This window comes from Pan paniscus, chromosome 9 (genome assembly GCF_029289425.2).
Source record: "Pan paniscus chromosome 9, NHGRI_mPanPan1-v2.0_pri, whole genome shotgun sequence".
Lineage (NCBI taxonomy): Eukaryota > Metazoa > Chordata > Mammalia > Primates > Hominidae > Pan > Pan paniscus.
This window is the reverse complement of record NC_073258.2, coordinates 56,857,727-56,929,815: the sequence shown is the minus strand read 5'-3', so window position 1 is coordinate 56,929,815 and position 72,089 is coordinate 56,857,727. Positions and strand designations below refer to the sequence as shown.

General features: G+C 35.3%; 3 protein-coding genes across 3 annotated transcripts; all 3 read right to left on the bottom strand.

Annotated features, from left to right (window-relative positions):
- Positions 1 to 16,304: 16,304 nt before the first annotated feature.
- LOC100984403 (olfactory receptor 1165-like) lies at positions 16,305 to 17,423 on the bottom strand. The gene has a single exon (XM_003811923.2). It carries the CDS (start codon positions 17,253 to 17,255, stop codon positions 16,305 to 16,307), a length of 951 nt encoding a protein of 316 aa, XP_003811971.2. The 5' UTR covers positions 17,256 to 17,423.
- A 25,213-nt stretch (positions 17,424 to 42,636) lies between these two features.
- On the bottom strand, positions 42,637 to 48,488 carry LOC100995600 (olfactory receptor 5D13-like). Its single transcript, XM_055093847.3, has 2 exons — positions 48,210 to 48,488; positions 42,637 to 46,048 (listed from the first exon to the last, which is right to left on the bottom strand). The coding sequence occupies exons 1-2, from the start codon at positions 48,236 to 48,238 to the stop codon at positions 45,106 to 45,108; spliced, it is 972 nt and encodes a 323-aa protein (XP_054949822.1). The 5' UTR covers positions 48,239 to 48,488; the 3' UTR covers positions 42,637 to 45,105.
- Positions 48,489 to 56,204: 7,716 nt separating this feature from the next.
- LOC100995252 (olfactory receptor 5D13-like) lies at positions 56,205 to 68,542 on the bottom strand. Its single transcript, XM_055095146.1, has 3 exons — positions 68,332 to 68,542; positions 59,121 to 59,190; positions 56,205 to 57,147 (listed from the first exon to the last, which is right to left on the bottom strand). Exons 1-3 carry the CDS (start codon positions 68,540 to 68,542, stop codon positions 56,205 to 56,207), a joined length of 1,224 nt encoding a protein of 407 aa, XP_054951121.1.
- Positions 68,543 to 72,089: the final 3,547 nt, after the last annotated feature.

Below are 72,089 nucleotides of genomic sequence, written 5' to 3'. Positions count from 1 at the left end.
GATCACTGCTCACTGCAGCCTCGAACTCCCAGGCTCAAGTGATCCTCCTCAGTAGATGGGACTACAGGCATGCACCACCACACTAGGATAATTTCTTATTTTTCTCTAGAGACAGGGTCTCACTATGTTGCCCAGGGTGTTCTCAAACTTCTGAGCTCAAGCGGTTATCTCTCTTTCATGGTAAGACAAACTTTAAGAAGACAGGGGAGTGAAAATAATAATAAAACCTAAAGTAAATGGACTTGCTATGAGTGAAAAAGCATGAATAAAAATAGGACGATGCAGCAGAAATCCATGTATATTTCTTTTTTCATCTTCTCAACTTTCCCTGGAATGAGTGCCAAGCTCCAGTCCTATGCATTTCCTTACATGCACTACAAGCAACCCTCAACACAGAGCATTCATCATGAGCATATTCTTTCCAGTACCAAGTGGGCCTGGGTGATTTCACTTTAAGCATTCATTATCATTTACACAATGCTAATGAATGGTTTGCCCTTCAACGTTTGACCAGAGTAGTGAAGGCTGCTACCACTGCTTGGGATACTTGGCACAGTTAATAGGTCAATAACAAAAAAGATTCTCAGAAAGAGACCTGATATTTAAGGCTTAGCTATTTCAAAAGCGTTTCATAAACATCAATGGGTTGTCATTAGGCTTGTACTCAAGACAAACCAGGCACAGGGAAGTTCAAAATCAACAAATATCTCATAAGTTTTTGTAGACTTTTCTCCATTGTTCCCTAGTGCCACCACTAGCGGTGTCTGTATTACAAAATGTAATTCTAATGAATACTTCATGCTTTGTTAGTGAAAATTAAAATGTCTCTAGCCATAAAAAGAGGCCAATTTAACTTTTAGGGTAATCTATATGCACTGGACTCCCATGTTTTCCACCTGAATTGAAAGATAGCAAAAGATAAATGAACTAACCTGAAGCCAGAAGCTCTTGATTAATTTTCCGAGAATCTATTTTTCTGATTAATGAACAACAGGTATTTTTCTTCTCAATAGTCAAACATTCTTTAAGACAGCAGCAGGATTTAAAAGCGGTAGTGCATTTCAATGAGTGTGCCAGCAAAATAGCATTTTATTTCTAGGATATAAGAAATATCAATACAAGGAAAAAACAAAAAGCCAAATCTATAATATAATGTCTACTAAACTCTGGGTTTTATCTGTCTCCATGACTACAGAGTATAATTAGAGTTTTCTTGGTTGGCCTCCAAACACAATTAATTGGCTGTCTCTTGTGTCATTATGATAGATACATTTTCTTCTAAATTATTAGGGATAATTACATCACCACAATTATTCCATTAACTGCCTTTAACTCTTGAATTATTGAAATTGTACATGTTCACCAAATAAAACATCAACAGCATAGTTTGAGAATAGGAAAAAAATAAGGAACAATTCAGAAATAGCTAGTATGAATACAACTACATTTCAAATTCCACATTCAAATTCATAGTGAAGAAATCGGGCATGTAAAACTACTTTAAGCACAGGATGAAAGTTACCATGACCAGTGGTATCATGATGTGAGTATCATGTACCCTTGACATTATGTTATAAGAGAGACACTTTGCTTTTGTCATTTACTTATGCTGAAAACCGTAAACCCAGCTTAATATGAGAACATTATCAGGAAAACCCAGACGTGGGAGTACTCTACAGGATATGTAGAGAGTACTCCTTAAGACTCTCAAAGTCAATGTGCAGTGTTATTTCTGAGGCCTCTGTTCTGTTCCATTGGTCTATATATCTGTTTTGGTACCAATACCATGCTGTTTTGGTTACTGTAGCCTTGAAGTATATTTTGAAGTTGGGTAGCGTGATCCCTCCAGCTTTGTTCTTTTGCTTAGGCTCATCTTGGCTATGCGGGCTCTTTTTTGGTTCCATATAAAATTTAGAGTAGTTTTCTTCCAATTATGTGAAGAAAGCCAATGGTAGCTTGATGGGGATAGCACTGAATATATAAGTTATTTTGGGCAGTATGGCCATTTTCACAATATCAATTCTTCCTATCCATGAGCATGGAATGTTTTTCCATTTGTTTGTGTCCTCTCTTATTTTGTTGAGCAGTGGTTTGTAGTTCTCCTTGAAGAGGTCCTTCACATACCTTGTAAGTTGGATTCCTAGGTGTTATATTCTCTTTGAATACCATCTGATATCTGATAGAAACCTGACAAAAAAAAGCAATGGGGAAAGGATTCCCTATTTTATAAATGGTGTTGGGAAAACTGGCTAGTCATATGCAGAAAGCTGAAACTGGATCCATTCCTTACACCTTACACAAAAATTAACTCAAGATGGATTAAAGACTTAAACGTTAGGTCTAAAACCTTAAAAAACTTAGAAGAAAACGTAGGCAATACCATTCAGAACATAGGCATGGGCAAAGACTTCATAACTAAAACACTAAAAGCAATGGCAACAAAGCCAAAACTGACAAATTCAATCTAATTAAACTAAAGAGCTTCTGCACAGCAAAAGTAACTATCATCACAGTGAACAGGCAACCTACAGAATGGGAGAAAATTTTTGCAATCTCTCCATCTGACAAAGAGCTAATATCCAGAATCTACAAATAACTTAAACAAATTTACAAGAAAAAAACAAACAACTCCATCAAAAAGTGGGTGAAGGATATGAACAGACACTTCTCAAAAGAAGACATTTATGCAGCTGACAAACGTGAAAAAAAGCTCATCCTCACTGGTCATTAGAGAAATGCAAATCAAAACCACATTGAGATTCCATCTCATGCCAGTTAGAATAGTGATCATTAAAAAGTCAGGAAACAACAGATGCTGGAGAGGTTGTGGAGAAATAGAAATGCTTTCACACCATTGGCGGGAGTGTAAATTAGTTCAACCATTATAGAAGACAACGTGGCACTTCCTCAAGGATCTAGAACTAGAAATACCATTTGACCCAGCAATCACATTACTGGGTATATACCCAAAGGATTATAAATCATTCTACTATAAAGACTCATGCACACGTATGTTTATTGCAGCACTGTTCACAATAGCAAAGACTAGAAACCAACCAAATGCCCATCAATGATAGACTGGATAAAGAAAATGTGACACATATACACCATGGTATACTATGCAGCCATAAAAAAGAATGAGTTCATGTCCTTTGCCAGGACATGAATGAAGCTGGAGACCATCATTCTCAGCAAACTAACACAAGAACAGAAAACCGAACACTGCACATCTTCACTCATAACTGGGAGTTGAACAATGAGAACACATGGACACAGAAAGAGGGACATAATACATCAGGGACTGTTGCAGGGTGGGGTCTAGGGGAGGGATAGCATTAGGAGAAATATCTAATGTAGACGATGGGTTGATGGGTGCAGCAAACCACCATGGCATGTGTATACCTATATAACAAACCTGCACGTTCTGCACATGTACCCCAGAACAAAAAAAAAAGATGAAATTCAAATAAAGACTGGAGTTTAGTTGTAGTAATGTACCAATGTTTTTTGTGTGTATATTTTAATGAGAACACTTAACATGAGATGTACCTACCTAACAGATTTTTAAGTGCACAATACAGTATTGTTAACTATGAATACAATGTTTTAAAATAGATCTATGGAATTTATTAACTTTATGCCCACTGATTAGTGACTTCTTAATTCCCACTTTGCCCAGCCCCTAGCAACCACCATTCCACTATTTCAAACTATAAATTTGGCTATTACAGACACTTCACGTATGTGAACCATGCAGCATTTGCCCTTCTGCAACTGGCTTATTTTACTTAAAATCATGTCTTCAAGCTTCATCCATGTTGTCGTATGTTACAGAATTTCCTTATTTTATATGGCAATATAGTATTCTATTGTATGTATATAAAACAATTTATTTATTCATCTGTTGATGAATATTTAGGTTGTAATACATCTTGCCTATTGTGAATCGTGTTGCAATAAACATGGAATACGAATATACCCTTGGGATCCTGATTTCAATTATTTTGGATATAATACTGAGAAGCGGTATTGCTGGATCATACAGTAATATTATTTTTAATTTTTTGATGACCCAACATATTGTTTTCCATATCACTTGCACCATTTTGCATTCCTATGAACAGTATATAAAAATTCCCTTTTCTCCACATCCTTGCTAATTCTTGTCATACGTGTGTGTGTGTGTTTATACATGTAATAGCCATAAAACATACATATATATAATAGCCATATATCAGCTATCTTAGCACGTTAGGTGACATAATCCCTTTTTGGTTTTGATTTACATTCCTCTAATGATTAGTGATATTGATTTCTAATGTAACTATTGGCCATTTGTTTGTCTTTTTTGGAGAAATATCTATTGAAGCACTTAGGCCATTTTCTTCAACTGTGTTATTAGATTATTTTTTGCTATTGAGTTATTTGAGCTTGTTATATATTTTGGATATTAACCTGCTATCAGATATATGGGTTGCAAGTACGTTTTCCTTTTCTGTAGGTTAATTTTTTACTCAATTGATTATTTTGTGACCTAGAAGCTCTTTTTGACAAAATTGTAATGATAATTGTGTAAGATGTCAAGTGTGGATTACTGAGTGAGGAGTGTATAGGAATTCTCTGAACAAGTTTTCCACTTGTTTTGTAAATCTGAAAATATTTAAAGGTTTTTTTTTCATGTCAACATTCACAGAAAAAGGCCCATTTCATTTAATCTTTACCACTACAATCACTGCTGCTTACTGCTAAGACCTCATCACCTCTGACACTGAGATAATGAAATGTACAACAAGCAGCCTCTTAACGTCCACACTTGCTCCTTTCGAATCAATTTGCTACACCAATTTCCAGAATTTTTTTTTTTTTTAGTGTACATGACTGTGTGTGTGTATGTGGGTGGTGGGAGTTGGACTGGGAGTGATTAACATGTTTGAGCTCCTAATTACTACATAAATAGAAATTTATTTAGTGTATGCAAACCCACATGATATTTCCTAACAATACATGTATTTGACAAAGAAACAAACAATACATGGTCTAGTTTTCTAGGCCACAATAGTGCTATGTGGAATAACCAGGACTCAAATAATATCCTTCCATATAGAGAGATGCTACAAAATCACAGCAATCTGAAGACATACATCAGTCATATCAATTACCTTAGGTTTCTAGTTTGATTGATTTGACTGCTTTCCTTGTGCTCTTCCCCACCACACTCTTAAATCTACACTGCATTTTACTGCACTAGTGTCTAATTCAGTGCCAGGCTACATATTTAAAAGGTATTTGTGAAACTAATCGATAAAAATCAATCTTACAGAAGCCATTTATATTTTTAATAATTGCAGTTTACAAAGCAACTCTATTATCTCACTTGTTGGATGAAATGAAAGTGGCATTAGCGTGAGATTCTAATGCTTAAATTGATATAGAATGTGATTTTCATAAAGAAAACTCCATTCTTGATTTTTTACACTCTGGGAATTGAATTAAGCATTCTAACCGTGCATCATTAGAGGCAGAAATTAGACCATTCCCTAGATCATTAATTCTCCATAGTGTTTGTACTTCTGTAACACTACATGCAATATAGCATAATGAAAACTTTCAGAAGTCTAAGATAATTGTAAATGAGAAAGACATCCATAATTGAAAACTGAAAATACATTGAAAGTGTATCATTTCATGAAACAAAGAGCGTAAAATATTAAGATTGCCAGAAATGTTTAAAATAATTATTGAAGAAAAAGTATACACCAAAACGCATACTTGACAATGATAATTCTTCTAAAAATATGCCATAAAACAATGAGGATGAATCTCAATAATACATTTCAGTTCATTTTTAGGTCCAATATAATCTATCTCTTGAAGTAATATAGAGATATTTGTAAGGGGAAATAATATATAAGTAATCCACGGTATGTGCATTAAAGATTTACATATATAAATACACAAAACACAAATATATTTACCTATGATATTTACATATTATCTGTATATATGGGTAACTATATCTTGTAAATATATGTATCTATTAATCTACCTACAAAGAGAGAAAGGCAGAGACAAAAACAGATACTTGATGATTATAAAATTTTAGATACTTTGTTGATCACAAAATAGAAATCATGCCAACATATTTTAGCCATCCATTTCTATATTAAAACATGTTGTGATTAATTAAATATAATGGTATTTGATTTTATAATATGTTTACCTAAGGTGATTTAAAAGATACTTAAAAAATTCTCCACATGCCACTCTCTGTTTTCCCACCTAAAGTAACCACTGCCAAGTCTTCATTTGTTTGAATCCTTAAGAAATAGTAATGTACTTGCATGTTCATATGTAATAGAGACACACACATGTACTTCTTATATATATGATTTCAAATTATGACTACTGTGTAGTCCTTGTTCAATTTTCCTGAAAGATTCTATTTTAGAGATGGAAGTATTTGTAAAATATAAGTATATACTAAAATGACTTAGTATTTTTAATGGTTGCATGGTGTGATTTTTAAAATATGTTATAATTAATTACCAAATAGTTATTAATGGACATTTAAGAGTCTCCAGTCTTTTGTTGTTATAATTAATACTTCAAATATATCCAAATTTATATGTTTATGATCTTTTTAAATATAAATTTTTAGAAACAATATTGCTGTGTCATAAGTTATATTTTCTTAGGGTAGCTATTCCCAAATTACTCTCTAAAGTAATTCTACCAATTTGCACTCTTACCAGTAATTATATGTATAAAAGTCCTTGAAGATGTATATGCTACCAATCCCCCTTCAAGGAGTATCTTATTCTCCAGGTTGTCAACTTCTTCCGCATTGGCTTCAGCTACATGGAATCAGGGTGCTCATCTAACTAATTGGGCATGGATACAAAGATCTGGCCCAAGGGGATCAATTCAGAGACTGTATGTCACATGTGTGCGAAAGCTCCCACAGGATAAGGCAAGGCTTTGTTGGGTTCATCACACCTGATGAACATCTGTGTGATGTTGTTCATCACACCTGATGAACATCTGTGAGATGTTGTTCATCACACCGGATGAACATCTGTGAGATGTTCATCACACCGGATGAACATCTGTGAGATGTTCATCACACCGGATGAACATCTGTGTGATGTTCATCACACCGGATGAACATCTGTGTGATGTTCATCAACATCATATCCACATATAGACAGTTTGTACCTTCCATTCTCTTTCCTTTACTCCCACACCTAGCTGTTCATCCACAAAAAATACTCTACGTGCCAAACGCTGTCCCAAGAACTGTGTGCATGGAATCTAACTGCAATGCTTTCTTAAAAATGTGGATTTTTCTAAGTGCTGCCAAGGAATCCACATTTCTTTCATTCTTTTAGATTATTTTAATTGAAATATAACTTAAATGCTACGAAGTGCACAATTAAGAGTTCAACTCAATAAAGTGAACAAACTTGTACATAAACCAACAAGTTTAACATACTAGTTATTATCAAATATTACCCAGCAGCACATACTATGCCTCCTCCCAGTCAGTAAACTTCAAGGGTGACAACTATTCTGACATATTGATATAGATTAATTTTGTGTGTTTATGAATTTATATTAATAAAATAATATTATTTATACACATCAATATTTGCTTTTTCTTTTTTAACAGTATGACAATAAAATTCCATGATATTATTCAGAGTATGGGTTATTACATCACCATTCACTAAAAGACAAAGCATAACAAAAACAAATGAAAATAAACAAAGTGAAGCAAACCATGTTGCTAATCTAGAAAATAAAAAGGAATCTACAAAAAGAAAACCTACAGAAAACATTCTAAATATGAAATAAAAATTATTTCCTTGTGAAGTTAAGACCTCAAGGATTCCCAAATTTACTCTTTAGTCAACATAATACGGAGATGCCTAGCAAGTTAACCAAGACAAGACAAACCAGTAAAAGGTATATCATTTAGAACAACACAAAAAGTTTACATTTAATCGAAGAGAATATGATGCATATGTTGAAAACTCAAAATAATCGACAAATAAGTTATAACATTAATACGATATTCTAATAGAATTATCAGAAGCAAAATCAATATAAAAATAAATTGTATTAAAATCTAAAAATAACATATATCACAACTGACATGAAAATGGCATGAAAAACTTCAAGCACTCAGTGATTTATTTAACAAAATATGTGCAAGAACTTTACAGAAAAAAAGAGATGCAACAATTTTTATAAAAATTGGAGTAAATCTAAATAAAAAGAAAGATATAGAAAGTTCATGGTTTGGAAAACCCAGTGATGCAAACTTGCTATTTTTTTCCCAAGTAAATCTATCCGGTTATAATTCAACCCTAAGTCCACAAAGACTATGCTAAATTTTTTTTAGAAAAGTGAAAGCCCATCACTGATACCCTTTCTTCCAGTTGATCACATTGGCTACTGAGGTTTGTGCATTCATCACATAGTTCTTGTGCCATGGCTTTCAGCTCCATCAGGTCCTCTAAGGATCTTTCTGCATGAAATGAAGTGAGAAGAGCAGTTTAGAGATAAAAGAATAAAAAGAAACGAACAAAGCCTCCAAGAAATATGGGACTATGTGAAAAGACCAAATCTACGTCTGATTGGTGTACCTGAAAGCGATGGGGAGAATGGAACCAAGTTGGAAAACATTCTGCAGGATGTTATCCAGGAGAACTTCCCCAATCTAGCAAGGCAGGCCAACATTCAAATTCAGGAAATACAGAGAACGCCACAAAGATATCCTCAAAAAGAGCAACTCCAAGACACATAATTGTCAGATTCAGCAAAGTTGAAATGAAGGAAAAAATGTTAAGGGCAGCCAGAGAGAAAGGTCAGGTTACCCACAAAGGGAAGCCCATCAGACTAACAAGATGATCACTGGGCAGAAACTCTACAAGCCAGAAGAGAGTAGGGGCCAATATTCAACATTCTTAAAGGAAAGAATTTTCAACCCAGAATTTCATATCCAGTCAAACTAAGCTTCATAAGTGAAAGAGAAATAAAATCTTTTACAGACAAGCAAATGCTGAGAGATTTTGTCACCACCAGGCCTGCCCTAAAAGAGCTCCTGAAGGAAGCACTAAACATGGAAAGGAACAACCAGTACCAACCACTTTAAAAACAAGCCAAATTGTAAAGACCATCAAGGCTAGGAAGAAACTGCATCAACTAACAAGCAAAATAATCAGGTAACATCATAATGACAGGATCAAATTCAAACATAACAATATTAATCTTAAATGTAAATGGGCTAAATGCTCCAATTAAAAGGCACAGACTGGCAAATTGGATAAAGAGTCAAGACCGATCAGTGTGCTGTATTCGGAAAACCCATCTCACGTGCAGAGACACACATAGGCTCAAAATAAGGGGATGGAGGAAGATCTACCAAGCAAATGGAAAACAAAAAAAGGCAGGGGTTGCAATCCTAGTCTCTGATAAAACAGACTTTAAACCAACAAAGATCACAAGAGACAAAGAAGGCCATTACATAATGGTAAAGGGATCAATTCAACAAGAAGAGCTAACTTTCCTAAATATATAGGCACCCAATACAGGAGCACCCAGATTCATAAAGCAAGTCCTTAGTGACCTACAAAGAGACTCAGACTCCCACACAATAATAATGGGAGACTTTAACACCACACTGTCAACATTAGACAGATCAACGAGACAGAAAGTTAACAAGGATATCCAGGAATTGAACTCATCTCTGCACCAAGCAGACCTAATAGACATCTACAGAACACTCCACCCCAAATCAACAGAATATACATTCTTTTCAGCACCACACCACACCTACTCCAAAATTGACCACATACTTGGAAGTAAAGCACTCCTCAGCAAATGTAAAACAACAGAAATGATAACAAACTATCTCTCAGACCACAGTGCAATCAAACTAGAACTCAGGATTAAGAAACTCACTCAAAACTGCTCAACTACATGGAAACTGAACATCTGCTCCTGAATGACTACTGGGTACAAAACGAAATGAAGGCAGAAATAAAGATGTTCTTTGAAACCAATGAGAACAAAGACAAAACATACCAGAATCTCTGGGACACATTCAAAGCAGTGTGTAGAGGGAAATTTATAGCACTAAATGCCCACAAGAGAAAGCAGGAAAGATCTAAAATTGACACCCTCACATCACAATTAAAAGAACTAGAAAAGCAAGAGCAAACACATTCAAAAGCTATCAGAAGGCAAGAAGTAATTAAGATCAGAGCAGAATCAAAGGAAATAGAGACACAAAAATCCCTTCAAAAAATCAATGAATCCAGGAGCTTATTTTTTGAAAAGACCAACAAAATCGATAGACCACTAGCAAGACTAATAAAGAAGAAAAGAGAGGAATCAAATAGACACAATAAAAAATGACAAAGGGGATATCACCACTGGTCCAACAGAAATATAAACTACCATCAGAGAATACTATCAACACCTCTATGCAAATAAACTAGAAAATCTAGAAGAAATGGATAAATTCCTCGACACATACACCCTCCTAAGACTAAACCAGGAAGAAGTTGAATATCTGAATAGAACAATAACAGGCTCTGAAATTGAGGCAATAATTAATAGCTTACCAACCAAAAACAGTCCAGGACCAGATGGATTCACAGCCGAATTCTACCAGAGGTACAAGGAGGAGCTGGTACCATTCCTTCTGAAACTATACCAATCAATAAAAAAAGAGGGAATCCTCCCTAACTCATTTTATGAGGCCAGCATCATCCTGATACCAAACCCTGGCAGAGACACAACAAAAAAAGAGAATTTTAGACCAATATCCTTGATGAACATTGATGCAAAAATCCTCAATAAGATACAGGCAAACTGAATCCAGCAGCACATCAAAAAGCTTATCCACCATGTTCAAGTGGGCTTCATCCCTGGGATGCAAGGCTGGTTCAACATATGAAAATCAGTAAACGTAATCCAGCATATAAACAGAACCAATGACAAAAACCACATGATTATCTCAATAGATGCAGAAAAGGCCTTTGACAAAATTGAACAGCCCTTCATGCTAAAAACTCTCAATAAATTAGGTATTGATGGGACGTATCTCAAAATAATAAGAGCTATCTATGACAAACCCACAGCCAATATCATACTGAATGGACAAAAACTGGAAGCATTCCCTTTGAAAACTGGGCACAAGACAGGGATGCCCTCTCTCACCACTGCTATTCAACATAGTGTTTAAAGTTCTGTCCAGGGCAATCAGGCAGGAGAAGGAAATAAAGGGCATTCAATCAGGAAAGGAGGAAGTCAAATTGTCTCTTTTTGCAGATGACATGATTGTATATTTAGAAAACCCTATTGTCTCAGCCCAAAATCTCCTTAAGCTGAAAAGCAACTTCAGCAAATTCTCAGGATACAAAATCAATGTGCAAAAATCACAAGCATTCTTATACAACAATAACAGACAAACAGAGAGCCAAATCATGAGTGACCTCCCATTCACAATTGCTTCAAAGAGAATAAAATACCTAGGAATCCAACTTACAAGGGAATTGAAGGGCCTCTTCAAGGAGAACTACAAACCACTGCTCAAGGAAATAAAAAAGGATACAAACAAATGGAAGAACATTCTGTGCTCATGGATAGGAAGAATCAATATCGTAAAAATGGCCATACTGCCCAAGGTAATTTATAGATTCAATGCCATCCCCATCAAGCTACCAATGATTTTCTTCACAGAATTGGAAAAAACTACTTGAAAATTCATATGGAACTAAAAAAGAGCCCGCATTGCCAAGTCAATCCTAAGCCAAAAGAACAAAGCTGGAGGCATCACACTAGCTGACTTCAAACTATACTACAAGGCTACAGTAACCAAAACAGCATGACACTGGTAACAAAACAGAGATATAGACCAATGGAACAAAAGACAGCCCTCAGAAACAATGCCACATGTCTACAACTATATGATCTTTGACAAAGCTGACAAAAACAAGAAATGGAGAAAGGATTCCCTATTTGATAAATGATGCTGGGAAAACTGGCTAGCCATATATAGAAAGCTGAAACTGGATCCCTTCCTTACACCTTATACAGAAATTAATTCAAGATGAATTAAAGACTTACATGTTAGACCTAAAACCATAAAAACCCTAGAAGAAAACCTAGGCAATACCATTCAGGACATAGGCATGGGCAAAGACTTCATGTCTAAAACACCAAAAGCAATGGCAACAAAAGCCAAAATTGACAAATGGGATCTAATTAAACTAAAGAGCTTCTGCACAGCAAAAGAAACTACTATCAGAGTGAACAGGCAACCTAGAGAATGGGAAAAAATTTTTGCAATCTACTCATCTGACAAAGGGCTAATATCCAGAATCTACAATGAACACCAACAAATTTACAAGAAAAAAACAAACAACCCCATCAAAAAGTGGGCGAAGGATATGAACAGACACTTCTCAAAAGAAGACATTTATGCAGCCAAAAAACACATGAAAAAATGCTCATCATCACTGGCCATCAGAGAAACGCAAATCAAAACCACAACGAGATACCATCTCACACCAGTTAGAATGGCAATCATTAAAAAGTCAGGAAACAACAAGTGCTCAAGAGGATGTGGAGAAATAGGAATACTTTTGCACTGTTGGTGGGAATGTAAACTACTTCAACCATTGTGGAAGTTGGTGTGGCGATTCCTCAGGGATCTAGAACTAGAAATACCATTTGACCCAGCTATCCCATTACTGGGTATATATCCAAAGGTTTACAAATCATGCTGCTGTAAAGACACATGCACACGTATATTTATTGTGGCACTATTCACAATAGCAAAGAGTTGGAACCAACCCAAATGTCCAACAATGATAGACTGGATTGAGAAAATGTGCCACATATACACCATGGAATACTATGCAGCCATAAAAAATGATGAGTTCATGTCCTTTGTAGGGACATAGATGAAGCTGGAAGCCATCATTCTCAGCAAACTATCACAAGGACAGAAAAGCAAACACGCATGTTCTCACTCATAGGTGGGAACTGAACAATGAGAACACATGGACACAGGAAGGGGAACATCACACACCGGGGACTGTTGTGGGGTGGGAGGAGGGGGGAGGGTTAGCATTAGGAGATATACCTAACGCTAAATGACGAGTTAATGGGTGCAGCACACCAACAGGGCACACGTATACATAAGTAACAAACCTGCACGTAGTGCACATGTACCCTAAAACTTAAAGTATATAAGAAAAAAAAAAACCTGGTGGTGGGATGTAACAGGACAAACATTAAAAAAAAAAAAAAAAGAAACGTGAAAGCCGAAAGTATCTCAATTACACTATAAGAAAAAATAATTAGTTTTCACCCTGATGAAAGAAATTGTAGATGCCACAAACAAATGAAAAAAAAAATCCCATATGCTCACAGATTGGAAGAATCAATATTGTGGAAACAGCCATACTGCCTAAAACAATATACAGATTCAATGCAATTCCTATCAAAATACAATGTCATTTTTCACAGAATTAGAAAAAACAATCCTAAAATTCATATGGAACTAAAAAAACAGCCTGAATAGCCAAAGCAATCCTAAACAAAAAGAAAAAATCTGGAAGCATCACATTATCCAACTTCAAATTATTCTACAAGGCTATAGTAACAAAAACAGCATGGTGCTAATATAAAAGTAGACACAGACTGATGGAATAGAATAGGAACTCTGAAATAAGAGCAAATCCCCACAACGAACAGATCTTCAACAAAACAGACAAAATCATACACTGGGGAAAGTACTTCCTAGTCAATAAATGATAATGGAAAAATTGGTTAACAAAAGGCAGAAGAATGAAACTGGATTCCTAGTTCTCGCTACATAAAAAATGACCTCAAGAGGGATTAAAGACTTAAATCTAAATTCTGAAGCCATAAAAATTCTAGAAGTTAACATAAGAGAAACTCTTCTGGACATTGGCCTAGGCAAAAAATTTATGACTATGACCCCCAAAGCAAATGCAACTAAAACAAAAATAAATAAATGAGACTTAATTAAACTAAAATGCTTTGACACAGCAAGAGAAATAATCAACGGAATAAATAGACAACCTACAGAATGGGAGAAAATACTTGTAAATTTTACATCTGACAAAGGACTAATACCAGCATCTACAAAGAATTCAAACAAATCAGCAAGAAAAAAAATAATCCCAGTAAACCTGGGCAAATGATGTGAATAGCCATTTCTCAAAAGAAGATATGCAAACAGCCAACTAGCATATTAAAAAATTTCAACACTGCTAATCATCAAAGCAAAGCAAGTTAAAACCACAATGTGATATCACCTTACCCCAGCCAGAATGGTCATTATGAAAAAGTCAAAAACAATAGGTGTTGGTGCAGATGAGGTGAAAATGGAACATACACACTGTTGGTGGGAATGTAAATTGGTACAACCTTTATGAAAAACAGTATGGAGATTTTGCAAAGAACTAAAAGTAGATGTACCATTTGATCCAGCAGTCCCACTACTGAGTATCTACCCAAAACGAATAAGTCATTATACAAAAAAGACACTTGCATTGTGTATGTTTATCACAGTACAATTCACAATTGCAAAGATATGGAATCAACCTAAATGCCCATCAACCGATGAATGGGTAAAGAAAATGTGGTATATGTATGTATGAGTAGGTTTGTGTGTGAGTGTGTATGTGTATGTATATATATACACACACATATAGGTGTGTATATATATACATACACATACACCACATGTATATCATATATTTCATATATGTATACCATATATATACCATGTGTATTGCACGTATGTGTGTGTGTATATATATGTATGAGTAGGGGTGTGTGATGTGTGTGTGTGTTTGTGTATATATATTATATGTATATGTATAAAAGTCCTTGAAGATCCATGTTACCAATCCCCCTTCAAGGAAGATCTTACTCTCCAGGTTGTCAACTTGTGTATAAATATATACTATACACACATACACCATACCACATTTGTATATATACCACATTTGTGTGTGTGTATATAAATTTTATATATATACACATACATTTTATATATATACATATATATTTTATATATATACATATATTTTATATATATACCTACATATTATATATATAATGTTTTTTTTTCTGGGACGGCCCTCAGGTTATAGGTGAGGAAACTGAGATCTAGGACCAGAAGGGCCATGTCTGGGGTCACTCATGATAGTGGGTTTACGTGTGCTCTTCAAAAAGATATGTTCAAGTCCTAGCCCTGGCACCTGGAATGTGACCTTGTTCAGAAAAAAGAGTTTGCAGATGTTATCAAATTAAGACATGGCCGTAATGGATTTGGGCAGGCCCTATAAATCCAGTGATGGGTGCCCATTTAGAAAGGAGAGTGGGATTTGGAGAGTGACACAAACACAGGGAAGAAGACCCTGTGGAGATAGAGGTAGGTGGAGATAGGGTGCTGCTACCCCCAGCCGAGGTAAGCCTCTGGTCACCAGGGGTGGAAGAGGTAGGAAAAGGAGCTTCCCTGGAGTCTCTGCAGGGAGTGTGGCCCTGCCCACACCTTGAATATGACCTTCCAGCCTCCAGAACTGTAAAGGAGTCAATTTCAGTAATGAATATAAGTATTGTTAGAAATAAATTGAACTTTTTGTTGATATTCAGCATTATTTCAACTTTTATTGGATTATGATATATTACATTGTTACTCAAAAATGAGTGATGACTATAAATATAGTAGCTAGTATCTCCTAGCTTAAAATAAGGTAATATCTTTCATAATGTAAACCCCAAGGTCCCATCTGGCCTAGAATAAAATGTTAAGGTGAAGCAAAAACTTGTACTTTACAAAACTTGCTAAGTCAAAATAGTTGGTTATGAGGCCTTTAATATTGATCTAGTAACTCCCTAAAGGCAGTTATTACTTCTAGTTGCTGCACTTTTTTAAAGCATAGCTTAAAATAAACCAGAAAATTTGTAGTGAGTCCTTTGAAATAGATTTCTTCCTCTTAATCCTCACATCCAGTGTCTGGTGGGAAGACTGAAATAAATTTCTTTCTGAAATCTCCTGAAAAGGGGTAAAACAGAATGCATTACATTGTTATAAACTAGAGATAATGGTAAGGCATCTTGAACATTGAAAAATGTGACGTATCCAATATGTAATGGACTTCAAACACAGTCATATATTTAAATATAAACTCTCATCAATCATGTATATGAAAAAAATGGACATAGGACACATAAACAAACATTTATTTGAATTATTTTGAGTGAGAAGGTGATTGGGAGTTTATCAACTTCCTGACAGTCTCTTTTACATCTTTGTTCCTAAGGCTGTAGATCAGGGGATTCAGCATAGGGATTATGACTGTAAAAAGTACAGTAGCCACTTTGACCAGGAGCCATGAGCTTTTGGAGTTGGGCACACAGTAAAGGAGCAGGATGACCCCATGGAAAATGGAGATGGTGGTCAGGTGGGAGGCACAGGTGGAGATGGCCTTTTGGGGTCCACCCGTAGAAGGCATCTTGATGACAGTGGCAACTATGAAGACATAGGAGGCAAGGATGGCCAGGAGGCTACAAGCTTCACTGAATATAGAAATGACTAAACACGCCATCTGGCTGAAGTAGGGATCAGAGCAGGATAGAGAAAGAATGGCAGAGTACTCACAGCCAAAGTGATTTATGATGTTAGATCCACAGTAGGATAACACCAAAAGAGAATATGTGAGTGTCAGGGAACAGAGTCCACCCCATGTGTAAGTTCCAGCTACCAGGAGAGCACAGAGCTTAGGAGACATAGCCACTGTGTAGAGCAGGGGGTTACAAACAGCCATAAACAAGTCATAAGCCATCACCGCTAACATGAACATTTCTGTGATTACAAATGCACAACCAAAGAAAAATTGTACCATGCATCCTTTGAAGGAGATAGTTCTGTCTTCCACAACCAAAGTCTCTAACAGTTTGGGTGTAAATACATTGGAATAACAAGTATCCAAAAAGGATAGATGACTGAGGAAAAAGTACATGGGGGTATGGAGCTTAGGATTGATTCTTACAACCACAATTATGCCCAGGTTTCCCACCAGAGCGACAGTGTAGGTGGTCAAGAACACCAGGAAGAGGGGCGCCTGGAGGTGTGGATATTCTGAGAAACCCAACAGAATGAATGTGGTCACAGAGCTCTGGTTTCCCTCTTCTGGTAACATGGCCCTTCACTAAAAGAGAGAGAGACAGAAAAAGGTGATGGAGACAGAAAGAGAGAAAAATAAAGAAAAATTAAATTAGTTGTAACAACAGAAGTTGAGAAGGTAGGGTAGGAGGAACCCAGAAGAGGCTTGATGTAAAGGAGTGAAGACAAATGTGGTTAGTGTGTATTCAAGGCCTTCGACTTCACTAAGAGTCTTACTTGATAATTTATAGTCTTTTTGATTAGGGAAAAATAGTTTTGTCTTTCAGCACTTTTGTTCCCTCATCTGGAAAACAAGAAAAAATAGTAATTATCAATATTATTGTACACAAGCTGTATGTAAATTTATATGATACAGCAATGAATTCTCATGGTAAAACATAATTATATGACAACAAAGGAAACATATCAGCAAAATCAAAAAAGTGTTGAGCAGATTATAGTAGTCATATGATCGTGGCAAAAGAGTCCTTTGAAAGAATAAACATACATAAAAACATAATAGTAAAATTTGGCTGGGGGGCGTATTGTGTCTTGTCAGATGGTCACAGTTCTGTATTGATACATTACATTTTTACCTGTTCCAAGTTTATCTCATTATGATGGATATATAGAACATCTACTTAAGAGAATCTTTAAGTGGTCTGATTAAAAATTCCACTAATAATATGTTCCCTCAATTATATAGCCATCATATAGTTATTTATCACCATTACTTTCAGTGACAAAAACTACAATTACTTTTGCACCAATCTAATATAAGGCTCAAAACACTCAATGTTATAAAACCGCTTCCTGAGAATGTGCTTTGTAGATATTCTTAAAAGTTTCAATAGATTATCTTCTGTTAGTTATGCAGCCTGTTTGCAGCACATATTGTAGGACACAAAAATTTCTCTATTTTTTAGCAATTATAAACCACAAAATTTATACTACAGTCATACATTGCTCAACAATGAGTGTATATTCTAGGAAATGTGCCATTGGGTGATTTCATCTTTGTGTGAACATCATGGAGTATACTTACACAAACCTAGATGGTATAGCCTATTGTAGAGACCTGACAACTTTTACACAATAGTATTTGCATATCTAAACATAGAAAAGGTACAGTAAAATATATGGAATAAAAGATAAAAAATGGTACTTCTGTATAAGGCACTTAATATGAATGAAGCTTGCAGGAGCTACTCTGTAGGAGTCAGGAAGCAGACAGTGGGTGAATATGAAGGCCTAGAATGTTATGTACACTACTGTAGAATTTATCAACACTGTACACTTTGGCTATCCAAAATTTATTTTTAAAAATTTCTTTCTCCAATAATAAAATAACCTTTGCCTACTATACCATTTTTACTTTATAAATTCTTTAATTTGACCTTTCGGTAATAATTCTTACCTTAAAAAATAACACATTGTATAGCTGCACAAACATATTTTTCTTTATATCCTTGTTTCATTTATTTTATTTTTTTATTTTTAATATTATACTTTAAGTTTTAGGGTACATGTGCACAACGTGCAGGTTTGTAACATATGTATACATGTGCCATGTTGGTGTGCTGCACCCATTAACTCGTCATTTAGCATTAGGTATATCTCCTAATGCTATCCCTCCCTCTTCCCCCTACCCCCCAACAGTCCCAACAGTCCCTGGTGTGTGATGTTCCCCTTCCTGTGTCCATGTGTTCTCATTGTTCAATTCCCACCTATGAGCGAGAACATGCAGTGTTTGTTTTATTGTCCTTGCGATAGTTTGCTGAGAAGGATGGTTTCCAGCTTCATCCCTGTCCCTACAAAGGACATGAACTCATCATTTTTTATGGCTGCATAGTATTCCATGGTGTATGTGTGCCACATTTTCTTAATCCAGTCTATCATTGTTGGACATTTGGATTGGTTCCAAATCTATGCTATTGTGAATAGTGCCACAATAAACATACGTGTGCACGTGTCTTTATAGCAGCATGTTTTATAATCCTTTGGGTATATACCCAGTAATGGGATGGCTGGGTCAAATGGTATTTCTAGTTCTAGATCCCTGAGGAATCGCCACACAAACTTCCACAATGGTTGAACTAGTTTACATTCCCACCAACAATGTAAAAGTGTTCCTATTTCTCCACATCCTCTCCAGCACCTGTTGCTTCCTGACTTTTTAATGATCACCATTCTAACTGGTGTGAGATGGTACATCATTGTGGTTTTGATTTGCATTTCTCTGATGGTCAGTGATGATGAGCATTTTTTCATGTGTTTTTGGGCTGCATAAATGTCTTCTTTTGAGAAGTGTCTGTTCATATCCTTCGCCAACTTTTTGATGGGGTTGTTTGTTTTTTTCTTGTACATTTGTTTGAGTTCATTGTAGATTCTGGATATTAGCCTTTTGTCAGATGAGTAGACTGCAAAAATTTTCTCCCATTCTGTAGGTTGCCTGTTCACTCTGATGGTGGTTTCTTTTGCTCTGCGGGAACTCTTTACTTTAATTAGATCCCATTTGTCAATTTTGGCTTTTGTTGCCATTGCTTTTGGTGTTTTAGACATGAAGTCCTTGCTTATGCCTATGTCCTGAATGGTATTGCCTAGGTTTTCTTCTAGGGTTTTTATGGTTTTAGGTCTAATATGTAAGTCTTTAATCCATCTTGAATTAATTTTTGTATAAGGTGTAAGGAAGGGATCTAGTTTCAGCTTTCTACATATGGCTAGCCAGTTTTCCCAGCACCATTTATTAAATAGGGAGTCCTTTCCCCATTGCTTGTTTTTGTCAGGTTTGTCAAAGATCAGATAGTTGTAGATATGCAGCATTATTTCTGAGGGCTCTGTTCTGTTCCATTGGTCAATATCTCTGTTGTGGTATCAGTACCATGCTGTTTTGGTTACTGTAGTCTTGTAGCATAGTTTGAAGTCAGATAGTGTGATGCCTCCAGCTTTGTTCTTTTAGCTTAGGATTGACTTGGTGATGCGGGCTCGTTTTTGGTTCCATATGAACTTTAAAGTAGTTTTTTCCAGTTTTGTGAAGAAAGTCATTGGTAGCTTGATGGGGATGGTGTTGAATCTATAAATTACCTTGGGCAGTATGGCCATTTTCACGATATTGATTCTTCCTACCCACGAACATGAAATGTTCTTCCATTTGTTTGTATCCTCTTTTATTTCGTTGAGCAGTGCTTTCTAGTTCTCCTTGAAGAGTTCCTTCACATCCCTTGTAAGTTGGATTCCTAGGTATTTTATTCTCTTTGAAGCCATTGTGAATGGGAGTTCACTCATGATTTGGCTCTCTGTTTGTCTGTTGTTGGTGTATAAGAATGCTTGTGATTTTTGCACACTGATTTTGTATCCTGAGACTTTGCTGAAGTTGCTTATCAGCTTAAGGAGATTTTGGGCTGAGACGATGGGGTTTTCTAGATATAAAATCATGTCATCTGCAAACAATTTGACTTCCTCTTTTCCTAATTGAATGCCCTTTATTTCCTTCTCCTGCCTGATTGCCCTGGCCAGAACTTCCAATGCTATGTTGAATAGGAGTGTTGAGAGAGGGCATTCCTGTCTTGTGCCAGTTTTCAAAAGGAATGCTTCCAGTTTTTGTCCATTCCCGTATGATATTGGCTGTGGGTTTGTCATAGATAGCTCTTATTATTTTGAGATACGTCCCATCAATACCTAATTCATTGGCAGATTTTAGCATGAAGGGCTGTTCAATTTTGTCAAAGGCCTTTTCTTCATCTACTGCATCATGTGGTTTTTGTTTTTGGTTCTGTTTATATGCTGGATTACGTTTACTGACTTTAGTATGTTGAACCAGCCTTGCATCCCAGGGATGAAGCCCACTTGATCATGGTGGATAAGATTTTGATGTGTTGCTGGATTCGGTTTGCCAGTATTTTACTGAGGATTTTTGCATTAATGTTCACCAAGGTCTAAAATTCTCTTTTTTTGTTGTGTCTCTGCCAGGCTTTGGTATCAGGATGATGCTGGCCTCATAAAATGAGTTAGGGAGGATTCACTCTTTTTCTGTTGATTGGAATACTTTCAGAAGGAATGGCACCAGCTCCTCCTTGTACCTCTGGTAAATTCGGCTGTGAATCCATCTGGTCCTGGACTGTTTTTGGTTGGTAAGCTATTAATTATTGCCTCAATTTCAGAGCCTGTATTGGTCTATTCAGAGATTCAACTTCTTCCTGGTTTAGTCTTAGGAGGGTGTATGCGTCGAGGAATTTATCCATTTCTTCTAGATTTTCTAGTTTATTTGCTTAGAGGTGTTTATAGTATTCTCTGATGGTAGTTTGTATTTCTGTGGGATCAGTGGTGATATCCCCTTTGTCATTTTTTATTGCGTCTATTTGATTCTTCTCTCTTTTCTTCTTTATTAGTCTTGTTAGCGGTCTATTAATTTTGTTGGTCTTTTCAAAAAACCAGCTCCTGGATTCATTGATTTTTTGAAGGGTTTTTTGTATCTCTATTTCCTTCAGTTCTGCTCTGATCTTAGTTTTTTCTTGCCTTCTGCTATCTTTTGAATGTGTTTGCTCTTGCTTCTCTAGTTGTTTTAATTGTGATGTTAGGGTGTCAATTTTAGATCTTTCCTGCTTTCTCTTGTGGGCATTTAGTGCTATAAATTTCCCTCTACACACTGCTTTGAATGTGTCCCAGAGATACTGGTATATTGTGCCTTTTTTCTCGTTGGTTTCAAAGAACATCTTTATTTCTGCCTGCATTTCGTTTTGTACCCAGTAGTCATTCCGGAGCAGGTTGTTCAGTTTCCATGTATTTGAGCGGTTTTGAGTGAGTTTCTTAATCCTGAGTTCTAGTTTGATTGCAATGTGGTCTGAGAAATAGTTTGTTATAATTTCTGTTATTTTACATTCGCTGAGGAGAGCTTTACTTCCAAGTATGTGGTCAATTTTGGAGTAGGTGTGGTGTGGTGCTGAAAAGAATGTATATTCTGTTGATTTGGGGTGGAGAGTTCCGTAGATGTCTATTAGGTCCACTTGATGCAGAGTTGAGTTCAATTCCTGGATATCCTTGTTAACTTTCTGTCTCGTTGATCTGTCTAATGTTGACAGTGTGGTGTTAAAGTCTCCCATTATTATTGTGTGGGAGTCTGAGTCTCTTTGTAGGTCACTAAGGACTTGCTTTATGAATCTGGGTGCTCCTTTATTGGGTGCATATATATTTAGGGTAGTTAGTTCTTCTTGTTGAATTGATCCCTTTACCATTATGTAATGGCCTTCTTTGTCTCTTTTGATCTTTGTTGTTTTGAAGTCTGTTTTGTCCGAGACTAGGATTGCAACCCCTGCCTTTTTTTGTTTTCCATTTGCTTGGTAGATCTTCCTCCATCCTTTTATTTTGAGCCTATGTGTGTCTCTGCATGTGAGATGGGTTTCCTGAATACAGCACACTGATGGGTCTTGACTCTTTATCCAATGTGCCAGTCTGTGCCTTTTAATTGGAGCATTTAGTCCATTTACATTTAAGGTTAATATTGCTATGTGTGAATTTGATCCTGTCATTATGATGTTACCTGATTATTTTGCTCATTAGTTGATGCAGTTCCTTCTTAGTCTTGATGGTCTTTACAATTTGGCATGTTTTTAAAGTGGCTGTTACAGGTTGTTCCTTTCCATGTTTAGTGCTTCCTTCAGGAGATCTTCTAGGGCAGGCCTGGTGGTGACAAAATCTCTCAGCATTTGCTTGTCTGTAAAAGATTTTATTTCTCCTTCACTTGTGAAGCTTAGGTTGGCTGGATATGAAATTCTGGGTTGAAAATTCTTTTCTTTAAGAATGTTGAATATTGGTCCTCACTCTCTTCTGGCTTGTAGAGTTTATGCCAAGAGATCAGCTGTTAGTGTGATGGGCTTCTCTTTGTGGGTAACCTGACCTTTCTCTTTGGCTGCTGTTAACATTTTTTCCTTCATTTCAACTTTGGTGAATCTGACAATTATGTGTCTTGGAGTTGCTCTTCTTGAGGAGTATCTTTGTTGCGTTCTCTGTATTTTCTGAATGTGAATGTTGGCCTGCCTTGCTAGATTGGGGAACTTCTCCTGGATAACACCCTGCAGAGTGTTTTCCAACTTGGTTCCATTCTCCCCATCACTTTCAGCTACACCAATCAGACGTAGATTTGGTCTTTTCACATAGTCCCATATTTCTTGGAGGCTTTGCTCATTTCTTTTTATTCTTTTTTCTCTAAACTTCTCTTCATGCTTCATTTCATTCATTTCGTCTTACATTGCTGGTACCCTTTCTTCCAGTTGATCACATCGGTTACTGAGGCTTGTGCATTCATCACGTAGTTCTCGTGCCATGGTTTTCAGCTCCATCAGATCCTTTAAGGACTTCTCTGCATTGGTTATTCTAGTTATCCATTCATCTAATTTTTTTTCCAAGTTTTAAACTTCTTTGCCGTTGGTTCAAACTTCCTCCTTTAGCTCGGAGTCATTTGATCTCTGAAGCCTTCCTCTCTCAACTTGTCAAAGTCATTCTCCATCCAGCTTTGTTCCATTGCTGGTGAGCACCTGCATTCCTTTGGAGGAGGAGAGGCACTCTGATTTTTAGAGCTTCCAGTTTTTCTGCTCTGTTTTTTCCCCATTTTGTGATTTTATCTACCTTTGGTCTTTGATGATGGTGACATACAGATGGGTTTTTGGTGTGCATGTCCTTTCTGTTTGTTAGTTTTCCTTCTAACAGTCAGGACCCTCAGCTGCAGGTCTGTTGCAGTTTACTGGAAGTCCACTCCAGACCCTTTTTGCCTGGGTATCAGCAGCAGTGGCTGCAGAACAGCGGATATTGGTGAACCACAAATGCTGCTGCCTGATTGTTCTTCTGGAAGTTTTATCTCAGAGGAGTACCCGGCCGTGTGAGGTGTCTGTCCGCCCCTTCTTGGGGGGTGCCTCCCAGTTAGGCTACTCGGGGGTCAGGGACCCACTTGAGGAGGCAGTCTGCCCGTTCTCAGATCTCAAGCTGTGTGCTGGGAGAACCACTACTCTCTTCAAAGCTGTCAGACAGGGACATTTAAGTCTGCAGAGGTTATTGCTGTCTTTTATTTGTCTGTGCCCTGCCCCCAGAGGTGGAGGCTACAGAGGCAGGCAGGCCTCCTTGAGCTGTGGTGGGCTCCACTCAGTTCAAGCTTCCCGGCCACTTTGTTTACCTACTCAAGCCTGAGCAATGGTGGGCGCCCCTCCCCCAGCCTCGCTGCCACCTTGCAGTTTGATCTCAGACTGCTGTGCTAGGAATGAGCGAGGCTCCGTGAGCGTAGGACCTTCCAAGCCACGTGCGGGATATAATCTCCTGGTGTGCCATTTTTTAAGCCCATTGGAAAAGCGCATTATTGGGGTGGGAGTGACCCAATTTTCCAGGTGCCGTCTGTCACCCTTTTCTTTGACTAGGAAAGGGAATTCCCTGACCTCTTGCACTTCCCAGGTGAGGCAATGTGTCAGCCTGCTTCACCTCATGCACTGCACCCACTGTCCTGCACCCACTGTCCGGCACTCCCCAGTGAGATGAACCCGGTACCTCAGTTGGAAATGCAGAAATCACCTGTCTTCTGCGTCACTCATGCTGGGAGCTGTGGACTGGAGCTGTTCCTATTCATCCATCTTGAGATCTCTGTATCCTTGTTTTATAAGACACTTTCTGCTTTTGTTTTTTTTTTCTACTTTTGAGCTGTTTTGTTAAAAACTAATATATAAGTGCATACTTTAGCCTAGGCCTACATAGAGTCAGGTTCATCAATATCGCTGTCTTCCACCTCCACATCATGTCCCACTAGAAGGCCTTCTGGGGTAGAAACATATATGGATATGTCATCTCCTAAGATAACAATGTCTCCTTCTAGAATACCTCTTGAAGGATGTGTCTGTTTTACAGTTAACATTTTTTAATACATGGAAGGAGTACACTCCAAAATGATGATAAAAGTATATATTATTAAATTCATAAACCAGTTCATGATCCTTTAGTGTCAGTATCAAGTATTTGATACTGAATATAACTGTATATGCTGAGGTTTTATATGACTGGCAGCACGGTAAGTTTGTTTACACCAGCATCACCAAAAACATTTGAGTAATGCATTACACTACCACTTTATGATGCTAGGATGTCACTAGGTGATAGGAATTTTTTGGCACTATTATAATATTGTGGGCTCACCATCATATAAGCAGTCCATCTTTGCCTGAAACATCATTATCTAGCTTATGGCTGTACTAAAAAAAAGTAAATATACCTTACAACATCCAAACATTTTTTATTGATGTGGTGACAAACTTAGATGTGGTAGTCAATGAGGAATGACAGAATATGTGTGATTGAAAAATATAAACATTTTGTTTATGTAAACCAATAGTCATCCTCACATTATAAATTTCACATGGTTAACCCTAAAAAACAAACAATAAAAACCACAAACTCATTCTGTAAATGTATTTGGAGACCCAATAGATAAGATGTTGCCTTCTTGGACACATCTGTGAACTGCCACAACTTCTGGTCTTGTTTGTAACAAATGACAACTTACCATCAAATCTATCATAACTAATCCCAGGCACAGAGAATCTGTTATAGGATCACTTTCTGCTACATAGGAGATTGGGTGGACCTTCTGTGAATTTCATGCATTTAGTCACAGGCTTTGATTAAAAAGGCTTGTTTTTACATTCAGGATCTTGGATTACTTTAGTTACGTCACAACTACACAAGTTAAGAATTTTGAGATACAATATTTTATTACTACAAGACAGCTAGATTAAGCCATTTTATCACTAAAGGTTCTAGAACTTGCATTGAAGAAATAATCCTTGGAATGTTTAGATCATACTCTGTCTAGTGGAAACTAAGTGTCCTTTCTGAAAGATTCTAAACCAAGAGAAGACAAAGCTTGGCAAGCAGAAAAAAAGAGCATTTCTGAATATTTTCCCATGCCTTCTCTTCAGTCTTCATTAGTAATATTTTTAGTGCTTCTTTCTTGCATTAAAGTACATTCCCTCACATTTTCTCATCTGTTTGAATTTTATTTAATAAACATATAGTATTTGTTTATGCAAGGAACTGTTATGAGCTTTGAACATATTAACACACTTAATCCTTATGTCAATGTTATCAATTTGACATTATTATAATTCCAATATGTACAGATGAGAAAACTGAGATGTAGAAAGGTTAATTCTTGCAACTGTTTTTATCAGAACCTAGTTATATCTTGCTTGTATTAATATTACAATTGTCAACTGATTTTCTAACCCCCATTTTTTCTCCCTGTACTCCCTATTCTTAACTGATTCCAGAATCATTTTTCTGTACATATTTACTTATTAATTTCTCTTCTTAAAAAACTACAATGGCTCCAGATTTCTTGCCTTGTTATTATGATTAAAAATAAGCAATAGTATTTTAGCAACAATAGCTATTTTTTTCTTTTGTCTGTGTATAAAGCCATACATCAAGTACTATATATGTATTATCTTTTATTCATTTTTCCTCATGTATACTGATCTCTCTTCAAACCCTGTCAGTGAAACTTATTATGAAAGTAAACATCTTAGTAGTTCTATGTTTGAAAATTCACTTTACTGATATTTTTCTATTGCATTTTTGGGTACTTTTCTAATGCAAATGGATCAAACCTTATGTCTGGAATTCACAGAAATTAAGACTCAACCCTTTCACATTATAGTCCTTTAAATATTTAAGGACATTTTACGTGGCTCTCTTTTCCTCTCTAGTTAAACAATTTTAGTGTTTTTTGTTTGTTTGTTTGTTTGTTTGTTTTGTGGGGCTCAGGGGTGAGGGCATTTGTGGTTTTTCATTTTCCTCCTCACCCTGGTTACTAAATATGCCAGAAAACCTACTCAATATTCTAAGTATACCATTGATTATCTGAGCTGATATTGACACTGAGAAGTAAACCTCATTTTCCCAAGAGTATGCTGCCATGCCAAGAGGCAATGAACTCAGCAATCTTCTTTTATTTGCCATGTATCTAATAACGGTGCCTAACTGAGAAGTTGTTAAATAGTTGAACTGCCTTAGGTCACTTTATTGCCATGCCAATCTTTGTCCTCAGTTATTACTGGTAAGCTGCACCTCCATGCTTGTGCACTTAAAATTTTCTGACAGATTTTAGGACTGTGCATTTATTATTATATTTCATGCACTGTTTAACTCTTTTCTTGCTTCCCCTCACTGTTTGTTCAATCCTTTGTTGTAATTGCATCAGTACTTAACCACAGATACTTGCCTTAATTAGGCCACTTTCTCTATCTGGAATTCCTTCACTGTTTCTTCAGGTTCAATTAATATTACTATTCTTCAGTCTGTTCCATTTTTATAGGCCCTATTGCAATTTGGGCAATTCATTAAATCTCTATCAAACATTCTTTCATCTCAACTCCTGGAGAATATATATGTTGTGCTCAACAGGAACTTATGTTAAATAATTATAGGAAGCTTTAAAACCTAGAAGAGTTCACAATCACCTAAAATAAATGCAACACTTCCTCGCCCATCTCACAATTATCTTGAAAGCCAGGTCCATATTGTATATTTATTAGTTCACAGACAAAACAGACACTGAAAAGTGCATAATAAAGACTATAATTGTTAAGATAATATTATAGCCATAATGTTATCAAAGTAGTAATGGTATTGCTTTGAACTAATTACACTTGATACATGGGAGGATTCCCAGGATTGAATGAATAAATTATATCCCTGTTCTTAGCAAAGCAAACAATAAAATTCCCACTGTACTGTCTAATCAGAAACTCTAATCTCAACGGTTATTTTCTTTATTGAGGGAAGCTGATCTAAATTTATGGAGAAAATGGTAGCATCACATCATGCTATCTTGTAGAGAATATGGACTTAGGAAAGAGAACCCGCTACTTCAGATTCAGCCTTCTACTTATGACATATGTAACTTTAGCAAAATGTTTAATAATATGAGCCTTAACTTCATCATGTATGAAATGTCGATACCAATATGGTAGGTCCTTTAATCTTTAGCACGGAACTCTCTAATAGGGTATGATTTTAAAATATCTGGCTACAAATCTATACTTTGGTAAAGCTTGACAGATAACAGCTCATTTACACTTTAATTTTTGAGTGTGTAAACCTCCCAGAAAAATTGCATCAGTTTGAAGTTTTGAAAATGTCTTTGCAGTGCAAATTTAAAAAGATATTTTTCAAAGAGTGTTATATCCTGGAGTCCTTTAATTTAAGAGTTTTCACTCAATCTTGGATTCAAAATTATATCTGTTTCTCAATCCGCAAACGTAGCATTTTCATTTTACCATTGCATTCCTGTGTGGTTCCTGATGATTCTTTTTTTGCCTACTCAGGTTTGTGGCTTTGGGACAGACAATTAGGGAAATGTTAAAATAAAGAGAGAGAGAGAAAAAAATCTTCAAAATGTCCGTCTTGCTGAATTTCCACTGTCATCAACTACTCATCTAGAGACAAGATTTCCAATTATCCTATCAAACTGTAGTCAAATCTGTAAGATTAACATTTTTCAACTCCCTGTTTGCCTGGAATACAATAATGTAAGTGTTTTTTAATATAGTTTATACAAATGTATCAAATTGAACTTTTTTGGCCTAGTTTCTATAATATCCCCAAGAACTATATAACCAAATCATCTAGTCACCATAATATTGTTTATTTATAGCACTATTTTAAATCTTTATTTTAGAAAACAAGTCATTTATAACTTCTAGTCTACTGTCTATCCTTCTGAAATGCCACCTTTCTCCTTCATGTTTTACATTGTGTCATTATTTCAGAAATCATTTGCATAATTCTTCCAAGAAAGCCTTGAAGTTAATCAAAATGTCTTTTTCCTTGAAGTTAATCAAAATGTCTTTTTCTCTTCTTTTATTTTCTCTCCATCCATACCATAACAATATTTATACTGCGGATGGAATATTTTTCTAATAAGTGTGTGTGTGGCCCTTTCAGCTTTCTCTCTGAAGACTATCTCTTCTTTAGGACAAGACTTACATTCAACCTCTCTTATATAACTTCTGAAGTACCTACCATACAGGTAGAGATTTTATATTTTCAAATTCAGGGCAATGGTCCTAGAAGTAATAAAAATAAAATTTAGTCTGTTGAATATAAACCATGAACTAAGTAGATGTTGCTGTTATTCAACTCACATGGATTTTCTCCCCTGCCACAAATGTGCCAGATTCCAGTATTCCTCATGTGAAAGTGAAGAAATGACTACAGTGAGCCAACTCACCAGAAGCCGGATTTTCCTGATACACCTTTTGTTGAAGGTGTTCTTCCTAGTATTAAGGAGCTTCACACACTTTCTCTCTCAAAAAGGAAATTTTGTTTAAAGTTTTCTAGTCCTTCAATCAGTCAGTTGGTAATTCTTACAAAATATGATTCAATGAAGTACTGAAATGGCATTTTTCCAACTGTCAAGAAGTTGAAAGGAGCAGAGAGATGCTTCTGAGGAAGGGACAGACCTTGAGACCACATTCTGTGATCGTTTTGTTTGTTTTACATCTAACTGCTTGACTTCAGGGACACAGACCCTGGAGAATCCTGACAGTTCATTGTCATGAGATATAAACAAAATAATTAGAGAAAACTTTCTCTTCTGTAACTTAGAATATAATTTCTTCTGAGTTGCTAAGTGTTGGTCATGTCTTAAAAAATAATATACGTCTATACAGAGGCTGTACTGAAAAACTTGAAAAAATAAAAATAAAACAAAAAACACAACCATGACTATTCTAATAACCCCTATGTAATTAGAGCTGATATGCTTTTAAAATATTTTTCTGTTGCTTTATGTGTATGCATTTATTTATACACAAACATTTTTAACATTACATTGTACATATTTTTACATTCAATTATGTTGGCTTATTGTTATAGTCTAAACATGCCTTGAGCTAGTGTTTCAAAGAATAGGGATATGTTAGGTATCAGAATTGCACTGTATATCCAGCTATAGTTTTCAGCATAACCATATAAGTCATAGTACTGATATTTTAAATCCATGTAATGGAATTTCTGAATCTATTCCTGTAGGGCACAAATCAGAGAAGAAAAAAAAATGGTGTCAAATATTGACCCAATAATATACCACCTCATTGGTTACTGACCATGAAGTCTTGAGACATGCACACGTGTAGTGGCATTTGGAAACAGAAATTACAACTATTCAAAAGGTTTGGAAATTCTGATGCAGCTAGTATTGAAAAATTTAGACAAATTGATAGGCTAAATTTAAGCAGCTAGTTATGGTTTATATTTATATTATGAGCTATTTTTAATAGGCCATGGGCAGCAAAAATTAAATATCTGCTTGGAAATTTCTAAGACCGACCTCCATCAATACATTTTGCCTGATATTCCAGTTGAAGTCAAGTCAGGGATTAAATCAATGAAAAGAATTTTAGAATCTAAGCCAAGGATTACTTTAAAATATTATCACTCAGAAACAGAAGTTTTTTTTTAGTTTTCTGTTTTATAGACATCTTAGTGTATAAGCCAAAACTAAAAAAGTAAAGACAAGCAAAATATAGATCTAATACACAATCCAGCAATCCACTACTGGGTATCTAGCCAAAGAAAAAGAAATCAGTATATCAAAGGTATACCTGCACTTGCATGTCTATTGCAGCATTATTCACAATAGCCAAGATATGGAATTAACCTGTATCCATCAATGAATGAATGGATAAAGAAAATGTGGTATAAACACCCAGTGGAATATTATTCAGTCACAGAAGGAATGAAATTCTGTCATTTGTGGTTATGTAGTTTGGATGTTTGTCCTCTCCAAATTCCATGTAGAAATGTGATTTCCAATGTTGGAGGTGAGGCCTAGTGGTAGATGTTTGGGTCATGAGGATGGATTCCTCATGAATGGCTTGGTGCCCTTGATCCATTAGTTCATTCAAGAGCTGCTGGTTCATGTGAGAGTCTGGGACCTCCCTCCTCTCTGCCTTGCTCTCTTTCTTTCCATGACACATCTGCTACCCCTTTGACTTCCACCATGTTTGTGAGCTTCCTAAGACCCTAACCAGAAGCAGGTGCCGATGCCATGCTTCTTGTATAGCCTGCAGAACTGTAAGCCAAATAACCCCTTTCTCTTTATAAATTGTCCAGCATCACAATTTCCTTTATAACAGAACAAAAACGGATTAACACATGCAACAATGTAGATGGAACTGGAGGTCATTAAGTTAAGGGAAATTTGCCAGGCACAGAAAACCAAATATTACATGCTCTCACTCATATGTAGGACATAAAAAGTCAATCTCATGGACATAGAAAATAGAATAATGGTTATCAGAGGCTGAAAAGGGTAGTGGGGAGAGTGGTGTATAAACAGGTGTTGATTAATGATCAAAGATTAATTATATCTAACCAAAATACAGTTAGATAGAAGGAATAAGATCTAGTAGTAGTCCATACACAATAGGGCAACTGTAGTTAACTATAATCTATTGTATATTTCAAAATAACTAGAAAAGTGAAATTGGAATATTCTTAAAAGAAGAAATGACCAGTGCTTGATGTGATGAATATCCCAATTACCCTGATTTAATCATTATGCCTGGTATCCTTGTATCAAAACTTCACATGTACCCCATATACATGTACAACTATTATGTAGCCATAAAAATTAAAAATAAATAAACGAATAAGACAATGAAAGCCCATGTTGGCACAAGCATATTTGTGCAACAAGTTTTAATTTTAAAAGTATTGATTATGTGTATTATTATCTTGCAATTCTAAATTCCAATGCTACAAACTTTGTTCAGAGTTGCATGCAGGTTTTGGTTAAGGAATGATCTGTGCACATAATACTAACTTTTTTTATCTTCCAATGTGTGGTTTCATTACAGCTTTAAGTCATTATTTTCGTAAGTTCTGAACATGTTTTTAAAAACAGAAACCAAGGCTGTGGCTATTTCAATAGAGGCGTGCGAAATTGCTTTATATAAACAAATTGTTTAAATAGAGATCTGAATTATGGATGACATGTCACCTTCTTGGGCTAAAAAAAGAAATATTTCAATAAATTTCTGCCAATTCAAAGTTAAAGATTTATTTAAAAGAAAGGTGCCAAACTCTTCTCAGTCAGGTAATCAATGAGTGAATAGATTTAGTGATATAATTTGATATTTTTGCTACCAAAATAAGTATAGTAAGAGAAAATTTTTTAAAAATGAACTAGTTAAACTATAGGTAATTTTTTTTTCAGAAGAAATGTTGAGATCCAAGAGGCCAGGCAAGAGAGATATTAAAAGAAAGAGTCTATAGTCCCAATCCAATTGCTATTTAAGAAACAGTCATAAAAATATTTTTTCTTTTGAGAAGTGTCTGATCACAACCTTCACCCACTTTTTGATGGTTTTTTTTTTTTTCTTGGAAATGTGTTTCAGTTCCTTATAGATTCTGGATATTAGCCCTTTGCAAGAAGGGTAGATTGCAAAAATTTTCTATTCTGTAGGTTGCCTGTTCACTCTGATTATAATAGTTTCTTTTGCTGTGCAGAAGCTCTTTAGTCTAATTAGATCCCATTTGTCAATTTTGGCTTTTGTTGTCATTGCTTTTGGTGTTTTAGACATGAAGTTTTTGCCCATGCCTATGCCCTGAATGGTCTTGCCCAGGTTTTCTCCTAGGATTTTTATGGTCCCAGGTCTTACATTTAAGTCTTTGATCCATCTTGAGTTAATTTTTACACAAGATGTAAGGAAGGGGTCCAGTTTCAGTTTTCGCATATAGCTAGCCAGTTTTCCCAACACCATTTATTAAATAGGGAATCTTTTCCCAATTGCTTGTGTGTATCAGTTTTGTCACATATCAGATGGTTGTGTAACAAAACTGCATGTTCTGCACATGTAACCCAGAACTTAAAGTATAATAAAAAATTTTCCAAGTGGGAGAAATTATTTTATTTTTCTAAGATATAAAAGTTAACAGTATCCTAAAAGACTCTGATAGAAAATAAAGGGAAAATATAAAAGTAAACTGGAATAACAAATCCAGGGGAATTCAGGCCTAAGAAGTGTCTGAGCAATGTCTTTTTCTTAAACTTTTAGATAAATTTTCCATGACAATAATAATAATTAGTAATAATATAATGTTACTTCAAATACCTCCAAACAATGATATATTAAAACACTAAAGGCATTTGATTATATAAACACTCATAAGAACTATTTCTTTTAAAATTTAATATCAAAGCATGTAAAAACTTCCTTAGCAAATAAAATTATATGTTTCTTAATTTCATAAAGGAGCTTCAAATAACTACAGGACAAACAGGCTTAATATTAAAACATAAGATATTACTTTTGAAATCATAAATATTTACAGCTTTCTTTATTTTGTCAATCATTGTACTGTAACTTTTAACCACTACAGTTGTGTAATAATGCATATAAACAAGGATCAATTACAGATAGATCAATAGATAGATAAAACAAAAAAGGTCATCTTTTCATAAGATGACATTTCACAGATAATAATACATAGTAATGTAGAGATAACATGGATAAGGGAAAAAAATGAATGAGAGTTTTGTAATGTTTCTGAATTCAAAACAAATATATTAAAATCAACTGTATGTCTTTATAAAAGCAGCAAACTAGAATGAAATATTTAAGAATAGACTACTTATGATAACATCAAATATTCAATACCTAGGGGTAGGTCAGTAACTCTAAAGATAAGTGTATCAAAATATATTAAGAGGATTTAATGCAAACCTACATAGAATTGTATTAAGTTCAAAGACTGGAAAAATATATATCTATTCTCTCAAAATAAACTTCATTCTGTCCAATAAAAATACCACTCTGGTATTTTTGTCATCATCGTCTTATCATTATCATCATTGTCATTTACTTTGGAGAGTGACAAGAACATCGTCAAGTTTTTCTGAAAGTGTGAAAGGCCAAGAATAGTAAGTACCCAGAGGAAAAAAAAAAAAAAAAAAATTCCCTGAGGCTTTTTTCAACAGAATGTCAAGACTAGCTTTACTATATGGTAATTAATGCAGTGTGATAATATTGTAGAAACAGATGAACACACAGTAGAAGATAATAAAATGTTCAGAAACAGACTAAGTTATCAAGAGGTACTTCAATATGGCAGGTATTACACTACAGATATGTGGAGAAAGAACATGCCTCTCGATGTATGGAGGTAACATAACTGCATATCCATATCACACGATATAGCAAAACAGATAGCATCTGAATTATCAACATCACAAAAGTGAACACACACACAATTTTAACCACATATAAAATCAATCCATTGACTTCCTTAAAGAACTTTTAATTATAAAAAGATATAAAACATTGGTTTATGTTGAATAGCCCCCTTTACTTCCAATCACTCACCATTCACCAATTGGCCTAGAACAAAGCCTACCTATCTCAGAGTTGTGTGTGCATGTGTGTGTGTGTATGTGTGTGTTTGTGTGACACACACAAAGGTGAGTATTTCACTTCAAAATTCCAAGTTCTGTATCATCAAGTTATTGCTACATATGCAAATTATAATACCCCAGCACAATAAAGCGTTGAGCATACATTTCTTGCTCACACAACAGTGGATCAGCTAATGTGGCTTTGTTACACACTGCAGCTGGGGAGTTACTGAGGGTAGTCCTGATCCTCATGTTTCTCTTTCTTCTGAGACTAGCAGGCTACCTGGGCATGGTCTTCTTACAGTTATGGTAGAAACACAAGAGGGAACACAAAAAAACACATGAATATTGTAGGTATTACTAATATAAGGTATAATAGCAATCCCAGTTGAAATGAGAAATTTATTTCTCCAATGGAATAGTCAGAGAGAGAGAAAATATTCTCAATAATAATCTAATCTGGATTGTTTTACATCCATCCAACATTATTATATACAGTCAAATTAAAGGAAGTACAGCCATATGATTAAATTAAAGGAAGTACAGCCATATGCTGAATTGAGGGGATTAACAGTGTTGAAGTTTGAACCAGGTTTTGCTATAGAGAAAAATATCATATGCTTACAGGAACAAGAACACAGACACACACAATGAGGAAGAGCTTTACTCTGCTTTAGTTTACCAATCTCACTGTAGTGTCCTCCATTTGTGGAATCTAACACTGTGAGTATCATCCAATCTGCCGACTTAAAATACCCAAATCAGAGAAACATTTCAGGTAGCCCGGGCCAAAGCTAAAGATTTCTTTTGAACTAAAATTGTGTGTGTGTGTGTTTTTTTTTTTTTCCCCAAAGCAGATTAGATACAAGCAGTCATGCTCAGATAATTTATTTAATAAGTAATTTATTTAATATGGTAATTTATTTAATAAGTAAAACTAATTAATAGTAGATGTGTAAGTGAAACAGGAAAGAAAAGACAACCAAATAAGATGCACTGACAAGTCAGCTACAACTACAGGACAATGAAGCTTAGTCTCATGAGAATAGTCTGGAAAATAGTACAGAATATCACTCATCAAGAATAGATCACACTGGAATTTTTTTTTTTTTTTTTTTTTTTTTTTAGATAGAGTCTCACTCTGTAGCCCAGGCTGGAGTGCGGTGGCACAATCTCGGCTCACTGCAACATCCGCCTCCAGGGTTCAAGCGATTCTCCTGCCTCAGCCTTCCGAGTAGCTGGGATTACAGGTGCATGCCACCAAGCCCGGCTAATTTTTTGTATTTTAGTAGAGACGGGGTTTCACTGTGTTAACCAGAATGGTCTTGATATCCTGACCTCGTAATCTGCCCACCTCTTGGCCCCTCAAAGTGCTGAGATTACAGGCATGAGCCACCGCACCTGGCCCTCACTGGCATCTTTTACATCAACTTTTATCACTCATTGAATGAGATCTGTTTGGTTGGATTCATTGCCTCAAACATCTCACTTGCCTCACCTTTGCAATGATCTAACTACTGAGCTTCAGAAAAATTCCTTAGGCAAGACAATGATGATTTGGACAGTAAGAGATTGGACAGTATTTTAGTTATTTAACTAATATTTATTTTCTTCCATAATTTATGAAGATCAGGAATTCAGAAGCAGCTGAGGTGGGTGGTTCTGGCTGAAAGTCTCTTCAGAACTGTGGTAAGCTTATGGCTCAATAAGGTTGGAGATTCCACCTTTATACTCACTTCCATGATTATTGGCTGTTCCTCACTGGCTATTCACCAGAAGCTTCGGTTCCTTCCCATGCTTCTCAAAAGGGCAGATCAAAGCATGGCTATTTGCTTATTCCAGATGAGGGATTCAAGAGAACACACAAGCTGGAAACCTTTGTGAGCCAATCTCCCATTGACACACTGGCACTTTTGCAGTATGCTATTGGTTACACAATCTAGGAGGGGACTACACAAGGGTACTAACCGTGTATTTTATGTTCTATATTCTGATGCTTTGACATCTTGGGCCTCGTGAACCCTGGAGGGATGGGCCCACCCATGGTCTGCCAATTCTTAGAGACGATAAACAACTCACCCTAGAGTTGCAAACTAACAAATCCAGAACCACTGCTCAGGTCACCTCCTCTACCAGGCACTCATGCTCTGGGCCATTATCCTCCTTCCTAAATCATCCCTAGGGCCAGGCACTAGACACCTAGGGAAAGCCTCTACACACAAGGGCCTGCTGAAATTATTCAAGCTAGCCAATTGCAAGTCCGTTCAGCAGATCCTTTGTAAAGATCCCTGCTCGTATTTCACCGGGCGCGGTGGCTCACGCCTGTAATCCCAGCATTTTGGGAGGCCCAGGTGGGCTGATCACTTGGAGTCAGAAGTTTGAGACCAGCATGGCCAACATGGTGAAACCCCAACTCTACTAAAAATACACAAAATTAGCCTAGCGTGGTGGCAGGCGCCTGTAATCCCAGCTACTCTGGAGGCTGAGGCAGGAGAATTGCTTGAACCTGGGAGGCAGAGATTGCAGTGAGCTGAGATTGTGCTGTTGCACTCCAGCCTGGGAACAGAGCAAGACTCCATCTCAAAAAAAAATTCTTGTCATATTTCCCCTCACTCCTTCCACTTCTGGACCAACCCTGGTGCTTGTTTGTGTAGCCTTGCGGAACATGTCATGCCTCCTCTTTCCAGGGATCTGTAAGTATAATAAAATTTTTCTTTTAACACAGTCATGTCAATGTCTCTATATTTTACCATACCTGATTAAAACAGATCTTGGGGACCTTTCAAACAAATGGATCATTACAAGAAAGTAGAAATTATTGGGTGCCATTTTGGGGATGCTACATGATGCCTTCTGATCTACAATGACTCTTGTCCCTTCGCCACATAAAAAAACACTCAAATCCTCCCAAGGGCCCAAATGCCTTATTCCACCACAGCATTTTGTTAAAGTTGACAATATGTAATCACCATCAGGACCAAATATAAAGGAAGCTCCATGGATGTATTGTCTTAATTAGAGGTTCTCAAGTCCAGTTTCTCTCAACCTATGAAACTAAGGAGACAAGTAATGGTTACTCTATAAACCTAGCATACAATGTTGGTACTGGTAAGAGATATTGCTATAAACATTCTGGTTCAACAGATGCAAAGGAATTACTCATCCATTGGAATTCTGAAGTCCAGCCAGGGAAATTTAGAAATTTCTTTGGTTAAATTGCAAAATCTGGGAATAATTAGCCTAATTAGTCTCGGTTCCTTAGCTCTCACCTCTGGACTTTTGGTGCCACGGTCTGAATCATCCTTTCTTCTCATGAAATGTGGGACATATTTGCAACTTAGCAGGTTTCTTAGCTTGTTTTCTTCTAATAGAATTTTGATAACTCATAGGCCCCTTTCAATTTTTTTCAGTCACTGTGTCTTTCAATTTAAGGTAGTGATCTCTCTCTCTCTTTTTCTGTGTGTGTGTGTTTGTGTATATATGTGTGTGTGTGTGTATACATATACACATATATACATAAATGAACTTTGTGGATCTTCTATGAATCTTATTGAATTCCACTATATTAGAGATAAAAACACATCCTTAAGTCTTTTAGATATAAGTCTTTCCCTACCTTGGGCTTCTATGAGATGGCTCAGAGATGGCACACTTAAGGTTCCTAAAAGCCTTGTTGTTGATAGAGGAGGTGGAGCACTTTTAATCTCTTTTGAGAGTCTTTTGTGTGAATATACTCTGAGATACCACTTTAGATCTTTCTGAGGTTTTTCTATTTTTTTTTAAGATTTTATAGTCAAATCCTAGACTTCATCTTTAAATCATGTTTTCACAGCAATGCCATGGATTTGATCATCCTTGGAAACCATTTCTTAATTTTGCCAACTTTTCCCATTATGGGAGGCTAAGAGATTTCAAAGCCATCAAATCCTGGATCTTTCAACATTAATAATTTAGTTTGTTTCTTGCCTCTCATGCCTTACTCTAATCTTCAAGGAGAAACCAGGTAGAACTTTAAACATTTCACTTAGGAAATATCTGTTGTTAGATAACCCAGAATATTAGGCACATTTTGTACTTTTCAAATTACTATAGGCAATAGCATTACTAAACATCTGCCCTACATAACAAGAATATTCCTTTCTACAACTTCCAATAATATTTTTCTCACTCACCTGGAATCTCTGAACTGTAATCTTATCAAAGACCTCCAAAACATATTAAGATTTCAATGATATTTTGTTCAAAACTGACTGCTCATTTCCAAAGCCACCTTAACATCTTGGGTTTTACTTTGGCAACAATATATTCCCAGGCACCAAAAATCCACTGATATAGTTTGACTCTGCGTCCCCACCCAACTCTCATGTCGATTGTGATCCTCAGTGTTAGAGGAGGGACCTGGTAGGTGATTCACAGAGGCGGACTTCCCCCTTGCTGTTCTCCTGATGGTAAATGAGTTCTCAGAAAATCTGGTGGTTTAAAGTGTGTACACTTCCCCTTTTACTCTGTCTCCTGCCAGCAATGAGAAGACATTCCTGCTTCCTCTTCACCTTTCTGCCATGATTGAAAGTTTCCTGAGGCCTCCTTAGACTTGCCTCCTGTACACCCTGTGAACTGTATGTCAATTAAACCTCTTTTCTTCATAAATCACCAAGTCTCAAGGTAGTTCTTGATAGAAGTGTGAGAACTGACTAATACATTTGCATTAATTATTCATTGACAGCTAAAAAGTATCCCCAAAACTTCGCAGTTTGAAACAATAAACACTGATTACCTCATGGTTTCTATGCATCAGAAATCCAGGAGCAGCTTAGCTCCAAGTTTAGAGTCTCCCATGAGGTTGCAACCAGCCTTCCAGAGCTACAGTAATCTCAAGGCTTAAACAATGTCAAACTTCTGCATCCAAGCTCACTCGCAAGATTGCTGGCACCTCTTGTTCCTTGAAGGCTGTTGGCCAGAAGCTTAGGTTCCTCATCCCAAAGGTCCCTTCACAGGGTTATTCAAATATGGCCACTTCCTCCCGAATGAGAGACCTAATGTAGGTGGAAAAAGACAGAGATAGAGAATCCAGACTGTTAAGACTGAACCTCAAGTATTATGTATTCTCATTCCTACCACATGCTATTCATCACACAGACCAAGCCAGGTAAAGTATGGGAGGAGACTCCACAATGATGTGAATACCAGAGAATGGGATCACTGGGGGTTCCATGTATGGCTGACTACCACAATCACTGGGAGTAAAATTCAAAAGATAGAGGTGGGACAATAAGAGTGTCTGGTAAGGAATTATGCAAGAGAGGCAAGCTGAAGTTTACTTTTTGAATGGTTTGCGACAGCTTACTCAAATGTGATGTGTGTTGCCTCCATAACTGAAAGACTCCGTACATTTTAAATCACTTAATTGCAGTACAAGTTGCCCTAAGTTGTCATTTGCTTTGGAGAGGATAGCTCAACATTCTGCAGAACACAAGATCAAAAGAATTCTTTTCTGATGTTAAGAATACTTGTATTTTTATAGGATTTATTTAAGACATCATCTCTGACACATCAGTTTCTCACTAAGAAATTGAGGACACTTGCCCAGTGTCTTAAATATCTCTAGTTCTCTGATAGTAAATTATGCCAACATTTGGATGCCCTGAATTTTTATTATCTTTTTGCAAGCTCTCCCAGGCATTCAGAAGATCCCAGTTCTTGTAATCACCACCACTTCCATGACAGTTTTGTGAAACCCCCACCTCAGTCCTCCAGGCATTTGATTCAGTGAGCACTTCATTATAATCATGCACAAAGGATTATATAGTTAGCCATGTTACTATACACCATGGATTACTGAATACAATTTCTATTTTAAAGATGCTTAGCCCTGTCTTCACGGCCAAGTGTATGATTAGATACCCATATTTGAAGGTCTAGTTCAGAGAACATTATTACCAAGAGTCTGAGTCCATTCGAGAAAAACACAATCTTTTCTAGGGATTTCAAAACATAACATTTAGTACAGAAAAATTATTTTTACAATTGTTAAACAATTGATGAAAAGGCAAAAACCCCACAAAACCTTAATATACCACAGTAGTGGTTACTGCAGAAAAGAACTACTATCTCTAAAGCTGAGGGATGCTGGGATTAATACAATGTGGAAGGATGTAGACAGATATCACAGATCTAGGAAAAAAAATGTTAATTATCTTACATTGAGAGATCTTTTACATTCCCTTACTAACTCTAATTGGTTTTGATAGATCTTTTTGGATTTGGATGTTCATACAATTATATTATCTTAAAACATGAAAGTGTTATTCTGTCTTCACTAATGTTCTTTTTTTCCTGTCTTACTCAATTGTCTAGAACAACCTTTCCACAGAAGTGGAAATAATGAACATTCTTCTCTTGAGTTGAAATTTAAAACAAAGCTTCTATTATTTCTTTTCTCTTTTTTGTTGTTTTTTTCATTTTGTTTTGTTTTTTTTTTTTTTTGAGACAGAGTCTCACTCTGTCTCCAGGCTGGAGTGCAGTGGTGCGATCTCGGCTCACTGAAACCTCCAACTCCCTGGTTCAAGCCATTCTCCTGCCTCAGCCTCCTGAGCAGCTGGTATCACAAGCACACACCACCACGCCCAGCTAATTTTTGTATTTTTAGTAGAGATGGAGTTTTGCCATGTTGGCCAGGATGGTCTCAATCTCCCGACTTTGTGATCCGCCCACCTCGGCCTCCCAAATTGCTGGGATTACAGGCAGGAGCCACTGCACCTAGCCGATTATTTTAACCTTAATTGTGATATTTACCTATAGATTTGGTAGGTAAAAGATTAAGACATTTCTATTTCTATTTTTCTGGGAGCTTTTGTTTTCTTCTGTTTTGTTTTATTATGAACAGGTGCATGAAAGTTAATTGTATGCATCAATTAACTGGGCCACGGGGTGCCCAGATATTCAGTCAAACATTATTATGGATGTTTTTATAAGGGTGTTTTTGGATGAGATTAACAACTAAATCAGTAGCCTAAGTAAAGTAGATTGCCTTTGCTAATGCGGATGGGACACGTCCATCAGTAAATGCCTGAGTCTAACAAAAGGCTACTTCTCTCCCAAGCAAAGGAAAATTCTTTCCTCTTTCTGCCTTTGAACTGAGACATTAGGTGTTTGCCTATAGACTGAAACTGGAACATCAGCTCTTCATGGGTCTCAAAACTGTTGACCTTCTGACTGGAAATACACCCCTGGCTCTCTAGTTCTTGGGCCTTCCAAATTAGACTAGAATTTCATCATTGGCTCCCCTGGGATCCAGCTTGCTAATTTACCCTGAAGTTCTCAGCATTTGTCAGCCTTTATAATCGCATGAGCTAATTCTTTAAAATAAATAAATACCTCTCTATGGACAGATATAGATATAGCTAAGCAGATATCCATCCCCTTGGTTCTGTTTCTCTGGAGAATTTTGACTAATACAAGATATAAATTTTAATAAATGTCTTTATAAATTGAAATAAACATATGCTTTTCTCCCTTATTTTGCTAATATGGTAAATTCATTGATGAGTTTTAAATGATATATCCACTTTAAATTCCTAGAATAATATACAACTTGTTTCATTATTGTTGAAATTTATGTGAAAACTTTGTTATTAGTATTGCTGTATTCTATATTCTGTTTATAAGTTGTTATCTAAAATAGCCAAGAATTACCTCCAGAAATTCTTCCTGAATTTTGGTTCTCTCAGATCCACAGGTTCAGGCTTGTTGTTATGTACTCTCCTTAGGATTTTTTCCTGGTGCTTAAACTGCATGACAACAAGTTTCAGGGGAAAACTTTTACCAACAAGGTATCCTTGAGCTTAAATATTCTATGTATCAAGAATGCCATAAGCAGGAAATACTGACTATTGAATCAAATATTTATCCTTTTCTTAATCAATCATATATGTTTCCATTTTCTTTATAGGGACTCTGTTTTCCTATTATGTTTGATAGCAGTAAAAACCACTCATGTAAGCAAAGTGTTATGTAATATAATCACGTAATGATATATTTGTCCAACACTAATACAATCTTTGATGCCGTCTTCGTTTAGTCAACATAATATGAAAGTTGACATTTACATAAAATGGTCCAGATATAATTTTTATAGTTGTTAATCCACTAAGAAGTGAGCATTAAACTATATAACTTGCTTTAGTATTGTGCATATGATAGCAAATGTCCTGCCACAGCCCTCCATGGGAAAAAAGTCACATTTATACCTACTGTATCCAAAAGTTTAAAAGAAGAGCAGCATACAAATGTATTTTTGGAAAAAAAAAAAAGCCCATAGCTATCACTTAATATGACCATTAGCAAACTCACTTACATTATCTAAAATGTATTTATCTTAACAGTTAACATGTTTGCTTTCACACTCAAAGTATAATTTGAGAATATGGGGGGGGAAATTGCATTATATTTGTGTAAACTGCCCGTTTATGAACATTTACCAAAATAAAAAAAATCTTGTATTAAAGGGATTAGCAACTATTCTTTTTTCCTTTGATTTTTATTTTGTACTAAAAGAAACCTACCAAATTACAGCTTACATCTTCCAAATCAATATTTAAAAATAGTATATTCTAACTTTATCCTGGAAACCTTATTGAATATACTAAATATTCTGCGATGCATACTCAAACTTTCTAAATCCTTTTTTGTGCTCCTTAACATCTTTATTAAACTATACACATATGCACACACATACACACAGCTTTAAAAATACTCGACTAGAGCATTTAATTATGACTCATTATCTACAGTTAAAAATTAAAGTAAATCCTCTGTTACTTTTGCTATATTCTGTAAGTGTTGAGAATTTTGTTGTATATTCCTAAACAGTAAGTTACATAGACATGTAAGTTGGTGTAAAGCATTAAGGCAAAAAATTATTGAATTTTTATTTGGAAATAAAGATAAACCTTGAGGGGAAACAAGTATCACTTAACAGGTTGGATTGGACCTTCAACACATGGTTGACTTCATATTCTGTGCTTGTAAGCCTTAATCACGACTGGCAAGACACAAGGAGAAAATGTAAGTTCTTATACTTAATCTCAACCAGCCATTTGGTTAAGGCAATCAAATTATTCCAATTATTCGAAAACTTCTCTAAAATCAATTAGAGCCATGGGTTATCTGTTTTCTGCAGTAAAGTTATCTGGCATTATCAAGGAAGAATGTGTTTAAAGATGTAAATGTTTCAATCAATTTCAAACCCAGATTTTCATTTCTCCCTGTACCCATCACTCTTGACTTGTAATCTTGCAGTTCTACAAGAAGTAGATAACTTTCTCAACTCTTGCTTTGGGGCTTGGACATGTGATTTTCTCTGACTCATAAAATGTTAACAGGTGAGACCCAAACAGGAACGTTAAGTACGCTTTTATTTTTGGAATACTCTATTGTGGCTCTGCTTTCAACAAAGACTATCAGCCAAAGGGTCCAAAGAAGATGACATACATACAGGTCTCTAGATCCAAAGGTAGCTGATCAAGTTACCCCATTCTTGACACCCAAGTGGTCGAACTGATATCAACAGAGCTACCCCAGTCAAGTCACTTATTCGAAAGGATTGCTTGCTGTTAGATATCACTGAGTTTATGAATATTTCTTTTATCAATACATAACTAATGCTTGAATAATGTATGTGTATTATCTCAATATCATTATCCTGGTTGTTATACTGTACTATCTTAGGGGGAAACTGGTTAAAAGATAATTGGAATTCCTCTATATTATTTCTTACAAAGGAAAATGAATAGAAAATTATCTCAATAAAATTTTTAATAAATAAATAACATGCACAATCGTATTGGCATCAGTGGCAGAACTAGGGTGATGGGCATTTATTTGCAAAAATATTTACCATCTTCTTATTATCATGCATAAAGAAAAATATAATTCATAATACCAAGTATAACTTAACTATACCAGATTCTGGACTTCGTAAGGAAGATAATTTTCTTATTTATTTTTGTTTGTCTGTAAATCTTCTAATGCCAAAGTTGCCCATACAGAATTAATTGTAATTATTTTGTAGGTAGTGTTTTATACTGAACAGCTCTTATCATAGTAATTTTATGTTATCAGGTAAACTTCCTCATTATAAACTACTATTCTTCAGATCATCTCAAAAATTTTTACATTTTGCAAGATTTAAATTGAACTGAAATTTGACCTGGACAATCACAATAAACGTATACTAACACAAAAACTTTTGTATTACAATATTCTCAATCAAAAATTTAGTTTAAATGGTCTGAGATTTCATACTTACAGTATTTATAACTTTAAAGTTATTTTACTAAACATCAGTGTGAATAGATATTGTACTGTCAGTTGGTGGGTTATCATAATTTCATGCAATGACTAGTTATTGAACAACTGCAGTGCTGCTCTCAAGGATAAATAATTAATATTTCTAGCATTATATTTTATGACATAATAATTTGGTAATGACTAACTTCCTGACTGTCTCTTTTACATCTTTGTTCCTGAGGCTATAGATCAAGGGGTTCAGCATGGGAATGACCACTGTGTAAAAGACAGAGGCCACCTTGACCATGAGCCACGAACTTTTGGAGTTAGGAACACAGTAGAGAAAAAGGATAGTCCCATGGAAAATGGTAATGGCGGTCAGGTGGGAGGCACACGTGGAGAACGCTTTCTTGCGCCCCCCAGTGGAAGGCATCTTCATGACAGTGATAAAAATGAAAGCATAGGAAGTGAGAGTGATCACCAGGCTGCTTATTTCATTGAATGTTGCAGAAACTAAAATGACCTTCTGGCTCATGTAGGGGTCAGAGCAGGACACAGCAACAATGGCAGCGTGCTCACAGACAAAGTTATTAATGAAGTTAGTCCTACAAAAAGATAAAGTCAACAGAAAGTATGTGTATGTTAAGGAACAAACTAAACTCCAAGAGTATGATGCAGCCACTAACAAGGAGCAAAGCCTCTGGGACATTGCAACCGTGTAAAGCAGAGGGTTACACACTGCCACAAATCTGTCATAAGCCATCGCTGCCAGCATGAATGTTTCTGTCACCACAAATATACAGGCAAAGAAGAATTGCATGATGCATCCTGTGAAGGAGATGGTTCTGTCTTCCACAACCAAGTTCTCCAGCAGTTTTGGTGTAATTGTGGTGGCATAACAGAAATCAACAAAGGACAAGTGGCTGAGGAAAAAGTACATGGGGGTGTGGAGTTTGGGGTTGATCCTGATGACCATGATCATGCCCAGATTCCCCATCACAGTGATTGTGTAGATGGTCAGGAAGACCAGGAACATGGGCATCTGAAGGTCTGGATATTCTGAGAAGCCCAAGAGGATGAAGGTGACTCCAGCAGTCTGATTTTTTTGAATCCTGTGAGAAAAAAATAAGAAAGTTGATCCAGAGAAGTAGAAGCCAATATGTGCAATAAGAAACAGAAAGGAAGAAATATTGAGAGACTTAGTGGATCTTTATTAAGAGTGTTGCTGAAAATTCTAGGTTTCCACTGTCAAATTATTTCAAAAGGTAGAGTACTTATATAAAAATTACAAGATGAATAGGATTATTTTGTGAATGGAATAATAAAAAACAAAATTAAGACAGGAAAAACAAAACAGGGTATACCTTCCTATATTTCAGATAGTAAGACAGCAGGCTTCATGAGAAGAGCCACTCTAAGTTTGCATGAATCTGAGATAAGTGCAAATATTTCTGTTGGAGGAAATATATACTTTTCTACAGTTTCATTCCTGCTGTACCTCTAAAGCTTTGAGACAGTTAACTTACAACTCTTAACAAATTGTAAAATGTTAACATTCCTGTAAAATGGTAAATTTAACAGTTTATTGGTGGTTTTATTTTTAACACCTTTCTCATTCCTTATAATCCAATACTTTCAACACATTCTGGAGCTGTGTTACACCAATATGCTAATCTTTCTCATGCATGTTGAACTCAACTTGAAAAAATTTTCATGTTATTTTTAATGATGTATTATATCACTTATGAGAAGATTATTGCAACAAAATATGTGATGTATGTTTCTGTAGTGATAAAATAGTTGAAGTAATTTTAAATGAAAGGTTTTTCATTTTCTGATGTGGCAAATCTCAGAAGACAGGTAGGTGACAAACAATAATAAACATGAAAGTACTGAGTACTGCAAATAAATATTAGTTTTTAGGAAAATTGCATTCTGTCCTTTTGATTTAAGTTTAAAGCTTTGCCAAGAATAAGTGTCAGGAAGACCCATCTCAAACAGGACACCATAGTATTCTTTCAATATGCCTTGATGCCACTAGGCATTTCCTCAATGGTAAAATGTGATAATATATTCATGATATAAAATTTAAATCAGTAGAATGGAAGCAGAAAGATTGCTAATGAATGTAGTGGTTATAAAACACGGTATAAAGCACATTAGATATTCACTTTTATATTTATTAGAATTATAGCTAATTAGTGTGGTTTCAGAAACCTTAAGTAGTTATTGAAATGAGGCCTATATAGGACAGCTATCAACATGTGGACACATTTGTGAATACAATGCAGAGAATCAGTTTCCTGAACCCACAAAATGGAAGTACTGTAGAATTTTATTTGTGGCTTTAGTCTAAGTCATAACTATATTTTCCCCATTCTCCTTTATGTTTTTCCATTACACAGTAGCTTTCTCTAGTTCCCACAAGCTTGTGCCTGTAGGAAAGATATCTTCCAAAAGGACCAATTACTCAGCAATTTCCCTGAAACAATTATTTATAAAAATCTTAACACTATAAAACTAGATTATGACTGTATTTCCCAGTCACTCTCCTCAATTTGAAATGTCCTTTGCAACACCGCAAGAATAATTTTCTGTAATCACTTTAACCTGAGAGCCAATGACTTTAACAATTCCAAATGTTTTTTATTGATGAATGCATGAAAACTGCATTGTGCAGACTGGATTTTCCCAAACTGCTTAGATCTAGATACTCAATCTCATTACCACTAACACATTTTTCTCAAAGTCATGGTAGATGTATCAAGTTGTTATAAAGCACATGCTCATTTACATAAAGTTTGCTTTCTATCTATTCTCACTTTTATAATGCTTTATTTTACCATCTACTCTTGTAAAGATTACTCATTGTTTCTTCTCCTCTGTATATATTGCAAACATTAGTGCTTATAACTCACAGTTACCATAAACCATAACCTATCATTTACAGATTTGGTTATTAGTCTCGCTTATCTCCTCAGAAAGTATAGAAAGTTTAAAGATAAGGCCAATTTTGCTTTATTCTTCTTTATCTGCCAAAGTATTGATTTCATTGCTGAGTACATGGTGGGAGCCGAATGAGAAAATCAGAATTGATATCATTTGAAAGGGAGAAAGAATCGGGATATAACAACATAGGTCCTCTGCTTGTTGAATGAACTAAGTGGATTTGAGGGCACTTCAACCTACACGTGTGTTTGTCTCGTACTAAGATTACCGGAACTCAGTATTTTCCTTCTGAAATAAAATTTTAAAAAAACTAAATCAACTCACCTAAATACAGAGGCATCTGAGTGATTCATTTACTGAAGGATCTTTTGCTGAAATTAACGAACTCCAATAATGCTCCCGCTTAGCACTTAATTAATAGAAACAAACCTGAAAACAACAGTAGGAGTGTCGAGAGTATATTTCCTTGAAGATTTTAAATGTTACTTTTTTACCCAACCTATTAAGAAAACTCATAGATAGCAGAGATAAGGTCACATCTAGAAACTAAGTCATAGCACCAAACTGTGTCACAAATATATGCCCCCAAGGCCTTGGGGACCTCGTGACTAGAGAATATCACTGAAGTATTGCCTTGGAGGCTACCATTTGAGCAATTAGATATAACACTGTCCCATGTGATATCTTGTTTTATAGTGCCTTTCTAAAGCCCTTGACATTTATCTTACCAACCTCACTTAATTAATCGTAATAGTGAATATATCTTGACTTTACATAGGTGTAAAATACAAATGTGAAAGGGAAAAATCAGCTATAAAACAGTAGTCCAGAGATAGGTATCATTACCTCATGTTGAATTTATTTTCTCTTTTTATGAAGATATATTTATGTTATTATATGTTGAAATACAGAGCTGACTAAATAATGCTACATCTTTTATTTATCCTTTGTTAGCAATACAAACTTCATTTGGTAGTCACACTATTGTTTTTTTTAATAGAAAACAATTTGTGTTTGCCTTTTTTAAATATGGCTAAATGATCTTCAGATGTTTATGCTGACTGTTGAATCTGGAAAAAACTGGGTTACATGTTTCTAAAAATAAACCAGTTTATGGAAAATGCCACTTTATGGAAAGGATGATATATCCATTAATCTCGGTACTCTATCTAACATGCTTTTAAAGAATAAAGACTTATTTCTCACTAGTGCAGGTCCAAAATGCACCCCTAAACATTGGGCATCTCTGCTACATGTTAGTAATGCAGGGGCTCATGTTCCTTTCTACTTGTGTTTCACCATCATCATGGTACATCTGAGGTTATAGTTGTATTTTGCATGTGAGGAAGAGGGAATCATGCAACACCCCTTTAAACGTGTCTTCAGAAAAAAGCTCGTTCCATTGCAGAGGACCTCATATCACACATAGGGAAATCAAGGGCAAAAGAGCTGATGGTGTCTCAGACACGATACAACTAAGGAACTACAGATAGAAAAGCAATAGGAATCTGTTCATTGAGTATATTCGCTTGTGGTTTCCTTTTCTTGTAGTATCTTTGTCTGTCTTTGTTATCAACATAATGCCAGTTCCATAAAATGAGTCTCAAAGTGTTCTCACTTCTTTAATTGTTGGAATGTTTTTAGAAAGACTAGTGTTTGTACTTTTTATATGTTTGGTAGAATTCACAAGTGAAACCGTCTTGTCCTGCATTTTCTTTGTTGGGAGGTTTTTGATTACAGATTCAATCTTATTATTAGTCTTTGATCTGTTCAGAGTTTCTATTTCTTCATGATTCAGTCATTGTAGCTTGTACATTTCTAAAATTTTTCTTTATCTCTTATAAGTCATCCAATTTGTAGGCATACAATTGTTTATAGTAGTCAATTTTGATCCTTCTTAATTTCTATAGCATTGGTCGGTTAGATGCAATGTTTCCTCTTTCATTTCTGATTATATTTGAGTCTTCTCTTTTTTTTCTTGGTCCACCTATTATTTGGCCAATTATGTTTATATTTTTTAAAAACCTGAGTTTTATTGATTTATTGTATTGTTTTTTATATTACTTATCTCATTTATTTCTGTCCTAACATTTATTATTTCCATATTTCTGTTAATTTTATGCTTCACATCCCATGGTCATGGATTAGAAAACTTAATGTTAAAATGTTAATTCTACTCAAATATATGTAACGATTTAATGCAATGTCAATTAAAATCACATAGATCTAGATTTTTCTATTTTTACAAAATAGAATAGAAAACTAAAATTTTTGTAAACATACAAAAGATCAAAACAGCTAAAGGAAACAAGAAAAAAAAGAGAAAAATGCTGGAGGCATCACTCTTCCTGATTTCAAAATATATTACAAAATTGCAATAAATAAAATAGTATTGTACTAGCATATAAACAGACACATAGACCACTGGGCAGAATAGAAAGCCCAGACATAACCCACACACATACAGACATCTAACCTTTAACAAATGTACCAAGAATACATAATGGGAAAAAGGATAGTCTCTTCAACAAATGGTGTTAGGAAGACTGGATATCCACATGCAAAAGAATGACGTCAGATCCTCTTCTGACATGATACACAAAAGTCAACTCAAAAAAGATTAAAAAAATTAAATTTAGGGTCATTAACTGTAAAATGCCTAGAAGAAAATATAGGGGAAAATTTTCCCGACATTGGTTTTGTCCATTATTTCTTGAACATGGCAACAGAAACACAAACAATAAAAGTGAAAATAGGTCAGTGGAACTGTATCAAACTAAAAAGTTGCACAGCAAAAGAAACAATCAATAGAGTGAAAAGGCAACCTACGAAATGGAAGAAAATATTTGCAAATCATATGTTTTATAAGAAGTTAATATGTGAAATATATAAGGAACTCCTACAATTCAACAACACAAGGGAAATAGCCAATTAAAACAGGCATAGGATTTAGACAGACATTTCTCCATTATGGACATACAGGTGGCCAGTATGTACATGAAAAGACGATGAAATTACTAGTCATCTGGGAATTACAAGACAAAACCACAATAAGCTATCACCTCATACATTTTAGTATGGCTATGATGAAACATAATAATAATAATTAGTGTTGCAAGGATGTGGAGATAAAGGATGCTTGTCCATTGTTGATGGGCATATAAAGTGGTGCAGCCACCATGGGAAACATATCAACGTTCCTTAAAATATTAAAACTAGAATTAGTATATGACCCAGCAATCTCACTTTTGGGTATGTAACCAAAAGAACTGAAATCCAGATCTTGAAGAGATATCTACACTACTGTGTTCACTCCAGCATTATTCACAATACTCAAAATATGGAAACAATCTAAAAGCCCATTGACAGACGAATGGACACAAAAAATCTGGTATATACGTAAAATGGAATATTATTCAGCTTTAAAAAGAAGCAAATCCTGCTATATGTGATAACAGAAATTAACCTAGAGGGCCTTATGCTAAATTAGATAAATGAGCAACAGAAGTACTAATATGTTCTTGATAATGACAGGAGGCAGAGAAATTCTAGGCAGACAAGGGCAGGTCTTTGGCAAAACCCCACCTTCAAGCTAAACAGCCTGAAACCCGTGGCCCTAAGTGAGAACTTCCATCCCTGTGTGTCTGCTCTCCCCTGATTGGTTCTTTCTGAATAACGTCTTTTTACCAGTTGAATGTTGTCTTTTCCAAAACTACCTATGGCTCACCCCACCCCCATCCTGTGCCTGTAAGACCCCAGACCCAGCTAGCAGAGAAGAAAAGTGGCTGAACCTCAGGAAGAAGTGGCTGGATGTCAGAGAGAGGTGACTTTGACTTCAAAGACAGTGGCTGGATGAAGCAACTTGACTTTGGAAAAGAAAGTCAGAAAGGTGGATTGACTTCAGGGGATAGCAATCTTCCCTTCCCATCCCCTTTCCAGCTCCTCCCTCTCCACTGAGAGCAGCTTTCATCATTCAATAAAATTCTCCACATTCACCATCTTTCAATTTGTCCACATGACCTCATTCGTCTTGGGCACCAGACAAAAATTCAGGATGCACCAGATGTGGATACCTAAAAGGTTTGTCACCCTGGCCCTTTGCCCTTACTGGTGGAAGGCAATTTCCTCATGTGATGAGGCAAAGGGCCCGTTGAGCTGGTAACACATGGCTGTCTGCAGAAAGCACAGCTAAGGAAGCATTTTAACACACCCTCTGGGGCCTGGGGGTCACGGGCACGCCACCTGGACACTGCCCTGCGGCTCACATGGAGTTTGCTCCTGCTGGCACCAAAGCAGCTGGTTCTGCACTTGCCCACTCCAGTTCCTGTACTGGTTCACTCTCAGGCTCCCTTCAGCAAGGGGTTGAGCAGGGCAGGCTGAGTAAACAAGGCACCCCCGTTGCAAGACCTGTGAAAGAGTCAAGAAAATGTCCTACACTATTATGATTCTACTTATATGAAGTATCTAAAAGAGCCAAACTCATAGAAACAGAGAGTAGAAAGGTGTTTACCAGGGTCTAGGGGGAGGAGGAAATTGGGAGCTGTTGCTCAAGGGGTATGCATTTTCAGTTATGCAAGATGAATAAGTTCTACAGATCTGTTATACAACATAGTGTACAACGTATTTTAAATGATCTGCTAGTTTATGACGAAATAATATGGAAAAAACTCATAATTATTTCTGTTTAACTCTAACTGAAATTTAGTGTGTTTTTAATTATGAAGGTAGACCACAAACCACAGTACTGTTAGCAATACTCTAACCATAGAAATCACAGATATATTTTTATTATTTATATATTATAACCTACCTAAAAATATTACTATGATCATCCTTACTCCAAATTATAGTAGTTAATGTGCATGTATGTAGATATTATCTAATATGAATAATAAAGCACAGATATTATACAAGTCCATAAAGTTAATATTTTTAATATTTGGTAATTTTATATAAATATAATATGTTTGATTTACATTTCTATCCATTTTATTTTTAAATGTTTTTCTAAAGAAGATCTCATATGCTTCACCAGACTATGAAAGGTGTTTCTAAGGCCAAAAAGCTATTACAGAAACTTAATAAATTTTGTGACATCTATGAGGAACTGATACAACTTGCAGCAAAGATAGAGATATAGAGAACATAAAAAAAGCTAGAGAGAACACTGCAAAATACATATCTAAAAGTTTTGGAAAGCGATATTTTAGTAGATGATGTGACCACAGTGAATGAAAACTTTTGAAAACTAATATTTGTGCCTTTTTAAAAAATTAATTATTTTTAAAACTTCAAGCAATCATAGTGTGTAAATTGATATTTAATTTACATTCCCTTGAAAACATATACTGTTGGAATATTTTTGTGAGATTATTATCCATCTATATATTTTTACAAAGTAATTGCACATTAGTCTATTTTAATTTAATTTTCTTATTTGTTATATATAGTAATTGACAACTCTATATATTGTTAATATACACTCCCAGTCTACAGGTAATTACTTCTAATCTATGGGTTGTCTCTTCTTTTTATAATGATCTAATTTGATGATAGGCAGTTTTTAATTATTGATAGTCTCATTTGTCAATTTTCATATAGATAATCACCTGTTCTTTATTCCAGAGGCCTTAGTGTTTCAGCTGTTATGGTTAATTAATTTGATAATAAATATCGAATTAATTTTCTATGGAGAGAGGTAGCAAATGAGGTTATTTTCCCCCATTCAATTATCCAGTTTTTTTCAGATACGTTTTCAAAGATCAATTGATTATATGTTTCTTGGATTATATCTGGATTCTATTTTATTTATTCTATTATAGTCTCAATTTGTCTGTCTTTATACCTAAACCACACTGGTTTGTTTCCTTTTGTTTTACAGTAAACCTTCAATTCCTCCAATCATTCTCTTTTAAAAATATTTTTTGGATATTTCACTTACTTTGCGTTTCTATATACATTATTACACAAATCCAGAATATCTGTTTTTCAAAACACACTCTAAAGAGGGTGAAAGATAAGCCACATATTCAAAGACATATTTCAAATCACACATTTGAGGAGAAAAAATAGTTGTATCTACAATATATAAATAATTATCAAGCCCCAATAATAAGAAAAGAATTGCAATTAAAAATAGGCATAGTATTTGAACATAGACTTTATCAAAAAAATACAAATAACCAATAATCACATGAAAATATATTCAACTTAATTACTTATCAGATGAATGCAAACACAAATCCAATAAGATACCGTTACATACTTGTAAGAATTTCTAAGATTGAAAATAATGACCATATAGTTATTTGTCCAAGATGGGGAACAATCAGAAGTATCATACCCGGCTAGGAGGATTTTAAATGGTACAGCCACTTTAAAGATTATTTGGAAGCTTCTTAAGAAATTAAACGTACACCTACCATATGACTCGGCTATCTTTCCTAGGTACTTGTAAAAGGAAATAAAAGTGCTGTATGTGCCTTTACAAAGATTCCGACAGAAATGTTCACAGCCGTCTTACTGTAATAAACCCGTTTTCTTCAAAGTTATTGTTTTGTTTTCTCCTACAATATAGAAAGCTAATTATAGTTTACAAATTATAATTTACCTAATATCTATCTTTTTTTTTCAAATAGGATTTTAAATCCAAGGACCTTTAGAATGTGCCAAGTATAGTTCATTTTATACTGTTTTCACATTCTCTAAATGCATTTTTCTTTTTTCTTAAAATGTTTTTGTTAACATACACACAACCTATTAATGTACTTGACTGGAACATTTACTTAAGTGTATATGTCCTCTGTTTGATGAACAATTAGAAGTTAAATAAGTTATGCAATACTATAGTTATATAATATGATTTGTTAAAAAATATTTTTATTATTGCTAAACAATCAGATAAATGGATGAGGTTAAATAGTTTTATAATAAACTTTATAATAAAGGAAATTGCCATTTTTATTTGAACATGAGAGTCAGGAATACAGGAACCATGATATATGGAAATTTACCAAGACTTTGTCTTTCCTCTTAAACATTAACTATCAACAGCAAGTGACAATCAACAAAAACAGTCATTTAGTTAAGTCGATTAAATTTCTCATCAATTTACAGAAGACTTTTGTCAAACTAGGACAAAAATTTATCTGGAATAAGAAGGATAATTTCCCATTAACTAAAATTTCCCAACAATTTAGATATATAGAAATAGTAGGCAGAATCCTTCATTCCTCTGTGTATCTACATTATTTGCCACGTAACTTTTCAATTCTACAATAAGAGGCAGATATCCTTCCTCAGTCATTAACTTTGAGCCCAGCAATGTGATTCTCTTTGCCTAAAATAATGCTAAAAAACATGAGGCGAATGGAAGCTTGAACTACCTTTTGTTGTACATTTCCCCTTGTGACTCACTCATCAACACTGGAAGAAAATACTCCAGCTAGCCCAATGGTTCAGAGGACCATAGATACAGAGGCAGAGCTACTCAGTCGTTATGTAGGTCTATGAGTTCCCGTTAGACCCGTTAGACTAGATAATATTAACCAAGATGCACTAGCTGATACTATCAGGACTGCCAAATCAATTGACAAAAAATTAATAATTACCTAATGTTATGTATCACTGACATTTATGGTATTGTTATGGATCAAATTTATAACTTATATGAAAATCAAGATTGTAGTGAATGACAAATTCAGATTTCAAAATGTCTATTTCTAAAATATGTGGCTATTTTCATTTTTTGATATATTGTGTACAATGATCAAATAAAATTTTATGTTAACCAATACAATTTTACCAAACAATATTCTGGACTTTGTGGGCAGACTTACGCCTTATACACATTTATAATATACCAATGTGCCCTATGTGGAATTAAATAAATATTACTTTTAAACTTAGTGTCTGAGTGCTGAACGTGTCTTAGTTTACTGTATTGCATTTGCTATATCTTCCTTCATGGTAAGCTATAAATTTTCAGAACAAATCTACAAGCCCATTCTCCAACAACTGAAAAAGAACAGAAGGTTAACTGAGCAACAAAAGGGTAATGTATATTAACTCAGAAATCTTTACATGACAAATTCTGAGTTTAATGATAAGTTAAATCATTAGAGATTAAATTACTGTGTTACTTGTTAGCTAATCTACTAGAATTTGAACAGATGTCAAATAACCAGTTAAGTAGGGGTTACATTAAGTACATGCACTGCTTTACTGTTTGAAAAAGGGATTCGGATTGTTAGCAATTCTACAACTTTTGGGCAGTTCTGCACAATATTATTCAATAGGAATAAGTACGACTTCTAGATTTTATAATATGAGACATAATAATTTGGTAATGAGTAACCTCCTAACTGTCTCTTTTACATCTTTGTTCCTGAGGCTATAGATCAAGGGGTTCAGCATGGGAATGACCACTGTGTAAAAGACAGAGGCCACCTTGACCATGAGCCACGAACTTTTGGAGTTAGGAACACAGTAGAGGAAAAGGATAGTCCCATGGAAAATGGTAATGGCCGTCAAGTGGGAGGCACACGTGGAGAACGCTTTCTTGCGCCCCCCAATGGAAGGCGTCTTCATGACAGTGATAAAAATGAAAGCATAGGAAGTGAGAGTGATCACCAGGCTGCTTATTTCATTGAATGTGGCAGAAACTAAAGTGATCTCCTGGCTCACATAGGGGTCAGAGCAAGACACAGCAACAATGGCAGCGTGCTCACAGACAAAGTTATTAATGATATTATTTCCTCTGAAGGATAATTCCAGTAGAAAGTAGGTAAGTGTCAGGGAACAGACTCTCCCCCAACAGTATGATGTAGCCACCAACAAGGAGCAAAGCCTCTGGTACATTGCAACTGTGTAGAGAAGAGGGTTACACACCGCCACATATCGGTCATAGGCCATCACTGCCAGCATGAATGTTTCTGTCACTACAAATATGCAGACAAAGAATAACTGCATGATGCATCCTGTGAAGGAGATAGTTCTATTTTCCACAACCAAGTTCTCCAGCAGTTTGGGTGTAATTGTGGTGGAATAACAGAAATCAACAAAGGACAAGTGGCTGAGGAAAAAGTACATGGGGGTGTGGAGTTTGGGGCTGATCCTGATGACTGTGATCATGCCCAGATTCCCCAGCACAGTGACTGTGTAGATGGTCAGGAACACCAGGAACAGGGGCGTCTGAAGGTCTGGATATTCTGAGAAGCCCAAGAGGATGAAGGTGACTTCAGAAGTCTGATTTTCTTGGTCCCTGGGACAAAATAGGGAAGTTGATTCAGAGATTCAAGAAGAAATATTTGGACAAGGGCAAGTAAAATGAGGAAATGTTGAGAGGTTTAGTGATTATCTATAAAAAGACTTATGGATATGCTTAGTTTCAACAATTACATTGTTTCAAAAGCTAGAATTTGCTAAAATCACATTTATACAGTGCATATAAAATGTATGTCAATGTAATAATAAAATATGGGAACTGAGAGAGGAAGAACAAAAGTGCAGTTGGCTCTGGTATATTTTAAACCATCCGGTTCAGTAGCCTCAGAGGCAACTGGCTTCACGAGAAGGGCCAGTCTACCTTTTGCATGAGTCAGAGTTTAGTGAAAACGCTTATCTTGGAGGAAGATAAGCATTTCCATTTTATTTCATTTCAATACAATGCTTATTTTGAGTTTCGGTAATTTTTTCACTTCTTCACCTATTAAATGATGAGAACTTGGAACTCCAAAAAGGAAATTAATGATGGAGTAAAATGATCATTACATTTTTGTAACAGTTGTTTCTATAGCTATTTCTGAATTTCCCTTTCCAATGACCTCCCTACATTTAATCACACATTTATCTCCACATATTTCAGATCCTTCCTGTATAATGTGAATGATGCACTTGATCAGCCACATTTATATAATTATTGAAAAAATGAAAAAATCTGTTTCCTTTTCTTGATATATTATAATATCAGATATTTAGAATGATTTGGTTTGGGAGCAAACAATAATAATACATCCAGATCATTTTTATTATTCTGAAGTACTTTCTGCCACAACATTCTCAGGTGGTCAAAATTCAGTTCTCCTCCAAATCTTCAAAGATGAGACATCACTTTCAGAAGAATTACAATGGTTTTTATTTGGTTAGGACATTTTTGTTTTGTTTTGTTTGCATTGAATTTCTTACAATAGAGACACAGATAATCTTTCTGATATCCTATACTTTTAGTTTCTTCATCTTTTCCAATAATTTTATCTCAACTTGACTCATTCATCATGGTCATAGTAGTTATGTCATTATCAGTAACTATAAACCCTGAAAAATATCAATATTATGCAACATCTGTAATATAATATATATTTTACTCATGTTTTCTTCTTTGCCATTTCAACAAATTGTTGTTCTACAATAAAATAATATTAATGAGGGCAAATATGGAAGGCTAGGACATAGTAGATTCTCAACAATCTTGATTGAATAAATGAATGTATATGTGAGTGAATAAATCTAGCCACATATTATACATGTATTGGGGTAAAAGTTTATAATAATACTAAAGAAGCTGGACTTGCCTATTAAATCAGGACCACATTGTAAACTCACAATGCACTGAGGCACACCTGGAGTCCTACAGAACAAGTAGCTATAGTGAAACCCCATGGGACCTAAGCATCTTGAATTAGAATAAAACAAGGAGAGGTAGAAGGGAAAATGAGGTATTGGATTTTTAAAAAATGTTCTGAGTTCATTCAAAATAACTCAATTACTGTTTTGTGCCAGTTTAATCCAGAACCATGTCATGACTGCTTACTGAAAGCTAAAATAGCAGTAGGCATAGAAAGAACACCATTCCACACAGCATTCTGTAAAAATTCTATGCTTTATCATTAGGTGAAATTAAACACTCTATAGTTTACACTGAGTTGTTACAATGTTTAGCCTCCAAGAGAATATACTGCACGCACTTACATTTTGCAGAAAACATAAGTGCATGCAGTGTATATATATATATATGATTATATATAGAGAGAATTATATAGGTTAGGGTTAGGGTTACATATAAAAGTATTTTATGTACAACTTACATATCCATGCGGTTTCTTTCTTTAATTGCTCCTTTAAATTCACTTCATTTGACACCTGTGATTTGATCGTCTACATTTGTTGTTATTTTCTAAACTTATGTTTTAGTTTGACACAAAACTCATTGAGTGCAAATTTCCTAACTGAACATACTTTTTCAAGCATTTTCCAATATCTGTATTCTTTCCTAAGGATGTTCTAACAAACTCTGAGCAGACTGGGCCTGAAAAGAAAATCATTTCCATCAAAGATATGTATTTTATAGTATATATTCGACTTATTGTTACCCAAACATCTTTTCTATGTGTGGCACTTTTGAACCCACTTCCTACACTCTATTTCTTGACTGAAAGACTTGGGGCCAAAGTTCACAATCTCCCATTTAGCCCCAGGAAGTGTCACCCTTTTTGAGCTGAATGAGGGCTCAAGGTGCTGTGCACAGGCTTTCCCTCTTTCATAGTGACACCCAACATGGCTATCCGATTGTGCATTTGCTATGCACTCAGCACTGTAATAGGCATTTTAGAAACTGTAAAATTATAAAATATTGGCCTTGACCTCAAAACTGTTTTTCTAAGAATTATTCCGAGGAATAATGCATGTAATTGCAAATTATACAACATAGCATACAATTCTTATTACTTATTAAAACTAAAGTTTGTGCCCATAAAAAGAAGAAGAATATTGTGATAAAAAGAATACAGGCAAATTAATAATAATAAATATGGTGAAAGATAATATTCCTAGTTAATGGAACGGCAGTTAGATTTACATATGGGTTTGCCTCCTGCAAAGATTGTTGGAACACACTCTTTTCCTTCTAAAGTTATATAAAGTAAGAATTGAATAACTCACTTAAGTACAGAATAAATTGACTTATTCATTTACTAATGCTTCTTTTGCAGAGATTAACGGACTCCAGGAAAGTTCCTGTGGAGAACTGAAAAAAAAAAAAAAAAAAGCAAATCACAATAAAAGTGGCAGGCAGGAGTTTGTAATATATTTCAATAAATGTTTCAAGAAAATGACTTTTTTCCCCTGATTTTTTCAAATAAACTCAGTGATAACAGAGAGAAAAATGATACCAAAAGACTGAATCCTGACACCAAACTGTGTCACAAATATATATGCCACAAAGGCCTTAGGGATGTTAACCCTAGAGAATATAATTGAAGTATTGCCTAAGAGGCCACAAATAAAGCAATTACATAAAACAATGCCCCATGTGATATCCTGGTTGCATGTAATTTCTTGTAATAACTGGTGAATAATTTCATCATAAACTTTAATCCCATGATCTTTTAAATATGTTGAACCACACAATATATTTTAATTTAAAATACCTGAAAATACAAAAATGTACAAAAGAAAAAAAAACAGCCATTGGGCAACAATCCAGAGATAAATACTCTCAATTGTTTCTTTATTTCCAGTTTTCTCACTCCCATGTGTGTATGTATGTATTAGTGTGTATCTGATACAAAGCTTATATAATAAATATCATAGCTATATTTTATATTATCCTTTTTATATAACATTGCACTGTGAGCTTCATTTTAGGTAGCAAATGGTTATTCAACTTATATAAATACCTGTTCAACTTTTCTTTAAGTAAATGTGATATGCATTATTTTTTAATTTATTAGATATGTAGTTCGGTGATTCTCGAAATTCATTGTGAATTTCATTACAAATAGAGATGCAAAAATTCCTCAAGAGAATACTACAAACGGTATTCAACAGCATGTAAAAAGACACTAAAATTAAACACATGGCAAGTGGAATTTATTCCTGGAATGCAAGTATAGTACAATTTACCACATTAAAATTAATCAGTATAATACACCACATTAACAGTGTAAATGAAAAAATACCTGATCTTCTCAATTAGTGCAGAAAAGCGATTTGACAAAAGTGCACACTCTTTCATAATAAAACCACTAAAAAAACTAAGAATAGAGAAAACATCTTCAGTATATTAAAGGCCAGCGATATATGAAAAACCTACAGTTAATTAATACTCAAAGGTGGAAAGACTGAAAGATTTTCCTCAAAGTTCAAGAATAAGACAAGGATGTTTTCTTTCACCACTTTCATTCAAAATCATTTTAAAGGTTCTAGCCAGAGCAATTAGGCAAGAAAAGTTTTTTAAAATCATCCAAATTTGACAGAAGAAAATCAGAATTTTAACAGATGACTTTCTTTCATTTTTTTTATTTTTATTTTTTACAGAGTTTCACTCTTGTTGCCCAGGCTGGAGTGCAATGGCACAACCTTGGCTCAGTGCCACCTCTGCCTCCCATGTTCAAGTGATTCTCCTGCCTCAGCCTTCTGAATAGCTGGGATTACAGGTGCCCACCACCATGGCCGGTTCACTTTTTGTATTTTTAGTAGAGACAGGGCTTCACCATGTTGACCAGGCTGGTCTTGAACTCCTGACTTCAGGTGATCCACCCGCCTCAGCCTCCCAAAGTGCTGGGATTACAGGCGTGAGCCACCATACCCAGCCGACATATCTTATATATAGAAAATCCTAAAGATTCCAAACACCCTTACCCAAATATAACTCCTAGAACTAATAAACAAATCCAGAAAAATTGCAGGATACAAATTAAACGTACAAAAATCTGTTGCATTTCTATACTTGCAAAAAACAAGCCCCACCCCAAAAAATTAAGAAAACAAGTTATTTGCATTTGCTTCAAAAACAATGAAATACTCAGGAATAAACTTAGCCAAACAGTCAAAAGTATAATACACTGGAAAGCATAAAATGTTACTGACAGAAATTAAAGAGGACATAAATAAATGAAAAGTCATCTCATGTTCATAGATTTGAAGGCTTTATATTTTAAGATGCCAATACTCCCCATAGCAATTACAAATACAGTGAAAACTCTATCAAAATCCCAATGACATTTTTAATAGAAAAATCCATTCTAAAATCTAGACAGAATTACATGAGACCCTAAAAGGCCAAAACAATCTTGAAAAAGGAAAACAAAGTTTGAGGTTTCACACTTTCTGATTTCATACTTACCACAGAACTATAGTAATCAAAGCAGTAAGGTACTGTTATAAAGAAAGTTATATAGACTAATAGAATAGAATAGACAACCCAGAAGTAAACATACATATATATGGTCAAATGTATTACACATCAGTGCCAAGATTATTCAATAGGAAGAGGTCAGTCTTTTTAACAGATGGTATTGAGAAAACTAGCCTCCTGCCAGAGAAATTTGAACCCTTATCTTACACAATGAACAAAAAATTAACTTAAAATGGATTAAAGACCTAAAGGTAAGAGCCAAAACTATACAATTCTTAGGATATACACGAGTCAGTTCTCACACTGCTGTAAAGAAATACCTGAGACTGGGTAATTTATAAAGAAAAGCGTTCAATTGGCTCATGGTTCTGCAAGCTGTACAGGAAGCATGATGATGGCATCTTCTTGGCTTCTGAGGAGGCCTCAGGAAACTTACAATTATGGTGAAAGGCGAAGAGGAAGCAGGCACATCTTACGTGGCTGAAGCAAGAGGAAGAGATGGGGTGGCAGGGGGGTGCTACACACTTTTAGATAACCAGATCTCATGAGACCTCACTCACTCAATGTCACAAGAACAGCACCAAGAGGATGGTGCTAAACCATTCATGAGAAACTGCCCCCACGATTCAATCACCTACCACCAGGTCCCACCTCCAACACCGGGGTGTTACATGAGATTTTGTGGGGATACAGATGCAAACCTTGTCAGGGGAAGACCTAGAAAAAAAACTTCATGACACTGACTTTGTTAATTATTTATTGTATATGACACCAAAAGTATTTACATCTTTTGAAATCATATTTCTAAGTGATTAATGTACAGAATATATATATTTTAAAAACTCCTATAAATCTACAAAACAAAAACAGCCCAATTCAAAAACAGGCAAAGAACTTGAATACACATGTCTTCAAAGAAGCTACACACATGCCAATAAGCATGTGGAAACATGTCCAGCACTACTAATTAGGGATATGCAAATCAAAACCACAATGAACAGCAGCTCCTTTATTTAAGATGAACAGATTCTAGAGTTCTAGAGTTCTGCTGTACAACATTGTGCTTATAGTTTTTTTTTTAAAACCATACTGCATAAAATTAAAATTCTGTTGAACGTTGAGCTCATGTATTTGGTCTTATGACAATAATAACACACACACACACACAGAAATAAGTAAACAAAATAGCTACCACCTCACACCCTTTAGGATGGCAATTATGAAAAAGAAAAAACAAACAAAGAAAAAGAAGGAAAAGTTGGAAAATAACAGGTTTCAGGGGAGATGGAATGAATTGGACTCCTTGAATATTACTGGTGAGAATGTAAAATGGTGAAGCTGCTCTACAAAAACCTATGGTAGTTCCTCCAATAATTAGACGTGAAAATACACATGACCCAGAAATTCCACTTCCAATAGATACTCAAATAATTGAGAGCAGAGATTCAAACATATTTTTTGTGTACTAATGTTCTTCACAGTATTATTCACAGTAGCTCAAAGTAGAAACAACCCAAGTGTCCACGGAGAGATAATTCAACATGGATGAACCATGAAAACATTGAGCTAAGTGAAATAAGCCAGACACAAAAGGCAAATATTGTAATATACTATGTATAAGAGGCACCTAGAAACATCAAATTACAGAGACAAAAAAATTAGTGCTTACCAGGGACTTGGGGAGAAATAAATGCAGAGCTATTGCCTCTGAGCAACAAAATCCTCTTTATGCCTGATGTTTGAAACAGAAGGCTTAAGGGAAGCACTAATTTAAATACAGATGGGTGATGGATGATGGATAGGTAGATAGCTAGCTAGCTGATACAGGACAGACATATATACATACAGAGAAGAATCAAGCAATACAGAAACATATACATATATTATGCATAAACCGCATACACATTTTTAAAAATTTTATTATTATTATACTTTAAGTTTTAGGGTACATGTGCACAACGTGCATTAAGTATACCTATATATCACATACTGTTTGCATTTTGCATTTTCCTTTACATTTTGCAAAAGTATATGTTTATAAATCAAACTTTTACACCATTTAATTCTCAAAGAATTTCCAAATGTGTTTGTAAGGTTTTCAAAAATATTATAAATGGTTAATCAAAACTTGAATATTTCAATGATTTTCCAAGGAAACCTACCAAATTATATAAGAGGTTGACAAATAAATCTTAGTCCAATATTCTTTCTTGCATGAAGAAATTTCTTTAAATTTTATCCTAGTTTGACATAATGAGAACAAAATATTTTGCTTTTCATCAATATTACAAGTCAATTCTTGTCTAATTGTTGTATAATTCTTAGCCAATTGTAATTGGTAGAATCTGTTTTCATATAGTCTAGTAGTACAAAATCCACCTCCTGAATAGTAGCTGAGGGAATAAATTTTTCTGTTACAAGTGGCAAAAACAGAATACCCACTAGAGGGCAGAGTGATACCAGTAATAAGAATACAGTTTTCACATACACATGAGCAGTCATAAAACATGACTATATTTTAACATATTAAAAACTAAAAAGCCAACAAAAGTTGAAAAATATGCAAATAGAATTCCGTGAAGACAGAAGAAAAGCATAAATTAATAAAAATATTTTACTAAACAATAAGACATTTCATTTAAGAATGTAAAACCTTGCCATTAAAAATAATACAGGGATGATCCAGATCACAACAGCAAAATTATTATAGAAGGTATACATAGGACAATTACCAGAATACATTTTATGGTAGTGTATATCTATATCAATGAAATGAAGACAAGTAAGAAATTCCATAGAAAAGACAGAGAAAAAGGCTTTAAGCTAATAACAGCACTTAAAAGTTACTCTTTATATCTATCCTCTCAAAAACCATTCAGATCAAAGAAAGTAAATAAATAAATCACACATTTGTGCATCACTTTAAGACAGATGACCCTATGAAGTGAAAGTTGACTATAGGTAGAGAAATATTTTTCAGAAGAAAAGAACTGAATTTGAAAATGTCGTAATTCCATGTGGGTAGAGTGAAGTCTGAAGAGACAGCTTAGAAAAGAGAAAAGGGAAATAGAAATCCTACTAGTGGAATCAAATGGATAAAATCAATAAGGAAGTTCTACTCTCATAACAGAAATTAAAAACCGAGTCAAGGCCTGATAGAAAACAGCATTACCTAGGGGAAAAAAAAAAGCCGAGCTATTGCATAAAACTTGTGAAAAACCTTGAAAAGTTATTTCCAGGGAAAAGGAGGAGAGTAGAAAAAAGACATTGCCCTGTGGAGTTGTAATGGTTAAGAAAGAAGAAGTAATGCAAGTAAATTGAGGATTCTCCTAAAACAAAACACACACACACACACTCACTACAACGAAGTTTCTTGGAGGTAATATTTTATAAATATTTTTGTGTATTGTTATGTATTTAGATATACATACATACACAGCTATATGTGTGTGTATATGTACAGTTGTCCCTCAGTATTCATAGGGGATTGATTTCATGACCTCCAGGGTTATCAAAATCTGCAGATGCTCAAGTTTCTGATATAAAATAGCATAGTATTTGCATATAACCTATGCATATCTTCGGGTATACTATAAATTATCTCTAGATTACTTATAACACCTAATACTATCTAAATAGTTTACGGTATTGTTTAGAAAATAATGCTGAGAAAAAACATCTATACATGTTCAGTGCAGAGGCAATTTTATTCTTGAATATTTTTGATCTACAGCTAATTAGATACACAGATGTGGAACTCATAGACTGAGTATGGCTGACTGCACTTATCTACCTATATATAGACATCTATGTATAAATCTATCAATCAAACTACATATATACCTATCTTTCTACATACACAGGAACTCACATGGGGACACACACACACTATAATGTTAGAATATAACAGTCTAAAACCGGGAATTTTCTAAGCCACCTGAAAACCTCATCATAGTACACAAAGTTAGCACACAAAAATGTCTCTGTCCATGCAATGTACTACAAGGGTGGGAGGGGAGTCAGCAAATAAGATCAAAATATTCCAAGCAATGAAAATATAATGATACAAAAATGGGCAGAAGGAAATTATACCACAACACTTCAGATTAAATTAAATATAATTTAACAAGCATTTTTAAGTATGAAAAATATCTTGAATTAAACATTTTAAATAAAATATAAATAGACAAAAAGGGCTTATACCTAAAAAATGTTGGGCAGACTCAATAAACAAATTGAAGAAATAGTCCATTTGAGAAATCAAGACACAGTTACAAAATAGAAAAGGGAGACTAAACACAAATATAAATTTAATAAAGTATACCAAAAATAATTAGGAAAACTATCAAGAAAATGAAAAATAAAAAAGGAAAGGAAAAGGGTAGACAAAAAATAAGTGAAATGTCAACAGTCAAAGAAGATTCAATATGTATATAATTGGAGTCTAGGGAAAAATAAAAAAACACAAAAATAATTCAATACTTACATAATTGGAGTCTTGGGAAAAATAAAAAAAAAGCAACACAACAGTGAAAGGGCCCATATTTTAAAATGTATATGTTTCCTTATCGGTGAAGTGTGTCTCTTATAGGCAGAAGATAGATGGGTCTTGGTTTTTTTTTTTTAGATGGGTCTTGTTTATTTTTTTTTCTTTTTCTTTCTTTTTCATCCATTCAGCCACTCTATGTCATGTCTTTTGACAGGATAATTTAATCTATTTATATTTGAGGTATTTGTTGGTAGATAAGAAGTTACCTACTGCCATTTTAAAAATTGTTTCTGGTTGTATTGTAGATCCTTGTTTCCTTTTTCCTCTCTTATTGTCTTCCTTTGTGATTAGGTGATTTCACCCTAGTTGTATAGTTTGATTTTTTCTTTTTCGTCTTCTATGTATCTACTACAGGTTTTTGCACTGTGGTTATGTTGAGGTGTGCATAAAACATCTTATAGTTATAATAGGCTATCTTAAGCTGATAAAAATGTAACATCACTCACATGAAGTGAGTCTTTTTATTCAATTTACACTTTACATTTTTTGTTTTTGGTGTCATGATTTACATCATTGTCTATTTTATGTCCCTAAACAAATTATCATAACTATTATGTTAATACTTTTGTCATTAAACCTAACTAAAGATATCAGTGACTTACACATCATCATTATAGTCCAGGTGTATTCCAAATTTGGCTATATACTTACTTTAAATAGTGAGTTTTATATTTTCATATGTTTTCATGGTACTAGTTAGTGCTTTTTTCTTTCAGTTTGGAGAACTCTCTTCAGCATTTGTTGTAAACTAATCTGGTCATGGTGAAGTCCCTCAGCTTCTCTCTCCTTCGTTTCTGAAGGATAGCTTTGTTGGGTAAGTTATTCTGGGTTGGTAGTTTGGGGTGTGTGTGTGTGTGTGTGTGTGTGTGTGTGTGTCTGTGTGTCTGTGTGTCTGTGTGTTTCCTTTAGCACTTAAATCTATCATCCCACTATCTCCAGACCTGTGAGGTTTCTGCTGAGAAATTTGTTGCTGGTCTTACTAAATTCTTTCTAATATGAGATTTTCTGTCTATGATTTTGGACATATTAATTATATCTTTGCATCATCTTGTTTGGATTGCATCTAATTGGAGACTTCACTTTCCTGTACTTGAATATTTATAGCTTTCCCTACATTTGGAATATTTTCTGCTATTATTTTTTAAATGAGTTTTATGTCTTTCTCTCTCTTTCCCTCCAACTCCTATAAGTTGCAAATTTGCTTTTTTGATGATGTCCCATATGTCCTGTAAGATTTTTCCATTCCTTTTCATTTTTCCCTTTATTTTTAACTGACTGTATATTTTCAAATAACCTGCCTTCAAGTTCACAGATTCTCTCTGATAAATCCTTTTGTTAATATTTTTCTTTTGCATTTTTTCTTTTGTTCATTTTATTTTTCAGCTCCATAATTTCTGTTTGTTCTTTTTTTCAAATTCAATCTGTTAAATTTCTTGTTTGGTCATGTATTGTTTTCTTGATTTTGTTGAATTATTTCTCAGTATTTTCTGGAAGTTCACCGATCTTGTTAAAATTATATCAAATTATTTCTCAGGCAGTTCAGACATCTCCATTATTTTAGAGTTAGCTACTAGCATTTTTATTTGTTTTTTATTTATCTATTTATTTATTTATTGTAATGTCACATTTCCCTGGTTGTTCTTGATACTTGTGACCATGCATTGTTTTCTGTGCATTTGAGGAAGTAGAGATTTATTTCAATCTTTGAAGAGTGGCTTTGTCTGAGAAAGGCTTGACCAGTCAACCTATTCAGAGATTCTGACTAGGCTGTTTTGCATGATCTGCAGGTGGACTTGCTGCTGGATTCCTCAGGGAGACTTCTGGTTCTTGAGTCAGCAAGTCAACAGATCTGGCAACTGGGTCCATGGCATTGGCCTGGAGTCTGGATCCACTCCAGACTGGACTCCAGGACCTGTTGACCTGGAGTCTGACCAGGGAGATTCCACAGGAGCTGACCTGGTGTTTAACTTGCATCTGCAGGAGCCATTGAAATGCTAATTCCAGCACCTAAGCCTGGAACCTTGGTCCACTGGGCTGAGCCTGGATCCTGAAATCCATGGGTATGGGCCTGATATTGGAGTGGGCCTGGATCTGAGGTCTACAGAGGTGGGCTTATGTTTTGCAGCCAGGGAGCTGGCTTAGAGCCTGGGTCTGAATGAGTCATCCTGGAGCCTTTGTTGGTGGGGACCATCCACGTTCTACTGTCTAGTGGGTAGTCCTAGTGCCTAGGTCTGCTAGAACAGACCTGGCCTGGGGGGCACTAGGACAAGCTGAGAGCCTGGGGCTGACCTGCTGCTGGGAAGGCATGGAGCCTGTGTCGGTGGTATATTTCTGAAGACTGGAATCATGATGGCATGGTACCTAGAGCCACAGTGGTTGACATAAAGCCTGTGTCATGGAGTCAGCCTGGAGGCAGTGTATGGGAGTCTCATGGTGGAGACTAGATCCATGAAGGTGGGTCTAGGTCCTAGAGATGCAGTAGCCAGTCTGAGTCCAAAGGCCATCAGGGTAAACCAGCAAACTGGGTCCACAGGTGGTTTTTGGGGTGTATGTTCTTGGGAGCTGGCCAAGCATTGGGGTCTTCTGGGTTGGGCTAGGTCTCTGTGTCTGCTACAACAGGCCTGGTTGCTGTGTCTGCTGGAGCTTAAGGCCACAGAGGTTGGCCTAGAGAATAGGGTTGCAGGGACCAACTTTGTACTGAGCAGGCCGAGAGCCAGAGTTTGCAGGTGCTGGACTGGTGATTGAGGCCATGAGAACTGACTTGGCATTGGAATGGGGCTGAAACTTGGGGTTGTAAGGGTCAGCTGAGTAGTGTGGACTGTTTGGAGCCTGCAGCCACTGGGGCAAACCTTGTCCTGAGGTAAACCTTGAAACTGATTCTGCTGTGCTGGCCTGGAACTTGAGGCTGTGGGATGCAGTCAGGCACATCAGCAAGCCTGGGCCCCGTCCATAGGTGTTAGCCTGAAGTCTGGGGCCATGTGGACCTGAACAATGCTGAATTTTACTAGAGCAGACCTGGTATTGTCTAAGGAAAAGTTTGGTGCTCACTTACTTCTCTTCCCTCCAAGCAGAGGGTATCTCTCTCCAAGCCGTGCTGCCTAGGGTTGGGAAAGGAGTGACACAGGTAATATAAAGTTCTCTTTCATGCCCTCTTCAATGCATGTTTCATTATTTCTGTGCTATGCCCAATTGCTGGAATCTCTCACTTGGTTTTCTTTGCTCTTGTGAAGGTTATTATGCATGGATAGAAGTCCAGTTGCTATTTCTGCATGGGAGCAAGCACTGAAAAGTCCTATTTTGTTGATGTCTGAATCTGAGCCATAATTCTACAATTTGTTATGTCAACAAATGGGCTCTAAAAATAAGGCTCTGTAATTGAGGTAGTGACATTGGGTGTTGACTCTGATAGTCTCAAAAAATCAATTCTGGCTCTGGGCAAATACAATCAGTCACTTCCTCATTTACAGAAAAGGATAGCTGTTTATTGTCTGGATGGAGATCTACGGTAACCTCACCTGAAGCTATTTTCTTGTAAAATAATGCTAATTTTCTTCAGATTTATTCTCAGTATGTGGCCACTAGAACAATAATAAGGGTCACATCTCAGCACAGCTACAAAGGGAAAGTTTATACATTTCAAACCTAAAATGTCATACGTTTAACTATAGTGTATTATAAATAATTTTGTTTTCACCTATGTCAATTAGCAATCATTGGATAATCAATGTATACCAGTGATCGATGCATAATTATCTGAATTATTATGTTTTCCTTAAAAAGTGATTTCCTAAAATTACTCATTTGATAACTGTTTCATAACTTCTGGAATTCCACTTGTATGTACATGCGGTTCTTCCATATAATCTACATATTTTAAACAGTATCTTTATCTTTTAACATTTTGCACTGGTGTCTGGAGAATTTTCCAGCATATTTTCTAATTCACTATTTCTTTTTTTAAGTATAATATTTGTTTTTCAACACAAAATTGAGTTTTATAATTTTAATTATAACATATATAAAATAAAACAGATATTATATATATGGCTGCAGCTTAAAGACTCATATAAAATGAATTATTTTATACCACCAACCTCATAAAATAGAATGTTATGTGTTCTTTTTAAATGAATTAAGGTTCCTTCCCCAAACTATGCCCTTTCTCCCATTCAGAAGTAACTACTCATTGAATTACATATTTATAAATATCTTGTTTATTTTTATATTAGTAGTATTAATGTAAATACATAAATATTGATATATAAAATACGAATATATCCTATTAATATGTAGATATAGATATAGTTCTAAAACAATATATTATCTAATTTTGCCTGCTTTTGAACTTGAATCTTCTGTAAATAGCTTTCTTCTCTCAAAATTATATTTTTGGAGATTCATATTTGGATAAAAACATTTAGTTCATTTTTTCCTTAGTGTTTTGCGCTATTAACCTGCAATTTATTTATCTATTCCTCTATTCTCGAACAACTGATTTGTGTTGTTTTGTTTTTATCTGCTAATTCAGACAAAGCTGTTGTGAACATTCTTAGAATTGGCTCTAGGTAGAAATGTGTAACAATATCCATGATGAGTGTAAATGATACTTGAATTGCTGAGTTACAGAGAATGAATACATTCAACTTAATACTTACTCCCTATCCCACAGATTGTAAAAATTGACATTCACAAGCAGTGCTTGAGAGTTCTCATAATTTAACATCCTTGCTAAAACATGGGCATTTATAACTTTAAATTTTGCAGTACTGGGGATGGCAAAATCTTATTTCACTGGGATTTTAATATGCATTTTACACTGCAGTATTTTTTCACTCCCTGTGAAGCAATATGACACTGTTTAATGCATATATATATAATAAATGGTGTTATCTGCAAAGGCCAATGTTGCATAAATGAGCCAAAGATAGCATCTGTATTTTTCTTCTTTGTTGTTAACTTCTTCACAGCAGAGTGAGAACCATTAGCTCAAAAGTCCATCAGCACCATAACTCAACTTTTTATATATCCAATGGTAGTAAACATAGACCATAAAAGCAGATTTTTAGTCATTTAGAGCTAGCCTGCTTTGCATACTTCATGAAACTGCACCCAACATCAGCTAGCCATGAAAAAGGTGAACCTTGTGGTTACGAGACCTCAAGTCACTACTTGCCCCCGGAGCTCTCAGACCCACAGACTCCTCACCTTGCTGCTGATTGATATTACTTATGCCTGTACGCCTCTTCTCTTATCCTCTCCCCTTGCAGTTCCTTTGCTTTCCTCCCATTCTAGGCAGTGCTGATGGATGGTCTCATGCTGTGAGGGAATTTTCCTCACTTGCAAATCTGTCTGAGCTTCCAATAAAGCTCATTGCATGCTACCATCTATTCATGTTCACATATTTTTCCTTAATCAGCCCTGAAATTCCTCAAATTTATTGCATCTAATTTCCACCGCCCCCCCCCCGCCCCATTTTTACTGTTTGGGAGTATCATGGCTTTAATGTCCTTTAATATATCTC

What these genes read in the sequence shown, in the direction of transcription:
- LOC100995600 (XM_055093847.3), bottom strand. Translation starts at nt 48,238, where the DNA reads ATGAATCACTCAGATGCCTCTGTATTTAG. An exon ending in TCAGATGCCTCTGTATTTAG is followed by an intron (nt 46,049 to 48,209) that starts GTGAGTTGATTT and finishes TTTTTCTCACAG; the next exon opens with GATTCAAAAAAATCAGACTG.
- LOC100995252 (XM_055095146.1), bottom strand. Translation starts at nt 68,542, where the DNA reads ATGCAAGTTAAACACCAGGTCAGCTCCTGTGGAATCTCCCTGGTCAGA. An exon ending in AGATCATGCAAAACAGCCTA is followed by an intron (nt 59,191 to 68,331) that starts GTCAGAATCTCT and finishes TTTTCTTTTCAG; the next exon opens with GCCCAGTCTGCTCAGAGTTT. An exon ending in ATTGGAAAATGCTTGAAAAA is followed by an intron (nt 57,148 to 59,120) that starts GTATGTTCAGTT and finishes ATTTTGTCCCAG; the next exon opens with GGACCAAGAAAATCAGACTT.
- LOC100984403 (XM_003811923.2), bottom strand. Translation starts at nt 17,255, where the DNA reads ATGTTACCAGAAGAGGGAAACCAGAGCTCTGTGACCACATTCATTCTG.